The following is a 54359-nucleotide window of genomic DNA, read 5'->3' as shown; positions in this document are numbered from 1 at the left end:
ATTTTCATGGGCTGAAAGTTGGGTCTGTCCCTTTAAAAACACGAATAGCGAATTCTATTTATCTTATAAATCTTCTAAAAATAACAGGTTAATTCGATATTTAGTAAATTAGAGTTCTGATTTCAACTTATTTTCGTGCTTATATCTAATTAAGGTTCAAACACGCTGTTCTCGGCAGACCTTAGGTATCTGGGCTGTCTGTCCAGAACAGTGGGTTAGTTGTTAGTGGTTAGTGAGAGAGAAGAGGGTGTTGTGGTCTTACGCCTACCCATTGAGTCGTTAAAACTCGCTCTGAGTGGGAACCGGTACCGGGCTGCGAACCCAGTACCTTATGGCCGATGACTTAACTACGACACCACCGAGGTAGGTAAGAGTTCCTAAGTCGCCTCAGAGGTATCATGATGTCATCGCGATACAATTAAATCTCATCAAAGCATTACGCTCCGGTATACAAGTCTTTTTGGTTGTAAACAAATGACCCATTGACAGAAAACGATTATTAACCGAGTTAATAATAATAAATATCAAATAGGTTTATGACATGGATATTATGGGTAAGTTATGGGATAAAACTAATTACGTCATTGTTCAAGGGACAATTATACGAAATACGTCGTTATTCAAGAATTAACTCTTGGTCCTTTTGTAACCCACCCTCAAACCCGCAGGGATCGCGTTACGATGCGCCCATGCGTCCCTAAACGTATGGACAGCAGACATGGACGCCTGCTCATCACCACAAGTGATAATAAAAAACGTCCCAGTTTATTTTCAAAGACGCATTCCAGACACATGTTTATTCCATTATTTCATCATCACCACGTCCTAAGTGATCTGGACGCATGAAATCAGTTAGCCAAGTCAAACATAATAACTAGTGTGTATATAAAAATAAATAAATAAATAAAATAAAAGTAAAAAATAAATAAGAGATAAATATGTGGCAGTGTGAATCAGTGGCAATCAGAAATCCTTGTAACTTCTGTCGAAACAGAAATTTATTAACTTGTTTGAATATTCCTACAAGCAGAGAGAGTTTCCCTTACAAACAAAACAATTTAAATTAGATATGGATCACTAATAGTTTATTTTGATAACAAATAACTAAACTATACCGACATAATATTAATACGATAACCAAGAGAATAACAAGCATCACACCTCTATTTGGAAATTGGACTTGCCCGACATCAGACATCAAACAATCATGGCCGCTAAAGTTGTTGGGCTGTTTCTCGTTCCAGCGCACCTTGACTGGTATATCAAAGGCCGTGGTATGTACTACCCCCTGTCTGTGGGGTGGTACATATAAAAGATCCCTTGCTGCTAATCGAAAAGAGTAGTCCATGAAGTGGTGACAGCGGGTTTTCTCTCAATATCTGCGTGGTCCTTAACCATATGTCTGATGTCATATAATTGTAAATAAAATGTGTTGAGTGCGTCGTTAAACAAAAACATGTCCTTCCTTCGTACGTTGAGTTAGGAGGTGCCGTAGGTTGCTGGATCGAATCCCAGTTCAGACAGTATATTTCCTGTTATTATTTGTTTCATGCCAACTGGTACATGATTTTGTTGACTGCACAAGTGCTAAATACAACTGATGGTACCCGTCTTGACTGCAGCTATAGAAACGTGTTCTTAAGCTGTTATTTGGACTCATGGATTTTGAGAATGGACGCATGGAAATGAGCCAGTTCAGGAGCAAATGAGTCCACTGGAAAAAAATAGACTCATGGAAAAAAAATCCTTAATGCTACCCCTGAAACCTACCCAGAACCCTCCCAAAAAAGACAAAAGACAACAAAAACAACAACAACAACACCACAAAACACCAACAACAACAATTAACAAACAAACAAACAAACAATATAAAAGTGAAATAGCTTTTATTGGAAGCGAAAACATGTAATGTCATCTCCCGTCATTTGAACAACTTTGTTTTAACATTTCTATATCATTTAATTATTCAATAGCGATACCACAGAGAGCGGGAGTAGGGTCTATCTTGTTTTACCGTTCCAACCAGTGCAACACGGCTGTCATCTCAAAGCCTGCTGTATGTGTTGTTCTATCTGTGGAAATCGGATATGAAAGATCTCTTGCTGGTAATGGAACGTTGTATTTGGTTTCCTCTAATTATCTAGTGTTTGACATCCAATAGCCAATGATTAATGTATCAAGCAACTGTATTCTCTATCATATATATATATATATACATGATTTTGTTATATATATATATATTACACACACACACACACACACACACACACACACACACACACACACACACACACACACACACACACACACACATACACACACACACCTCTCAAAACTGAAACCACTGTAAACCGGAATTTCTCCAAAACCGGAAATCAGTACAGAAAATAACCTCTCTAAACTGGATACCTCTTAAAAACGGACAGTTTACTTGATACCTTGGGTGTCCAGTTTAGAGGGGTTTCACTATATATATATATATATATGTATGTACATGTATGTATGTATGTATGTATGTATATGTGTGTATAAATATATACATACATATATACATATGTACACACACGCATATACACACACACACACACGCACGCACACAAGTATATGATATGTATTATCAACAAATACAGGGAACAGCTGTGAGTACTAAAATGACATCAACGTATGCCGCTTTAGTTCTTGGCTATTTAGAGCAGTTATTATATTTATTAGATGTACATGCATACATGTTATAATTGATTTAATTTCGTACACCCTGCTGTGAAATTTACAATGGATATTAATAAGACGCTATTGCCGTTCTTAGATGTAGGCCTACTTATACAGCTTAAAGATGGAAATATATCAGTTGACATTTAAAGTAAACCTATTTAAAGGCATACTGTCACAGATTTAAGAACCTTATTTCTCTAAAAATGGATAATAAATGAAAATTACATTAATATTTGGAAACCAAATCTAGGTATCGCATCACCTTAACTGAACCACGATGGAGTGAAATCCATGTCAACCCTGTTGATAATATTAGTTTTTGAATTATAGACCATTGCCATAATTCAATTATTTTCACGAACTATCATTAATAAGTGGAGTATGGTGGCTACGTAGATGGTTGAATAAAGTACATTTAGGGACAAATCAAATTTATGTATTTTTAGGTAATACTGTTTTAGGCTATTTAATAGGTCAGTGGTCTGTGGCAATATGCCTTTAAACGATGTTATTTAAATTATAACTGATTTCACCGAAAACAAACAAACATTAATATTCCATTTAGTGTATCATCACGTTTTGTAACAGTAATGTCAGATACAAGTGTGAAAAAACAACGTCTCCAAGAACTGAAGGTTCATTAAAAAGGATCCAGAAACTGTAATCAAACTTGGAATTTTAAAAGAAAGAAGAGAAACGTCCAATCTTGTCAATAATCATTCTAATGATATCATACCCTTCATGTATGTATATTGTATGCTAAACATCTTCATAAGCATATTATACACAAGTGAACAAAATAATAAGTTATTACAAAAATATAAACATACAAATTGTAAAAGGCAAGCCAAATTAAAAAAATGTTCTATCCATATCTACATTGTAATTAAATAAACACAATAAACTTTATCAAAATGCAAAATTAGTCCATGTGCTATATGCAAACTCATCCAAGAAAGTCGATTATTTTCGTTTAAAACTAAAATAAATTCAGTCAAACAAAATATTAATTGTAAATCCAAAAAATCCAAATCTCTCTTTAGTATATAAAATTGCTTTTTATGTACGTAAACCCACTGGTGAGTTATACATAAGGGTTGTTATATACAGACAAACTATTTTAAATGAATTACGATTCTTGAATGTTACCAAACATTTTCATTATTGTTCTCAAAACTAATTTTTAGTGTTTCCTCTGCAATAGTATTTTCTGAAAATAATGTTGTTTTAGATTAGAAATGTTTTCTAACGATAATTGATTGAACCTCAACATGTTAAGAATACTTGAATCTCATAGATAACCAAACACTTTAGAATTATCTCCCAGGCCGCAAAATACTAGATGATTGCCAGCCGATTGCCTGAATGACGTTTTAGGAAAAGAAAACAAAATGTAATTACTGGAAAGTATAAAATAATTTTTCAATAATTTGCTAGGAACGTCAGTCTATTTAATTAAATTAAGTTACATTACAACTACTAAAATATTACAAGTTAGTCATCAGTGGTACATGCATATTTTATTCATAACATGGTTAGGGTGAAATTCATCATAATTATGTTTTACAACAGTTTAGGTCAGGTCAGATCATAGGGCTTAACGTGAACATTCAGAACAAGCTGTTGTAGCACACGCTTGTCATGGACGCAGGTGTCGACTTTCATCGGCTCCTCCGTCCAGGACAGGAAAAGGGTTGGGTGGATGGCAGAGGGAGTCGCCCGCGCTGACATGTGCAAGGGAGCACAAGCAGCCCGACCAGGGTCGGTAGCGGGAAAGGGTTGGGTGGATGGCAGAGGGAGTCGCCCGCGCTGACATGTGCAAGGGAGCACAAGCAGCCCGACCAGGGTCGGTAGCGGGAAAGGGTTGGGTGGATGGCAGAGGGAGTCGCCCGCGCTGACATGTGCAAGGGAGCACAAGCAGCCCGACCAGGGTCGGTAGCGGGAAAGGGTTGGGTGGATGGCAGAGTGGTCGCCCGCGCTGACATGTGCAAGGGAGCACAAGCAGCCCGACCAGGGTCGGTAGCGGGAAAGGGTTGGGTGGATGGCAGAGGGAGTCGCCCGCGCTGACATGTGCAAGGGAGCACAAGCAGCCCGACCAGGGTCGGTAGCGGGCGAGGGTTGGTTTTGGTGCTATTGAATTTGCAAATGTCCCGTAGGATTAAAGCCAAATAGAAATTGTTCCGTAATTTCTTGAAGGTAAATGTGACGCATAATTTATCAAAATTGAATATGGATCTAATTGGCTGATTTGACATAGTTGATAGAATGATAGCTCCTTGCACAACGGTTTAAAAAGATCAGTTCATAAATACACCCATGTAATGATATTTCGACCATCTCAAGCTGCTTTATTTCAAAGTCTTTCTTCCTGACACAAAATAAGTTTTAGTTTTTTTCAATCACATGTCAGACAATGTATACCCTAATACGCATACTGTGTATATTTATAACCTTAAATATATTAGTTATTTGCATTCATACATACTCAGTAAAAATTTATAATTGTTTGTAACACAAGTTAAATTTATTTAAAATTTTTCCTTCCAGCCAAAACATTCACATATGATTTAGGTGGCGCTTAACTTTTTGTATTAAGTATATTTATATTCAAAGTCACCTCTAAAGCTGTATCCTACTCGGCCGCGAGCGATTATTTTAGAAATCATTGATTTCAATTGCCGCATCCTAACCGCACGCGTGCGACGATATGACGTCATTTTCACCCGATCTTTAATCTGTGCAATTTCATGTCTTGTTTAGTTATTTTGGAAGTCATTATGTGCTATTTGTTATTCATTGATGTATGGTGTAATAATAGAGATTATTATACGAAATTGTGTGTCGTAGGCCTACTGATTTTACGAAACTCGTGTCAGGATTTTTGTATTGCCCAAGCGAGAGCGGGGATAATAGGCCTACATAAATCCTGTTTTAATTATATAATTTTTGTAAATAACAAGGGCCGTCTCAAAATGTTTCAACCACAACTAAAACTTAGGAGACGACGAAATGACGTCATATTTAAAATTTTTGCTATATAACCGCATCTGGCTGTAATACCGGTCCGAACAGGTGGTTCATTAACCAATTAACTCCGGCTGTCTCTTGCGATATACACTCATGTCCCAAAAGGTCAATGCACAATATTTCAAAATAGCATGGTCAAAATACAGCCAGAAGGCTTACCATTAAACATACATATTGTTTTAATTATTCACCATTTCCTAGAAATTAATATGTGAATCATATCTTGTGTCACAATTAGGAACTATAGTGGACCGTGATCAATCAACTCTCACCCGGAAGTGATCTGTGTAGTGAGACCCTAGCACTCGAAGCAACGTCATGTTGTGACGTTGCTTCCTAAAATTACGTCTTTAAACTTGTTATTACATTAACCCGGTTATGTTGAACCATGTGGAAAATAAATAAAATACTATACTTGTTCTCGCGTTAGACCGTGTATATTACAACTAATGTGTTTTTAAGCTTATGAGAGAGAGAGAGAGAGAGAGAGAGAGAGAGAGAGAGAGAGAGAGAGAGAGAGAGAGAGAGAGAGAGAGAGAGAGAGAGAGAGAGAGAGAGAGGTTATTACCCTCGTGTATTTCGGTATCGTCAATATATATTAGGAATATACCTCGATACCGAAATACTCAAGCTTAATACGACGTGTTTTTGGTAAACTGTACACGCAACTTTATTTCCAGTCCGCCATTACTAGATATTCAACTGACGTAAGAATATGTTTTTGAATGGAAATGACGTCAAACTCGAATGACGTCATTTTGGATGTCCTTACATCAAAATAAAGTTATGCCTAACGTTTCTTGTTTTCTGAACGCTGGACAGCTTTCAGTGTCAAATTGCCATTGAAATGTTTTTATTTGATGACTATGAATGCTTACGTCAATCATGGAGTGTCACCCAAGTACGTTTGCTTAAATGTCAATAAACCTAGTGCCGAGACCTCGACTAATTTACATCTAATTTGCAAAGTTATCAAATTCTTAAAGTATGTGATCTAATAAATATCACATACTTTGATTGCACTGAAAATGTAAGATATTATATGATATATATATATATATATATATATATATATATATATATATATATACACACACACACACACACACACACACATATGTCTTCAAGCGATACAATTCTGAAGCAGCTACATGTTATAAACATAATGGACGGATTATGGTATTGACCCGGTTTGTATTCAATAGAAAACACGTTGAGTGGATTTAGAAGAAGACTGCATCTTCCCGGTCAGTCACGTAGATCTTGAACCATTTCAAACTGTAGTGTGGCAAGTCATTCCCAAAGACATTTTGCAATGCCTCATCGCACGTATGCGCTAATGATGCGTTGATAATTAATAATTTGTTATAGATTTACTTACAAACTTTAAGTTGTTCATCCGGAAATATGTTCTAAGATATATCCTTAAACAAAATCAACAATAAAAAAATTAATAACCTAGCTTCGACTTTCCAGAAAAATCACATTTCTTTGCGGGACAAAAAGCAAAACAAAAAACCCCCCAAAACCCCCAAACAAGCACAAACAAAACCCCAACAAAACAACAACATACCAAAACTCACCTCAAAACAATATCACACAAACGAACAAAAAGCATTCCCCCCCCCAACCCCCCCCCAATAACCCCCCCAACCCCCCTCCCCCCAACAAACCCCCACCAACCCCCCCTCCCCCAAAAAAAACCCCCAAAACAAAACAAACAAAAACAAACAACCTATAAAAACAATAAAAACAACTGATCAGTGATGAAATGTAACGTGATTTAATCGAACAGCGCCCGAAATCCTGAACCGTGCAACACCTTGGACAGGTAAGCGGTGTGTGTAGAACGCAAGCCATTTGCCGTCCACATACAACTCATACCCTCGTTCTCTCACAGCGACCGTCAGGTTGAATTCCTTCAACATGGCGAATGGATATGAGCCAGCGAATGTTTTAGTTAATGTCGCAAGAGATACGGTTTTCAGAGAAACTTTGCCTTCCTTCACAGGAGAGTTGCGTGGGAAAAGAACGACCACTGCAAACACCGCGCCAGTAGATGGAACCTTTTTGTCAGATAACACTACGTCAAACTTGCTCCCCTTATTTATGGGGACACCGCTGACGACGATAGTGGAACCGACCGTTAGAGGGCATGGTAGATTTGTTGGAACGTCAACATGTTCACTGAATCTATCTTGAGAACAGCCATTGTCCGGCACAGTCCACGACCCGTTAAGTGTGCAGGTCACTTCCTTCAGGGTTGGTCCACAAAACGAAAAGCCGTCCTTACACAAGTGTTTGGCCCTTGATCCCGGAAACAATGTGTCATACTCGACAGTGGAGTTGGGCAAAGGAGCCGGAATATCGCAGGATTTCATATTGGACGGACATGGCACGTGTTTTGGATCCAACAGTTCAAACATATTATATCTTCGACTGCTGTTTTTAAGCGATTCCTCGGAGTACAGTCTTCTGTAGATTTTCGAACTGCTTCTGGCCAGAAGATCGCAATCTACTGATTCCTTCATGAACCACTGGTGAGAGTCCTCATCTCGTACAATCCAGCCACATCTGATGGATGTCACACAAAAGGAACCAGATGATAGAAAAGTGTCCGTGCCGATGATCTCATTTGCATGCAACAAGCACAGCAAAAGAGAACACAGAAAAATGATGCCCAGCTTTGTTTCTCCTGCCATCCGTGACGCGTAGGTAGTATTATCTGTTTAATTCTGCTAGACGAGTCAAGAAAGAAATTGAAATAAAAATGTTTTAGATATATGTTAGTTGGTGAACTGATTGATGAACATTATTAGCAGAAATCTACCAATCGGTAGAAATCACTATACCTGAAATCCAGGATGGTCCATTTACGTAGAACGTTCATTGTGAAATGGATACTTGAAACATATCGCTACCGCGTGTAATTGAAGATTATATCCCAATTGAAATGTGCATTTCTCATTTGTTTATAAATATTGATGAAACCGAAATATTTTCAATAACAAACTATTTTATTGGATTTAAAAGCCATCTTGGCTGTGATCCATTCTAATGTTTAGTTTAGACTAAAAACTGTACGTGCATGTAGTGCTGTATAGTTATTAAATGGACATTTCTGAGTTTGCTGCAATTTTTAAGATGTTATCGACTAACAGAGACTTTTAACGACTGTATTTATATATCAAATATATTTTTCTGCATACAATATTAGTGGCTCTATATTAAACGTGTTTCTGATTGTTCTAATATTTGTAATTTGTTAAATTTCATTTTATTTCCTAAACTATGTTTTCGTACGTAAGAAATTATTTGAAGACAAAATCCACTTTGGGTTTCTTACAAATATTAAGACGACCAGAAACACATTCAATATACCCACACTGATAGTCTAAACAAGAAAATATATTTAAGATGTAAGTCTAATCGTAGACATTATTTTACAATGCAACAATCTCGGGAATATCCCTTTAAACACCAGTTTGCATGGCAGAAGTTACGTGAAAGTGACTGTGGCGCACTGAGAGAATACTGAACGAGCTAATCGGCAATACCGTTTACCTTGCACGAGCGAATCAATGTTGTCCTTCCCCGGCCTTTGGTGAGGGAATGACAACATCAGTTCACGAGTGCAAACTAAACGGTATTGCCTAGTAGCGAGTTTGGGTATTCGATTTATTACCCATTTTCGAACGATACTGTTGTTGAAAACAAGTCTGCAAGTTAAAAACATGAGAGACAAGGAAGGAAATGTTTTATTTAACGACGCACTCAACACATTTCATTTACGGTTATATCGGCGTCGGAAAAACATGAGACAGCGTTGCGTCATAGCTGTGACGAAGGTATCGCTGAAGACGTAAATGAGTTGTTGACATGACTGCCACCAAGGATACTATTCTTACACATAATTTACCGCATATAATGAAGTACTGTTTATGACGTCAAAACGTATCTGGGGAAGAAATAGGGTTTTTTTCTTTCCCTAGGGAAAGATAATGTTTCTTTCCCCACTTCTCTCTGCCCATATGGGTAATAAATAATTATATTGACATGTGTACCAAACAGAACTGGATCATCTATTCTAAATGCATAAATATTAAAACATATTCCAGGGACTGCAGATTTAAGAATATCAAAGCGTCTGCAGTACTGTGATTTAAATAATATTGTCCGAATGAGGTTCATCAAATTCGTGAAAAGCAGATTATCAATTACTAACGATATAGTCTATTAATTGTAGTTTGTTGAGGGTGTTCTGGTAAAAATCTAAATCATACATCCCAATCTGCCAATCGGAAAGGATTATTAAGTTACATCAAATCTGATACCGTCGATTTACGAGAACGATTAGAAGGTCATAACGAAATGGATATAGCCTAGAACTGAAATATATTCCAACTGTTTGTAATTCAAGATGATATCATGTCCAAATGGAAGTATTTATTTCTAGTAGTGTATAAATATTGATACAATAAATCTTAAGCTTTGTTTGTATCCGGTTTCATTCTTGATGGACTCCTTTTGTCTGATTTTCTACACTCTCTCTCTCTCTCTCCCTCTCTCTCTCTCTCTCTCTCTCTCTCTCTCTCTCTCTCTCTCTCTCTCTCTCTCTCTCTCTCTCTCTCTCTCTCTCTCTCTCTCTCTGTGTGTCTCTCTCTCATTTGACATGTCATATTTCATACAAAATTAATATATGCCATTTTGGCCAACACATATACATTGATTTATTAAAAACACCTAATACATTACAAATATTATAACTATATTCTGCAACAATTCAAAATGTTTATACACTGTGAATACTTATTTTTATTTTATTTAAACACAAATATTCAAAATATGGAAAGTACGTACTGTGCCAAGTTCGACATTTGTATACATTGGACATATAAGTGTTCATTCATTCATTCATTCATTCATTCATTCGTTCATTCATTCACTGATTCATTCAAACATTCATTCACTCACATATTCACTCTCACTAACACACTCATTAATTCATTCACTCACAACTCATTCTTTCTTTCTTTCACTCACACACTCATTCATTCATTCATTTAGTTTTACTCCTTCACAAGCGTCGCACTGTCTTGCAGTGTCGATGTGTAGTTCAGCAGTAGAATGCTCGTCTGATTCACAGTGGATTGAAGGACTGGTAACAATCGTAGATAGAGAGCAATACATAAAAACTAGCCCCCATTAAAACCTAAACAAACAAAATTAATACAAAAAAACCCACAAAACCCCCCACAAAAAAACAACAACAAAAAAATCCCCAAATAAGGAAACAAATTAAAACGACAACCATTATTCTGCCATAGTTGTGGTCATGTTGACAATAAATGAATTTGCAATGTCATGGTTCATTGGGACTAATTCAATATGAATCCTCTGACCCCTAAATCATCGTCACAAACACCAACAGGTTGTCATAATTGATCACGTATCGGACATGTTTCCAGTTCGCGGACGGGGTTTAGCTCAGTTGGTTGAGTGTTCGCTTGAAATGCTTGCGTCGCAGGATCGAACCACCTTGGTGGATCCATTCATCTGACTTCTTTCTCGTTCCAACCAGTGCATCACAACTGGAAAAAAGGCCGTGGTATGTGCTTTCCTGTCTGGGGGAAAGTGCATATAAAAGATCCCTTGCTGCATTAGAAAAAATGTAGTGGGTTTCCTCTGATGACTACGAGTCAGAATTACCAAATGTTTGATATCCAATAGCCGATGATTAATTAATCAATGTGTTCTAGTGGTGTCGTTAAACAAAAAAAACTCTTTGTTTCCAGTTCTGTTTTTTTACGGCCATCTTGGATGATATCTTGAATATTTCAAAATACTTAAAGTTTACAGCTCTCGAATCTTCAGTCAGCACTTACCAAAGATTTAAGCACCACAAACAACATCGTGGGTAAAGATCTACATGGGCTATAAATGCTTTGGCAAACAAGAAAACACACAATTCTTGGAATGTTTCACCAACTGAATGATAAATGTTAAAAAGTGTTATAACTAGCTTAAGCTACTCTATAGGAAAGTCCATCATGTATTTTGTTTTGTCCTAGGGTGTACTAAAGGTATTATTACAGCTTTGTTTGGTGCCTTCAGATTGTACCATTTTTTCTTTTTGTTCTGGCTCACGGACAATGCATGTATGTGTAAGTGTCTATATCCATGTGTGTATGCGTGTATGTATGTATGTATGTATGTATGTATGTATGTATGTATGTATATATATATATATATATATATATATATATATATATATATATATATATATATGTGTGTGCGTGTGTGCGCGTGTGTGTGTGTGTGTGTGTGTGTGTGTGTGTGTGTGTGTGTTTGTTTGTGAATGGTGTAGAGCGTGGACATCGTTAGAAAACACACCCACGAAGTGAGGACCTGGTGCAATCCGTGGACGTTCACGGTCCGATTTTAATGAAAATGACTGTTACATTGTTACAAATGGTGTTCTATCTTGTTCTATGTTGATTTTATTGATAGTCCACACAATGGGGGTTTCATGCGATTTTTGTGTATATGTGTGTATACTGTCCCGATTGCCGTGTGTGAACTTCCAGTCCGCAATGTCCTCGGTGCTGCGGTACCGTGCGTATTGCCGGAGCAGACATGATGATTAACGATTGCGCATGCGCGTGAAGTGTAAAAAGCGCCACGCTACGAGGACATGGAAGAAGTTTAGTATGGTAATTTTTTATTTTTTTTAATAATGTAAACATATTTGAACAAGGTCTTTCATAATAATCGTGTTCTAATTCCTGCAATGTCAACATGCATGTTTATTATGTAAACTAATAGTTTCATGCTATTAGTGCAAGTTTTATTAATTGTCAACGCATACGTTGAGCAGACGTCAACATCATAAAACGCCATTTTTAAATGCCAATGGTGAACATGACGTCATGAGATAAAATTAGTTTAGTTAACGAGATGTTAGTTTTAAATTAATATGATTTTAATGTGCTGCATAGAGAAATTGGTGTGTGTATATATAAGTATGTATTCGAATACACCAGACGGTACTGAACCAGACTGTTTCTAAATCAAATTATGAATGTGTTTAATAGATGCAAAAACAAAAGAAGCGCAAACTCCTAGTGAAAGGTTCATCAAATCAGAAAAAGTCTTGCAAAAAGACAGAATGCTTTTCTAGTAAGTAATCGTAACATAAATATATCTATGTGTTTATTTTGTCTATTAAAGTACAATATTATTTTTTAAATTCTAGCTGGCAAACAATGTGAGGGCTTTTCTTGTTTTACAATGTTTTACAATGATTTGACAATGACAGTTGGGCTATGTATATAATTCTAAAATGTGAAGGGGTACCTGCATTAAAAATACTTTCTTAAAATTCAAAATAGATATCTGTATAAATATAAAATATAATAAACATAAAATAAATATACTACACTGTATAAGAATGACTTAATATTTAAGTATGTAAATTATTCCTGCTAATAAATTAATTTTAAGAAACTTTTTACCTCCATATTTTAGAAAATGGTTTTATGCAAACTACAAAGGATATGACATGTTTAACATTGTTCATAGTCAGTTAAATAGTCCAGTTTCAAGTTTATGGTGTATTTGTCTTTTTAATTTTTTGCTACTGCTGGAATTATATTGATGATCATTTTTAATTCAAATCAAGATTTTCGTTTCATTTTAATCAGGGTTTTACATTTTAATTTTAAATGTACTTTGTTTTCTCATTTTGTTAATGGCTGTGTTTATTTTGGTTTGAATTTCCACAATAATTATGATGAGTTTACATTTATTTCAAATTTGTGTGCATCTTGTAATATTAATTTCCAAGTTTTAACATAATTTCTTATTGTTGTGGTAAGTACTCTGGGTAACAATCCTGTATTTATTTAAATATGTTAAATTAATATATCCCAGTTTGAGCATCTCTGTTAGTGACTCTGCTAGTTAATGTATGTGCCTAAATTAACTTAACATTTCCTTTCAGCTGGACAACTTGTTCTTGTCAAATTGGTTTCTGGAGTGACAATTCTGAGTAAGTTATTACTCACATAATCCTCAGAGCGCAAACTATAGTGGTACTTGTAGAAGTAAACCAGTTTACAATAACACTGGTTTGTTAAATTTATATATAGGTTTTCAAATTTAATAAGATAACGGTAATCTTCTCTGGTGTAAATATTCTCCATATTTTTTTATTAGAAACATTTTTATTCAGTCACTAAGTTACTAACATTATAAAAACTAAAATAACATGTACATACCTTTATTACCCATATTTATTTGCAAATCACAGTAATGTCTTTTTTCTCTTATTTAGGATGGTATGTAAACCAACGAACATACAGTCATTTAACAATGAAGTTGCTAAACACAGTTTGGGTATGTTATTTTTTTAGATTTGGTTTTTTAATACATTTTAATGAACTATTTGCTGACACCATTCGTTTGTTGTCAGCTATAGTTATTGTTCCAGCAGTATAATTAATAAAAGTAACACCCTTCATCCAGAACAAAAAGTGAAAATGAAGGGATTTTAATGTTATTCAACATCAAGGTATTTTTTAACCTACATTTAACCTTAAACTTCTTACAGAATGAGTAGCCATTGGTGTGGCAGCAGCAGGTTTTGTCTCGCATTAACATCACTATGTCATGCTTGATTCCTTGTAATCATAAATAAATGTTAAGTTGTATTTGTATTTATAAATTGTATAAATTGCATGCTGTTTTTATTTGTACAGACAAGTTGAGACATTATCGGGGCATGAAAAACGATGTAGAAAAGGCATATTTGGTGGATCTGGAACATGCAGTAAAAGATGAAATGCATTCAGAATTAAAGCTGCAGTATCCAGAATATTTTTAATATTTAAGCATTTAAAATAGATCATCCTGTTTGCTACATGTGTGTAGCTAACACCTCCAGCGTTTTGGGTCATATGTAAACGCTGTATCAGACTGATAGAATAATTTGCATTTGTCCCATTTATATTATAGACAGGTCACAAATGCATATTTTGAAAAACAATATATATTAGATATAATCATAACATTTAAATACAGTAGCATGCATAACTTGAGCAGCCAGTTTATCATGTTTTATCTCAGGAATATTATTTTGGCCAGACCACTTATTTTTGGACAGCGATCCCCTCAAAATTTCCAGAATAACTGTTCGTGACAGAACATCATGAACCTTGACAAAGGGCTCCTTCTAAACTTAGCATCCCAAACTTCCCTTGCTTGACCCATTCTTGATCTGTCTCCTACTAAAATTGCTCTGTTGTGTCTGCCTTAAATTTTTACCAGTGTTCCAGTCAACATGTCCTACATAATGCATTTATATCATAGAATCATGATCTGCTCCTGACTAGGTGTTTCATTGATTATTTTATTGTTTGATGTTTTAGGACATCAAAGTTCTGAGGTAGAGACAGCAAACATGGATTCTAATCACAGTGAACAATCCATCACAGAGAATGATGTACCTAATATAGAGACCAGGAATGTAGAGTCTAATCACAGTGAATCATCCATCACAGAGAATGAAACACCAGGTGTAGAGACAAGGAATGTAAATTCTAATCAAAGTGTAGCATCCATCACAGAGAATTATGTACCTGATATAGAGACCAGGAATGTAGATTCTAATCACAGTGAATCATCCATCACAGAGAATGATGTACCTGATATAGAGACCAGGAATGTAGATTCTAATCACAGTGAATCATCCATCACAGAGAATGATGTACCTGATATAGAGACCAGGAATGTAGATTCTAATCACAGTGAATCATCCATCACAGAGAATGATGTACCTGATATAGAGACCAGGAATGTAGATTCTAATCACAGTGAATCATCCATCACAGAGAATGATGTACCTGATATAGAGACCAGGAATGTAGATTCTAATCACAGTGAGTCATCCATGACAGAGAATGACGTACCTGATATAGAGACCAGGAATCTAGATTCTAATCACAGTGAATCATCCATGACAGAGAATGATGTACCTGATATAGAGACCAGGAATGTAGATTCTAATCACAGTGAGTCATCCATCACAGAGAATGATGTACCTGATATAGAGACCAGGAATGTAGATTCTAATCACAGTGAATCATCCATGACAGAGAATGATGTACCTGATATAGAGACCAGGAATGTAGATTCTAATCACAGTGAATCATCCATGACAGAGAATGATGTACCTGATATAGAGACCAGGAATGTAGATTCTAATCACAGTGCGTCATCCATCACAGAGAATGATGTACCTGATATAGACACCAGGAATGTAGATTCTAATCACAGTGAGTCATCCATGACAGAGAATGATGTACCTGGTAAACCTTCAGGACATGTAGCAGATGATGATGATGATCTCCATAGTGGACCATGTCAAGCTGTTGTTCGACCAGTTGGTGTACCATTCATTTATTCATTCATTTTTGTGAGGGGTGGGACGTAACCCAGTGGTAAAACGTTCACTTGATGCGTGGTCAGTCTAGGATCGATCCCCGTCGGTGGGCCCATTGTGCTATTTCTTGTACCAGCCAGTGCACCACGACTGGTATATCAAAGGCCGTGGTATGTGCTATCCTGTCTGTGGGATGATGCATATAAAAGATCCCTTGCTGCTAATCGAAAAGAGTAGCCCAAGAAGTGGCGACAGCGGGGTTCCTCTTTCAGTATCTGTGTGGTCCTTAACCATATGTCCGGCACCATATAACTGGAAAATAAATGTGTTGAGTGCATCGTTAAATAAAATATTTCCTTCCTTTTCCTTCATTTTTGTGCTTTTCATCAAGTAGACCTCCGTTTTTGAAAAGCTGTAGCAGAGCATACAATTGAACTCCTCAAACTACTTAGGGTTGGGAAAATAACAGAATTACTGAATTAAAATGATATGTTAAAACAAATCCTCTGATCATCAGGTCATCTCCAAACTATGCCTTTTGCAGACATAGATATTTTGTTTATTGTTGAAAATGGTTATGTCGTTAAGATTTATATTTAAAGCTAATGTAAATTATTATTAAGCCAATGTTTTCATCAGTGCAAGTGAGTATATTAGGCTTATATTATTATTTTTTTTTTTTATATTACTAGCAAATAATCAACCAACCAGAGAGTCAGAAGATGTAGAAGATAATTATGTGTCATCCAGTTACTTGAACTTTGATCACAGTGATTCTGATTCTGATTATGTTCCAGCTACCACTGATACTGATTCCTGTAGTGATTTATCTCTTATAATTCCTACAATTGGAACATTTTCATTAAGTAATGCCACAAGATGTTCACATGATGTAGGTGACATCAATGATGTGAGCAGTCAGTCAGACTCAAAGACTTCTTCAAGACGTTGCACTGAAAATCTTAGTATGTTTGACAGTAGAGACACACAATCAAATTCACAAGTCAGTAGCTCTATTTCTAGTACATCTTTTGGCAACATCATGGTTATGGTGACTGATAATCAAGGCGAAAGCAGAAAGTGGGACAAAGTGTATTACTGTTTGTTTTGTGAGATTTCCTAGAAAAAGCTACCTCGACACATAGTTACTCAGCATGCAAATGAACCTCAAGTTATAGAGTATATTAATGAAAAGATAAAGTGAAAAAATCACAAACATAACTGTGAAGTGTTGCGCAAAGGCCAGGGTACACTGATCGTAACACACCGACCTACTAGTCAAATTAATCCAGATGAGTATGGGCCATGTGAGACATGTTATGCATATGTGCTTTGGAAAGATCTTTGGAGACATGTTTGTCATGTAGAGATATCATCATTACCTGTGGAACCAACTAGAAAGAAGAGAGCGAGAAAGGCTGTCAGCTGTAAGCTGCTGTTACCTCCTCCACCAGGTGTAAGTCAACAACTGAATAATGTAATCTGTTGCATGAGACATGATCAAGTCACTAGAGTTGTTAAGGCTGACAACCTCATTTTGTCATTTGGCAACCATTTGTACAATAAAGTGGGACACAATGAACATCAGCATAACCACATTAGAAATAAGCTGAGTGAGATTGGCCGTCTCTTGATGCAGTTGCGCAGAGAAAGTGGAAAGGAAAATGCCAACCTTGAAGAATTTATTGATCCTGGTCAGTTCAGAGTTGTTATAACAGCAACAAAACATGTTGCTGTATTTGAAGACAGGAGACACACCTACAAGACTCCCTCTCTAGCTCTGAAACTGGGTCACAGCTTGAACAAGTGTGCAAAGATTTGTGAATGTGAAGCTATAGAGTCTGGTGATACTCGAAAACAAAAAGAGTCAAAGTCTTTCCAGAAACTGATGATTATAAACTGGGCAGAGAAAATGTCAACTCATGCACTCAGAACTTTATATGATTTAAAAAGAAACAAAGTTAAAATCCTGCCCCTGTTCACCTTCTGTCAAATTATCTAAAGGAGGAGGGAAGGCAAGCTGCTACTGCCTTGATGGCATGTGCATCACAGTCAGCATGGAGTACCCTTAGAGATGTAGTTTTGACTCGTGTCATTCTGTTTAACCGACGTCGACAAGGTGAAGTTTCTCACATGACAATTGAAGTTTATGCGAAAATACAAACAGCTGGTCAAGATGGATTTGTAATGGATCACTTGTCTGATTTGGAGAAGGAGCTCAGTCAGCATTTCTGCTGTGTAGAAGTTCGAGGAAAGCGTGGGATGACTGTGCCTGTGCTCATGAACAAGGAGACCAAAGAATGGCCAGACATATTGATGTCTTGCAGGCATGATGCTGGAATTAAAGATGATAATGCATATGTCTTTGCTCGTACACACTATGGATCTCATGAGTACGTCAGATGTTCAGATTGTCTGAGAGCTATGAGCGAGAACTGTGGTGCAAAGGAACCACATCTACTTAGATCAACACAACTCAGAAAGCAGATTGCTACAATGAGCCAAATACTGAATTTGAAGGACCATGAGCTTGATTACTTAGCACGGTACCTGGGGCATGACATCAGGGTACATCGAGAATATTATCGTCTTCCTGATCAGACACTTCAAGTAGCCAAGATCTCTAAACTTTTGCTAGCCACGGAACAAGGAGGTGTTGGTTTGAAGGCAGGACAACAGTTGGATGACATCGTTATAGATCCTGAAGAAGGTAAAAATATGATTTCAATAAAACTAATACAAAACATCAAACCTATATGTGGAATATCACCCCTCCCAATATTATAACATCATTTATAATGAAAAAAACTCCCACACCTCTACTTTTAAAATAATATATAGATATTTCCCTCTAATGGTTAAGCTATAATCGGCAAAATGTAATTTCCAAAATATATTTTTTCACATTTTTCACGATGTAGTGTATTACTTTGAAATTTCCACCGTGTGGTGAAATGTAATCTCACACTATTAGTCTGAAGGGCTCCCTAGAGTTTGCCTGTTTACGTATTACATTGTTAAACAGCATTTGAAATTTAACATTATTTCAAAATAGGTGAGAAAGAAAGTGAATTCTGTGGTACTACGAGTAAAACCCCCAAGGCTGATGACCTATTCTAAACACTTAAATATTCGAAATATTTCACCTATTATTGCTTTAAAGGCAATAAAAGTATATACATTTTATGGTGACATTTTATAGCAGGACTCAAAATAGTTTTGTTCCTACAATATTTGGCTAATAGTTGTGCTGCCTAGAACTAATAGAAGATACTTCTGTTTTCCACACAGAAAGGTCAGCAAAATAATGAATAAGTGAAATCAACCTATAATTTATATATGTGATCTACAAATGTATGTTATATAAGAATTGTTTCTCATTTTTTAGGAATTTATCGATGTATAAAAGTCACAAATGGTATAAAATCGCGTAGCTAAGCGAAGCGAAATTATACTACATTTGTGACTTTTATACATCGATAAATTCCTAAAAAATGAGAAACAATTCTTATAATTACAAACAGTACAAGAAGTGTACCTTAAAACACTCAAAAATAATTTCTTTCGTTCTTACCGTCAGCCATGTTCTGTAAATAAGCGTAGGAATACATGTATACATACTACTGGATGTTTTGGGTTGTGTTTTTTTAACAGAATAAAAAAAATATATATATATATTGTAATTTTTTTTTTTTTATATAACATGAATATCTCATCCAGTTTCCCTTATTTTTTTAATCGAGAAAACAGGTCACTTCCTTGTTCTATTTTTAAAACGATCACCGAACTGGGTCATTTGGGCTTCTCGCCCATCCAGCTAAAAATAGTTCCAATCGATCTTGGTCTTCCGTGATGACGTATTTTTATGAGGTTTATGGAAGGACAACGCTTGGTTTTTTAGTGACGTCAGCCAATCAGAATACAGTAAATCGTATAAATTCGGAAAGTTTGTAATTATACTGATATGTTAATATGGGTAAGATTGGTTTATTTTTGCCATCTTAAATATTATTATGATTTTGGCCTGCAGACTTTCTATCGCAGACTTTCTATCCAGAATGAAAGAATATTCAGTAACAGTTTCTTGGAAATTTCACCTCTGCATAGTAAATATTTACTAAATATCTATACTATTTCTCTTCAAATAATACTATATTTAATTAACCACAAAATGCCATTCCATATTTTTATGTTTAATTAATGAAGCCATGTGTTATATTTTTAAAATGATACATGCTGGTTTTCATTTGACAGAACTAGTTGTGGATTCTGAAGATTTCAACAATGAGGATACTGACACACAGCAAGAACCTCTCGGTAAATTGAAATATTAATATTGTATCTCTTGAGGCTGAAAAAAAGACTTCTGTCTTGGATCTGCACAAAGGTCAATTTTAACCTTGCACATTTTGAAAACAAAAGTCAGTTGACCAATGAAATGAAGATACTGCCACATGTAAATGCTAGAAAATGCAATATCATTTCAAAGTTTGTTGTGGCACAAACTATACCCCTTTAGCTTCATAGAAATATCATCTACTTGATTTGCCCACACATATTCCTTTCCTTTTCTAAAAAGGAAATAAAAGATAATGTTGCCATATACTTGTTAAATGAGTCCTTGTACAGACTTCTGGAATAAACGATAAACATTTACTCAAACATGAACATTTGGATGTGTATGTTATTGAAATATCTTTATCATTGTATTAACAGCTTTTGTTTTCTAGGAGTTCGAGTTCCAGAGTTGAATTCTGAAAATATTGATGTCAACAGTGTTGAAGCACAACTAGAACCTTTGGGTAAAGTGAAATGTGTTTTGTTGTTGTTTTTTAAAGCCTTGCTCATCCAATATAAGTTAATTTGGATTTTTCTGTCTTTTGAATGAAACAAACTTAAATATATACAAATGTAGCTTTTCTAAATATGTATGGTCATTGTATTCATATTAAATGGGTATTAGTACATATGGATGTATAAACCGTAAAGCACTTATATAAAGGAGAGCTTTTGGCTATGCAAATTCACTCTGCAAAGCTTGTTATTGAGATATTGTCATCATCTCTAGTGTCCTATGACTTTTACATCAATGCTTGTAGTCTTTACTGTTCTGATTGTGGGAAAGTGGTAGAAATAGCCTATCTGTGTGGTGTTTTACTGTGGCAAATACCTAAAGAAAAAGGTGCCGATGAGTCTTTTTGCAATTGTTTTTCTTTCCTTTCATATCTGTTTCTAGGAGTTCCAGTCATCATAAAGATTGTAGAGCAGACACCCAATGACAGTAAGAGTTGTTTCTTTATACTACTTTCACTGTTGTGCAAATAAGTAAATAATTCCCATTGCTGTACTAACCATATTTAATATGTAACACATTTGAATGGACTCACTTTGACTACTCTTCAAGTTCTAGTATACTGTACCATAACATGATCTTATTTCTTTAAATATGGTACTTAAATTAAAATTATATTGATTTGGAATACCAAATATCACTATTTTATCAGCCAACTCGATTTAACTGAACCACAAAAGGCGGGGATTCCATGTTAACTCTAGTAGAAAGTTTCATGTTCATAAGAGGACCCATTAAATAGGCCAATGATCTGGTATGGTACATATATGCATTAACATTTATATGTTATACATTTCAGTGTCACCAAAATCCGTGCCTAGACACAAACGAGTAGCTTGGTCTTCTGCTGAAACAAGCTGTGCTGACACAGTTCGCTACTAATATAGCGATGAAGGCGTTACCAGGAAAGAGACAAATTGAAGAAGTATTGTTTTCAGAACCAGTTTTAGCACATCATTCTTGGAAAAATGTAAAGGATTTTATTCGAAACCGTATGGTCAGCAAAAATAAAGTGTAGTTTACAAGGGGATATTTGTAGTTACTAAGTATTTGATTAGGTTTTCACTTCACAGTATTACTTAGCTTTGTTTTCAAATCCAGTTTTAAGTATTAAAAAATCGCATACTGAACAAACAATTTACAATTGTAACTATTAGTATTATGTCAAACAAAATACATTTGTATTTTATTGGCTTTTTTTGTATATTACATATCGTCAGAAAATATCTGAATAAATTGCACTTGATATGTAATAGGGATGATCCTAAGCAAAGTAATAGAAGACATTTAGACTGCTTTCTCTTTTTTCATTTTTGGAGCGGGACGTAGCCCAGTGGTAAAGTGCTCGCTTGATACGCGGTCGGTTTAGGATCGATCCCCGTTAGTGGCCTCATTGGGCTATTTCTCGTTCCAGCCAGTGCTCCACAACTGGTGTAACAAAGGCCGTGGTATGTACTATCCTGTTTGTGGGATGGTGCATATAAAAGATGTGGCGACAGCGGGTTTCCTTTCTATATCTGTGTGGTCCTTAACCATATGTCTGACGCCATGTAACTGTAAACACAATGTGTTGACTGCATCGTTAAATAAAACATTTCCTTCCTTATTTTTTAATTTTATTAATGACTTTTGAAACATTAAAACTTGTTTTTGTCAAAACCCAGTATTTGTTCATAGCCAGCGTGATTGTTGTGCCTCGAACTGAACAGCAGGCATATCAAATATGGTTGGTTATACTTATTCTCGTGCTTACATCCAATTACGGTTCAAGCACACTGTCATGGGCACATCGCGCAGCTTCCTGAGCCGTCCTGAGACGAAACCCGCTATCACCATACTAGTGTAGCTATTATTTCCTATAAGCAGCAAGCGATCTTTTATATGCACTTTCCTATAGACATGCCTTTGTTAATCCAATTATGGAACCACTGGTCGGTGTAAGTGGTTACACTTTCACATTGAGTCTTGCGGAGCACTCACACTGGGTTGGACTCAATATCGATATTAAAAATCCAATGCCTCGACTGAGTTTTAATCTCAGTACCTACCAGCCTCATGTTCGATAGCTCAACCACTGTGCCACCGAGGCCGGTGTATCCGACATGAAAGCCATCCATTAAAGAATGCAGAACTAAATGTGTTAATACAATGTGTGTCTGCACTGTTTTTGCATTATTAATCTAAGAATCTATATGCAGATGTATTTGTGTCCTCTGCCTACGTCCATGTGTGCGTCCTCTGTCTGACTTTGTTGATATGACGTGTGTGTCCTCGGTGTGTATAATCAGTATGTGTGTGCGTCCTCTGTCTGACTTTGTTGATATGACGTGTGTGTCCTCGGTGTGTATAATCAGTATGTGTGTGCGTCCTCTGTCTGACTTTGTTGATATGACGTGTGTGTCCTCGGTGTGTATAATCAGTATGTGTGTGCGTCCTCTGACTTTGTTAATATGATGTGTGTGTCCTCTGTGTGCATGTATTATGCATACATTTATCCTCTGTCTGCCTGTGTTAATACAAAGTGTGTCCTCAGTGTGTATATATTGTCAATTATATTTGTGTGTCCTAAGTCTGCCTATGTTAATATGATGTGTGTCTTCACTCTCTATAGTATCCTTTTGTCTATCGTGTGTATTATCATAATGCGAAATGAGTGAATCATAACATGATTACCAAATGTTGCACACATCTCACATAAAACTGTCCACGCTTTGTATGTACATTGCCAACTGGTGTGTCCTCAGTTTTACCACATCAGTCGCATACAAAATATACATGTGTGTCCTCACTTTGATAGGTCTGGTAGACACAGTGAAAGTCATCAGATTCCAATGCCAATGCACGTGCTACTTAAGGATGTTCTCTAAGTGGCATGTGCAAAAGCACACCACTGTATATTTAAAACTAAGCAAGTCCACTATCTGTGGATATGGGACGCAGGTCCACACTTTACATCTTTAACAAACGTGTATGTGTGTGTGTGTGTGTGTGTGTGTGTGTGTGTGTGTGTGTGTGTGTGTGTATTGATGTATGAATATCTATATGTTTCTATATATGTCGATGTTAACTATTACATACAAAGCTATTAACGCACTGGTGCAGGGGATAATGAAATCCTTTCTGGCCTCACAAATTGTCCCATGCCGTTGCTGGGACTCGAACCTAAGGCACCGAATCGCCCGCATGTATATATGTATGTATGTATGTAGGTATGTATCCACGTTATCTAATGTAATGTATGTACGTATTGGTGCATGTATGTGTGTATGTGTGTATGTGTGTATGTATGTATGTATGTATGTATGTATGTATGTATGTATGTAATTATTTATGAAAGCGTATGTCTGCATGCATGCACGCACGCCCGTACGTACGTACGTACGTACGTATGCATCATGTATGCTGCTACAAACATTATTTCCGTTTGGCTTTTCCTAAAATGAAAATGAAAAAAGCATTCAATTAAACAAATGGTAAAAAAAAAAACCCCAACATTATTCACATTAGGTAAGTATTTCTATTTTAGTCTTATCTTGGCCAATACAAACTCAGACAAAATAGACGCGAATTACAACAACAAAACAAAACAAAAAAGGAGAAACAAGAAAAAAAAGAGAAGATAAAGAAAACAAGAAAAACGAACAAACAAAAAACAAACAAATGGGTATTTCTATTTTATTTTCATCTTGGCCAATGTAACCTCCAAAAGGAAACCCTACCTCATCAACAAAAAACATCAACAAACAAACAAAAAAATTAAAACTAAAAAGCAGAAAAATCCTCACAATAAAACAAGAAACAACAAGGAAAAAACTAAATAATTAAAAAATAACCAGAAAACCCCCCAAAAAAACCCACAATCCCCCCCCCCCAAAAAAAAAAAACACACAAAAAAAACAAAAAAAATTGTGAAATTGATTTCCGATAGGGGTATATCATCAATAGCATCCAAGTTACAGACAGACGCGGCATATTGTCTCTTAATTTCAGAAATAACCTTTTTTTATTATTGATATATAAGATTTATTTTTAACGAGTGAATTATTAAATTTCCAACAGGTGTGCCTTTCGTTTTCATTAAACTCGAATTTTAGATTTACCGTAGAATGACCAGTCCTATATCCACAATGTACATTGGATTTCAAAATATAACAATACAACATGTCTGATATTTGGAAACAATATAACCGGGCTTGTTTTAGTGTGTTATTCTTCCATCATATGTAATTACGTAGTTCATATCCCAACTCTGCGCCTATAAGAAGTTTCTTCTCTTTAGTAAAGTGAGTGCCTTGCAGGAAATAAACAGAATAACATTTTAACCTTAAAACATTAAACACATCTATCCTTGTCTTTACATCAGCCAAACCCCAGCAGTTCACCAAACAACATATAAATTCACTATCCCTTTTCAAATATGAATATAAAGTACAATAATATATACACATTAATTAAATATACTATTCCGTATACAATACATAGACCACCGACAAGATCCACGGGTATATAAACAATTAATTAACAATACAGTTACCTACACATACAGTCACACGTCATACACATATAGATTACAAATACATAAACATAAATACAAATAAAAACAACCCTACAGGGTCAGAGAGATACGTCACACTGTCTATTATGCCCTTAGCCCAATTTTGTTATAATTTATACGAACAGAATAAGGAAACAAACGTTAGAAATAATAGTAGCAGTTACCAGTAGTACATTTAGTGGCATTGGTAACAGTAGACATTAGTACTTGTGGTGGTTATTCATAAGATGTAGTAGAAACTGGAATAATATTATAGTTATACAAACTGTTTTAAAACTATTACTGCATGGTGCTTAGACTAAGACAGCCTAAACACAGCTAGTTTAAATTACCGTAATATATTCTGAGAGTAACATAAACATGAATAATACACACGGTGGTATATTTTAACAGTAGATCTAACACACACACACACACACACACACACACACACACACACACACACACACACGGGCGTTCACGTCATATTGCGTGTACATATGCAACGTTTTCTAACGATATTTTATTGCACCTCAAGGTATTAAGAATACCTTAAAAGGCTTGGGCTATTTTACTTTGTGTTTTGTTGTCTCTGTTGTATATGATAATATTATTATTAATATATTATTATTATTATTATTATTATTATTATTAATATTATCATTATTATTGTTACATGTATTATTATTATTATTATTATTATTATTATTATTATTGTTTATTATATATCCCTTGAAACAGTTTAAATCATCATACAGAAGAATCCTTTTTTTTTTTTTCATTCTTTGAAATTGCGTTTCAAACCATCGAAAGATTGATAAAATGTTGCATCTGCCCTTCACCCACAGTAGTTCGTACCAATTACTTCAAATGGCGTTCCTACGAATCTCAAAGTCAAGACACTGTTCAGTGAATAAATGTAATGTGATATAATTTAACACCGCCCGTGACCGTGAAATCCGTAACCGCACTTGTGAGAAAGGGATGTTTGTAGGACGTTGACTTTTTGTGGTGCACGTATACCTCATACTCGTCTTTTCTCACAGCGATCGTCAGATTGAATGTCTTGTACAATCAGAATGCATAAGTTTCCGCCCATACCTTTCCCGAAAAACTGCTCACAGATAATCGGCCTTTAAAAAGAAGCGGGCTTCCTATCTAAGACTAGATGTCAGAACGACCAAATGTTTGACATCCAATATCCGATGATTAATAAATCAATGTGGTCGTTACACAAAACAAACTTTAACTACCTACTGCCTCGTCTAAGGCAGGACAGCCACTCCCGAGGAGACCCTTTACTAGTCAGACAAATACAGTTGTTGAATGCTATGTTTATCTTTGTTTTGTAAACGCTTGCTCCATCATCGACCAATGAAATGAGCTGGAACATTCTGTACGAATTGTTACCATTAACTACCAGAACTTAGGTGCTCAACAATATGTTTTTACTTATCATGACGTTATTTAATTCCATTTCTGAAAATTTGGTATTACTTTCATACTAGCAAACAACCGACCTCTCCGGGTGACGATTCAGCCCCCCACCCCCCGGTCGAAAGTGTTGCTAGTTTAGACAACCAACTTTTAGCAACTATTTACCAGTTGTGACTGGAGGTTGGAATACCATTTTATTGGAAAACAGACCGTGTACAATTTGTGATGAAAATGATATAGGAGATGAAGGAAGGAAATGTTTTATTTAACGACGCACTCAACTCATTTTATTTATGGTTATATGGCGTCAGACATATGGTTAAGGACCATACGGGTATTGAGAGAGGAAACCCGCTGTCGCCACTTCATGGGCTACTCTTTTCGATTAGCAGCAAGGGATCTTTTACATACGCCATCCCACATGTAGGGTAGTACATACCACGACCTTTTTACACCAGTTGTGGAGCAATGGCTGGAACAAGAAATAGCCCAATGGATCCACCGACGGAGATCGATCCTAGACCGACCGTGCATCAAGCGAACGCTTTACCACTGGGCTACGTCCCCATATAGGAGATGAATGTCGTTTTGAAAAATCTATAAATGCGCTATAACGTTTTATCTTTTGCTCTTGGTCTATTTCATGTAAAATCTATAAATGCGCTATAACGTTTTATCTTTTGCTCTTGGTCTATTTCATGTAAAATCTATAAATGCGCTATAACGTTTTATCTTTTGCTCTTGGTCTATTTCATGTAAAATCTATAAATGCGCTATAACGTTTTATCTTTTTCTCTTGGTCTATTTCATGTAAAATCTATAAATGCGCAATAACGTTTTTGGACTATAATAATGTGGACATTTGTGCTGGGTCATGTTTATTGTGCATTTTACATGGTCTTCAATAATCCTAGTTTAACACTGGGTTACAATTGCATCCTGTAGCATCCTTTTTGCGGGAACATTTATATAAAGTATTCCTTTCTAATGGAACATCATAGCGGGATTGCTCTGAAGACTATATGTGAGATTACCAAAATGCCAATAGCCGGTCATTAATTAATGTCCTCTAGTGGTATCGTTGAACAAAAGCTTTTGAAATGACAATACGGTCCTAAATACACCAGACCCCGACCCAAACCCAAACATCGGTGTGTTTTGGGCGTAATCCACTTTTATGTGACATCGACTATGGTCAAAGACCGCCGAGGAATGGCATGCAACAGTAAGAACATTAATTTGAAAGATCTATCATCAAAACGTCCATCCATGTTGTGACGTACATGCTCTTAATTTCTTTTCGCCTGTGGCGATATTAATTGTTTTAGAGGACCGTGTGCAGTTCCAAATGCACTTAGCGCAGATGGGCAACTTGTTACGTGATACCTTTTCTAGTACACACCTAGCGCAGGTGTGGAGGTCACGTGGCCAGTAGTTACGTAATAACTCCGCTAGTGCTGTTTATGACCAGGGGATAGCTCGCGGTATGGCGACAGCCAGTCTGACGATCAAAGAAAAATATGCCGGCGTGGTGGCTGTGGAAAATCCACATGATACGTGAGGTACCGCCTTGTACCCCCAGGCGATATTCGCTGTCTCTGAGAGTTTTGAATAAATAGGTAGGGTTTTAGAGATATCGGGGAGAAACATAGGAAGGCTTCCAGGGATCGCTGTCCGTCCGGACTGGTAAATAATTTTATTTCTGCTCTGTGTATAACCTTGATGTGATTGATGTGACTTTAAATATTTTAACACTGTATTATACCAATATTATTTAGACGGTGCTGCCGGTCATCTGACGCAGTAAACTGTAGGCTCGCTGTCTAAATAAATATATAAAGCTTATCCAGTCATCCTACAGGACCTAGGTAAACTGTAGGTTATTGTCTTTATTGTGATAGGTACCAGTATTAATTCTGTGTTACAAGGTTACTGAATGAGTAGTAAGGGTTAATTAAAAATTAACCAGTTAGGAATAGAGTTGTAATTCCTTTATTAATTAAGTTCTCCTGGAAGCGTTTCTCAATTATCACACGTTATTGAACGAGTAGTAAGGGTTAATTAAAAATTAACCAGTTAGGAATATAGTTGTAATTCCTTTATTAATTAAGTTCTCCTGGAAGTGTTTCTCAATTATCACACGTGTGGGTGTTGTGTCACGGTGAAGTGATTAGCATATTGTGTAAACTAGACACCTAGAGATTAACTAATTAAGTGATGAGTTCTGGGTTGTTATTATTTGTTGTTGTTAATTAACTATTGCGGCAGTACATTTGTCAGCGTAGGTTAATACAGATTCCAAAGTGTATTGTGTTTTTGTTGTGTTTTCTAGTGAACTAAACGTGCTATATAATATATACTTTATATAAGATCTTATCTCTGATCATACCTAGACGAGCCACAAGCGGGTATAACTGCCTGTTACAGAGAGATCTAATAGATATACAGTTAGGAGAGACATTTGGACAATCGTGTTTCATTCAGTTACGGGTATTATAGGATCCCCGTGACACATGTATTTATTCAAGACACTAAAACAGAAGTACGGTTAATTAAAGTTAATATTATTTTATTTCAATAAGGTGGACCTGGAGACAGCAATTCTTTAAACCACTCCCTTTGGTCTGATTGACATTGTGAATTCTTTCAGTGAGTAAAGTGGCTTCCATACACTCCATACAATTCCGTCGATTGCCTGCGAAAAACCAAAACAAATAACAAACAAATGAAATGTTGCTGGGGGGTTTTCTAAACTCTGGTGTGATATATCACGTTTATGCAGTAATGTTATTTGTTATGAAACCCGTGAGAGTTTCCTTTATGCGTCTCTATCTCCATTGCCAAACAAGCATTCTGAGAGTACTGCTAAAACATTTCATTTCAACTTATTTCCGTGCTTATATCCAATTAAGATTCAAGAACGCTGTCCTGGGCACACTTCTCAGTTATCTGAGCTGTCTGTCCAGGACAGTGGGTTAGTTGTTTTTATTAGTGGTTAGTGAGAGAGAACAGGGTGTAGTGGTCTTACATCTACCCATTGAGTCGTTAAAACTCGCTCTGGGTGGGAACCGGTACCGGGCTGTGAAACCTGTACCTACCAATCGTATGTCCGATGGCTTAACCACGACGCCACAGAGGCCGGTGCTGCTAAAGCAGTAGACGTACATGTCCTAAGTTCACGGAACATAACTCTGTCAAAGTAAGTACATCGCTATGGACGTGAAAGTTGATCTCTAACTGTACATGATAAAGCTATACACATAATTTCAGCTTAATATCTTAAGGCATTGTGAAAAACAAAATAATGACCGGGAAATAATATTGTGTCCAAGGACCATACCTCTGTCACAAATGGGTAAATCGCCATGAAAAATAGTGTTTTGTTTAACGACACCACTGGAGCTCACATTGATTTATTAATAATCGGCTACTGGATGTCAAACATTTGGTAATTCTGACACATAGTCGACAGAGGAAACCTGCTACATTGTTCGATTAGTAGCAAGGTATATTAAAAGTTTATATACACCATCCCACAGACAGGATAACACATAGAACGGTCTTTGATATGCCCGTCGTAGTGCACTGGCTGGAACGAGAAAGAGTCCAACGGGGATCGATCCCAAATCGAGCACTTTACCAGTGGGCTATATCCCGCCCTTACATCATCCTGAAAGTCAGCCTAGGTCTTTAGCGGTACGTGATAAACCTATATGCAAAATGTAAGCTAAATATCTTGAAGCATTGTCAATAAACAGTTTTGAAACAGACAGACAGACGAACAATAGTACAGTACAGTAGGAGACTAAATAACAATAAAAAAAAGAGTTATTTTAAAACAACAGACCAATTTCACGTTACACGTGCAAATGTTCGTCAAAAGTAACATCCCTTACCACATCAAACTGCATCATGGAGTAAAACAGCATAATTCAAATAAAAAGACAATGGACAAAGTAACTGCGAGGTTGATGACAACGCAAAATTAAAAGACACGTAAAATAAAATGAATTGAATTAAACATGTTTGGTGATTTTAACAATTAGAATCACAGTTAAATATCCGCGTAGATTTACACGGATGTATAAAATATATAATTATCAACCTGTATTCTTATTTCAAAATTCATAAAATACGCCTCACCCTACCGCCTCCTACATAAAAAACCCCCATGGCAAACATCTTTATAGTAGCTTTTGTTCCTCTTTTCATCATGTAAACAAGTCTACGAGTAGTAAGTGTTGCTACATTCCTATTCTGATATTATAATCCTACTTATTGATTTACTTTTTTATTTCTTTATTTACTCTCCTTGTTCCAGCCAGAGCACCGATACTGGTTTATCAAAGATCGTGGTATGTGTTATCATGTCTGTGCTATGGTGCACATAAAAGATACTTTGCTACTAAGGGAAAAATATAGCGGATTTCCTCTCTTAAACTATATGTCAACATGACCATATGTTTGACATCCAATAGCCGATGATTAATAAATCAATGTGCTCTAGTGGTGTCGTTAAACAAAACGAATTTATTTAACTTGATTTACTCTCCTCACTGTCATTTGTATCTCAGTGGAAGTTATATACAGCTTCATTGCAATCTCTGGTGTTTACGACTCGAAGATTGTTTAAACTTATTTTTCTTTTAGCATTTTAATTATTTCAGCCCACTCCTTACTCTTCCTACTGTTGTTACTTCATCAAGGAGTAGTAACACTTTTCAGAGGCGGATCTAGGGGATGGTGCACCCAGGGACCCACCCCCCCCCCCCTAAATTTTGCGACAGTTATAATTTTATTATATATTAATTTTCACCCCCTCCAAACCTTCCCCAAAGTTCCCTTGGCATTCCGCCTCATGTCATTGGGGCCCTCCTAAATGGATTTTCTGGAACAGCCACTGCTTTTGCTTCCGACACTGAAATTAGGTACACATTGTGCATAACAAACTCTCGTGAGTTTGCATTAAAGAGAAGATCGCAAAATATGTTGCTATTTAACCATGCTGTTTGCTAATCTAACCTAACCTATGTTAAAAAATAAACTGGCAAATTACTTAAGCTACATTTCCTTCAGTCGAATATGAATAATTATATGTATTTCCAGTGATTTCTGGCCATTGTAATAACACACACACACACACACACACACACACACACACACACACACGCGCGCATATATAATATCCGCCATTGCTAGATATTCAGTTGACGTAAGAATAATTGGCGCAGTGTCTTTTTAATGGAAATGACGTCAAACTCGAATGACGTCATTTTGGATGTCCTTACATCAAATAAACTAGTGCACAACGTTGTTTTTTTGTTTTTGTTTTTTTCTGAACACTGGACAGCTTTCAGTGTAAAAATGCTATTAAACTGTTTTTATTTGACGACTATGAATGCATATGCCAATTATGGAGTGTCACCCTGGTACGTTTGCTTAAATGTCAATGCACCTAGTGCCATGATCCTCGATTAATTTACATCTAAAGTATGTGATCTGAAATATCACATACTCTGAATGCAATGAAATATATATATATATATATATATATATATATATATATATATATATATATATATAGTAGTCGTTTTCGAGTTGAAAGACGCTATTTTATAGAGTGCTCAACCGTGTGGGAGCCAGATATATCGTTAAAAAGTGTATGTTTTTCTCTACATGACAGGCTTGTTTCGTGAGAGAGTTGAATTATTGCTCTCACTCATCAGATGTAGATTTAATTACACCGTCAACGGAAAGCTGATGACGTAATGGACTCTGTGACGTCGAGGTTACGTCACTATGCAGGTCTATAATAGGTGATGTGTGGTATGCGCACAGAAGGTATTTGCGTCTGTGTCGACATGCTGATACGAGTTCATTCTTGGAGTTTAGTGTGCTGGTTTCAGGTTTATACATTATGAACAGTATTTCCTTCAGGCAGAGGTTACATCTTTTGCTCGCTGGAGAGTATGATTTTGCTTTGGATAAAATTTTCCACTTAATGGTGTATGGGGTGAATCTATCCTTCAGTGTCCAAATGTACTGACTTAGCGCTGTTGCGTTCTTCTGTGTTGCGTTTTGAAAACTGCTCGTGTGCGCAGTATATCTCGTCTTAAATGTGTTCTCGGTCAAACCAACGTATGTTTCTTGCTTGTTGTTATCGAGTGTATTAACGGTAGCTTGATATATTACTCCTTTCTGCAAGCATTTGCCCTCAAGTGGACATTCAGCTCTTCGTCTACAGTTGCATTCTCTGGGGGGAACGGCGTCTTTATCTCTGTGTTGTTGAAGTAGAGTTTTGTTATGCGCTGAAATTATTTTCCCAACATTAGGCATGCAGCTATAGCTAATTTTAACGGTGTTTCGATTTATAATTTTGTGGAGAGGGTTGCTTTTGGGAAAGCACTCATCGAGTAATCTGAGGAACAACTGTAGACGAAGAGCTGAATGTCCACTTGAGGGCAAATGCTTTCCGTTGACGGTGTAATTAAATCTACATCTGATGAGTGAGAGCAATAATTCAACTCTCTCACGAAACAAGCCTGTCATGTAGAGAAAAACATACACTTTTTAACGATATATATATATATATATATATATATATACTAAAACGCAAAAGAAACGCAGGTCCTGAAAATGCGAAAGAATTGCACTTTGTAAAGCAGTATCTTTGGTGGAATTGAACCTCAACTGTGTTAAAGGACATGGCACACACCCACACCGCAGTCCCACCTGCGTGTCAATTTCATTACCTGTGTGACGTCACGAATTCTCAAAACACGTTGTTTGCACGTGCTGGATCATCCGTATCATGAATCCAGTGCAAACACACTCATTGAAATGCTTATAAAGCCTACACACCTGGATTTAATCGCATAAATTCAATTTGAGTAGTGACAGACAACAGAATCACATTTTAAAAATGCCGCGACTGACGCAACTCCAGCGAGGGATGGCCATCGGGATGTTGCAAGCCGGACAGACCCGTACTGCTGTAGCCAGACAATTGGGATGTCATGTTTCAACAATCGCACGCCTTTCTCAACGTCACCAAATCACTGGATCTGTGAACGATCGACCACGCACCGGCCGCCCGAGGGTGACAACCGCAGCCCTAGACCGGTACATCCGGGTGACCCACCTTAGGAATCGGATGCTGCCAGCAGCTAACACCGCTCACCAGGTGCGTGGTCCACGTGGTCCAGTGTCCGCCGATACCGTCCGACGCCGTCTGAGGGCAGCAGGACTCCGTAACCGCCGTCCTTATGTGGGACCAATATTGACCCCTCGGCACCGCCAACAACGTCAACAGTGGGCGCAACAACATCAAAGATGGCGACGTGGCCAGTGGCAACAAGTTCTGTTTACTGATGAGAGCCGTTACAATCTTTCCAACGCTGATGGCCGAATCCGAGTATGGCGACGTCGACATGAACGTTACTCCGACTGCTGCGTTCTGCAGGCCGACCGATGGGGCGGGGGTAGTGTGATGGTGTGGGGTGGGTTCTCATTCAACCACAGAACACAACTTCATGTGTTCAGACAACGCGTTAATGCCGCCGTGTACCAAAATGACGTCATCAACAATCACGTCGTTCCCTTCTTTGCCGCTCACCCACGTGTGCGCTTGCTGCAGCAAGACAATGCCAGGCCGCACACTGCCAGGGCAACACAGGCGTTGCTGGCTCAGCACAACATCCCAACGTTGCCGTGGCCAGCCTTATCACCGGACATGGCGCCTATCGAACACGTCTGGGATGAAATCGGACGTCGCCTTCAGGCTCGCGGACAACCTCAGAATATGCAGGCGCTGGAGGCAGCATTGGTCCATGAATGGAACTCACTCCCTCAGGCATTCTTTCAACGGCTTGTCAACTCAATGAGGAGACGTTGCACTGCCTGTTTGAATGCCCAGGGTGGTCACACGCGATACTGACTTTGACAATGCTACAGGTCGTCTCTTTCACATTTTTAACATGGACCCCCACCCTACTTTATGACATGAAACAATAGCCAAAAAGGAATTCAATCAAAAATTTCCAACACCAATGTGTGCCGAATTGGTGTAGCTCCAAAATAAATGTTGAAATCTTCATTTCGTTTTGTTTTTTTAATATTTTATATCCAATTTAATGAGAACCTGCGTTTCTTTTGCGTTTTAGTATATATATATATATATATATATATATATATATATATATATATATATATCCTATAAATTACCCATGATATCCATGTCATAAACCCATGTGATAATTTACTTTATTAACCCGGTTAATAATGGTATGCAAATTTGCAAGGTCTCTAGGTAATGTGTGGCTGGTGATGGGTCATTTGCTTACAAGCCAACAAGACCCGTGCGTAACGTTTTCAAAGATTTGTTTAAAATGCGTGACGTCAAACTAATCTGTGTTAATCGTGATGACATCATATTATCGATGGCGGCGACTTTAGTACTGTGTTTTACTAAAACAATTAATTAAAATGTTATTTTAGAAGTGTTATAGGATAAATAGAATTCGCTACTCGTGTTTTTTAATATGTAAAATATCAACCTCGTCTAATTAACATAGACTCGGTTGATATTTTCCATATTAAAAAATACTCGTGACGAATTCTCTCTCTCTCTCTCTCTCTCTCTCTCTCTCTCTCTCTCTCTCTCTCTCTCTCTCTCTCTCTCTCTCTCTCTCTCTCTTTATATGTATATATATATATATATATATATATATATATATATATATATATATATATATATATATTATAGTAAAGTACTTTTAGAACGAACACACTTATAACAAACTACCGGTTAGAACGAACTGATTGCAAAGTCCCAATTATCCACCCTATATATTAGTAATAAATTTTAATGTATAGAACGAACTATGTATAGCGAATTAATTGTTAAAACGAAAAAAAAAATTGGTCAAAATTGTGAATTTCAGTGTAAATTAGAGCATATACAGCGAACCGATCATAATTGTTTTGTATCTGATTTGTATCTTTTCAGTCAGTAGCATTAACGGCAATGCATCAAAAATTACTATAGTGATCAGTCAGGTAACGTCCGCGTGAATTTACGTAGTCGATTAGCAACAATTAAGGGAGTAATGTATTGGACAATTAATGGTATGATCTCATTTCCCTGCTATTGTTCACTTATATATATATATTAAATGGCTATGTAATAAAATTAAGTACATAACACGTATCATTGATTGAACGACGTCGTTGACTCATACTAACCCCATTATGCTGCTTTTTTTCGTAGTATATACCAGTCGGGTCAGCTCCGTAGCAGGCGTTGAACCAGAAACCGCCCCTGTGATAAACAGCACACTGCGATTCACTGTTGTCGTTGTCGCGGTCAAAGGTGCTGAAAGGCATGTTATTTTGTCTCCTCATGGAGCTGGAATTCAATAAAACAGTCATCATTATTTCAATGTTTATGTAGTTAAATTGGGTAGCATCTTAATCAGTGAACGTCAGATTTCAAAATATATTTTGTTATATGTGGCAAGCATCTTAATCAGTGGACGTCAGATTTCAAAATATATATAGTTATATATGGTAGCATCTTAATCAGCGAGCGTCAGATTTCAAAATATATTTTGTTATATGTGGCAAGCATCTTAACCAGTGAACGTCAGATTTCAAAAAAATATATAGTTATATATGGCAGCATCTTAACCAGTGAACGTCAGATTAAATAATATATATAGTTATATATGGCAGCATTTTAATCAGTGAACGTCAGATAGCAACATATTATTAGTTACGGGGTTTTTTGACAGGGCGTACTGGATTGTACGCCCCTCCAAAATCTGTATTTCCTTAGGCACAGACGAAGGAAATACAGATTTTGGAGCGACGTACAATCCCGTACACCCTGTCAAAATAACCCCAAAAAACACCCAAAAAAACTTTTAGATCTGTTTTTATAAGTAAACAAAAATTACACTGACACTCAAACTATTAAACAAAATGCACACACATTTTGAGTTTGAGTTTAATAAGATAACATAACATCAAATTCCTCAAAATAGTTTAGAATATTTTGGTCAACAAGGATTCCGGGTGGTTTTACCCTGATATCATTTCGAAGCTTGTATCGCAAAGGGACACAACTCATAGCCCCTTATTATCTTGCGTGTTTTAAACGTTTATGATTATGTTGTAATCGTATCGTGAAAACAAAACTGAACACCCACAGCCGAACAAAAATATGTGTCGTGTTGCATTAACTTGTGGAACCTGTAAAAAGCATGTCAAGTTATTACTTGAAATATGTTCGTTATAATTAGCACAAGTTCTAACACGGCAACTGATTACACAATGCTATATTCTAGCATTAGCTTTTAATACACGAAAAACAACAATATAGCAAATATTTTTGCCAAACGTGCTCAAGAAATCTTCAAAATAACAGTAAAAATAAAATTGTGGTATTCCCATTCATAATGAGTTCAAAACTGTTAACAAATTTAATCAGTGAGGCATGTTGGAGAAAATTTCGTCGATCTCATCCGCTGTTTGTATTTTCGTACAACCAGTTGAGCAAGTCACGTGACATTTCACACACCCCGGCAAAATCTGTATTTCCCCACAAATCCTGTATTTTCCCGCAAATAACACTGTGTACTTGTGGTATGCATTGGCTATTAACCAATCAAAATGCATGAAATTTATCTAAAAGGTAACATATGTTGTTATATGTTGCAGCATCTTAATCAGTGAACGTCAGATTTCAAAATGTATGTAGTTATATGTTGCAGCATCTTAATCAGTGAACGTCAGATTTCAAAATACATGTTGTTATATTCGGCAGCATCTTAATCAGTAAAAAGTTAGATTTCAAAATACATATAGGCCTAGTTATACTGGGCAGCATCTTAAGTCCAGTTTCCATAAAATATGTAACACGTGACGAAAACTGATGCTGATTGTCACGGTATTTGACTTTTCATCTTTATTCGTGTTTTCTTGAACTGGCTTCCACGACGTCCGCGTCTGGGGCAGACTTTATCACGGTTTTTGTGACTTTTCTTTTACCATAATTCTGTGTTTGTTTGCGACACAGTATGTGCTATAACCATGTTTGTTTATAATTCACAATGGAATGTTTTATATGTATTTGTAACCCTTTCCCTTACGCTTCTTTGGGTAAAATGATTAGTTCCTTACTTTACGGGTTTTTATATAAACCACAGATGCGTTTTATTGCCAGCTTTCTAATGCATCTAATAAAACAATTATCGGGTTAGCGAGTAGATAGTTATAGGAGATTTAGTGATGTTAACTAACACAAAATGACCGTCGGGTAATCTTGGATACGTCTAAAAATGGTGGCTCCAGTGACGTCCATACTACTTCCATTAGACCAATCGGATAGCGAGTTGGCTGGGGTATATAACGTTTGGCACTCAGTTTTTGAGGAGATCAGTACATTTTGGAAGTGCCCAAAAGGCATGTAGGTTATTTCGATGGGGTATCCCCCCTCTGGAGTTGGATATTTTTTTCTTTGTGTCACTTGTTCGAATGGATGGATATACACAGCGGGGTATGGTAAGATACATTTAGTTCTTGCGTTTGCCTGGTATTTGTTGACAATGTAATGTTATAATTGTGTCTTATTTCGAATCCCGATGTGCAATCGAAATGGAAACCACCGTAAGATAACCTCCAAAATGTTTTATCATAAATTGTAGAAGGTTAAATTATATTGATCTTTTGGTTATATAGGTATAGTTAGGCTATCCATGTGATTTTAACCTGACCTAAAACCCTTTGGCCATATTTGCATAACTACCCCCAGTGTAAGTTATTTGCAAGTTATTGTAGTTGTTAGATCGTTAAGAATTTAGGGTTTGATAGATATTCCCCTCCCCCTTGGAGTTATGACTGATCTTTCCAGGGATGTTCTCTTTATTAGATAGATATGTATCTGACTAACTTAGTATAATTAAATTATACTTGAGTGTAATATTGTTTTATACAGATGTCATAAATAAATAATTATAATATAATTAGTGTTGGTGTTGTTATTTTAGTGGATATTAGAGATTGTGGATAGTTTTATCATTAACTAAGCAATTACTTTTCTTACTGAATTAAACCTTCCTGCGTCGTGGCCAGACAGACATTATGTCATACTCCTAGACTGAAACGTAGTTATACAGCTGGCCCCGTTACACTGATCAACACAGACCAAGAGCATGTTATGGGGACCCAATCGAACCCAGTGGTAAAGACCGACGCTGATCGACACAAACCAAGAACATGATATGGGACCCCAGTCGAAGCCAGTGGTAAAGACAGACGCTGGTCGACAGAGACCAAGAACATGATATGGGACCCCAGTCGAATCCAGTGGTAAAGACTGACGCTGATCGACACAGACCAAGAACAATGTTATGGGACCCCAGTCGAACCCAGTGGTAAAGACTGACGCTGATCGAGCGTTAGGACTTCTGAGCATCGGCGACTCATATTGCAAGACACACTTATATAGTTTGTGGTGGGGTTCGGGAATTTTTTTTTCAATATGTTTTTGTGGGAGCATGAATAGACCACTATCCTACCCACCCCGACCCCATCCCATAAACGTTTCTCGCCATAATCGAGAGACCCCTCCTGAATTAATTACTTCTCCGAAACCCATCTCCGGCATCCCCGCTGTAGTTTCCGACGTGGATGGTGTACTTGTTCGCCTCGTCGTCCACGTGTAAGCTGTCGTACAAGGCGTAGGCGTGATTACCCTCCCAATCCCACATATCGACCCGCATCTCGACATCCTGCAGAAATGACAACAAGGGTTAGGAAAATATCCACTGATATTGGTAACGCCACATATATTCATATAACATAATATTGACGGTCTGTCTAAATAACAACTAGGGTTAGGAAAATATTCATTGATATTGATGACGACACAGCATACTGTAGATCTTGAAATTAATGCGATCATAATATTATTAATGCGATAAATGCGAGTTCGTGTTATTTGCATTAATAATATGACACATTTATTTCTATGTTTTGTCTATGTGTCCCACGTTATTAAAACAAAATTAAACAAAGATTAACATTCTAATACCTGTATATTTATAAAACACAACTGAAAAACAATTCATTGTAGGCTGGACTGACTAATTGTCAAATGAAATAAAATAAAATATAATACATTTACAAACTGGAGCACAATCCATCTTAGTCCAGCGAGATGATAGCAATGTTTATTGCGACTATGGTTTTCAAGGCGTGTATTTGTGGGGGAATGTGTGTGTGTGTGTGGGGGGGGGGGGGGGGGGGGGGGGGGGGTGCAACGTATTAGTGACATAGGATGTTAAATACTCAAAGACATGTACGTCTCAGGTCACAACATAATTATATTCAAAAATATTCATAAATATATTCATGAATATTTTTTTCAGAGGTGTCGTCATGTCAGAAATAATGTTAAGACATATGTGATGACTAGAATTTACATAGACTTCAGTATACGTAGAACCATAAAGAGGTATCTTCTCTTTTTATAAATTTTAATTCAATTATTACGAGAGCACATGCACCTAAGGATACTATATATATATATATATATACATATAATAATAACTTGGATATATTATACTTTGACTTCCAGGGTTTATTTACATACAATACTGTTTCGTACAGGTCGCGATGTTTGTGCGAACCTGCACTCTTCAGTGCATAGACCAGAGTGATTTGTATAGAACATTAATTACGGCAACGTGTCTCTTCTAATCATGTTAAATTACTCAAGAGGTATTTGTCTTTGTGTCTACATTTGCTGACCAGTTCGTTTCGCTTATTCAAGGACTAACGGCGTAATTAATGTTCTATACAAATCACTCTGGTCTATGCACTGAAGAGTGCAGGTTCGCACAAACATCGCGACCTGTACGAAACAGTATTGTATGTAAATAAACCATGGAAGTCAAAGTATAATATATTCAAGTTATTATTATATGTGTAACCGCTCTACTGTAACAGTATAGAGCACTCTAGTGGCACACCGATAACAAGCTTCATTTGAATATATATATATATATATATATATATATATATATACACACACACACACACACACACACACACACACATACACACACACACACACAAACATACATATATATATATATATATATATATATATATATATATATATATATATATATATATATATATATATATATATAAAGTACTCTTATAACAAACTGCAAGGGACCAGAAACATCGGTTCGTTATAGCAGTAGTTCGTTGTAAACATTTACAGACGTTAGCCATTTTCATTCAGGAAGTCGACCATTTTGGATTTTTTAAATTTAAACACCATAAATACGAAAATTAGTGGGGTAGGGTTTTTTATGTTTCATTTATTATCTCCAATAGAAGCAAATATGCAAATAAATAGCACATGTTGAATCAAATGAGTATTCAGTCAGTCACGTTTTGAAACAAAATTGTTTATTTTCGTCTGCTTAGTGAGTGTTAGTCTTATAGCCTGTATGGCTGTAGCGATGTCGGCAGTCGAATGAAACACAGGCATAGCTATATCAACTTTACTTTGGAAGAACAGTGTTATCATGTCCGTCATGATTGCACGTCTACCGAATACTGTTCAACATTTCATAGTATTTGTGTTGCCTACCTTCCAAACAAAATATCTGGTGATTTAACACTAATTACAATGGCTCTGTAGTGAGTTGCATGTGTCAGTCTGATTGTTGGATACCGGCACTGAAACAAGCACACAGTAGTAGTGAAAGTGAGAACAGACAGGTTCATTGCTCAATGCATTCACTCTACTACGTAAAGACAAGCGAATATGTATATGTGTTTGCCTTTGTGATTTTAAATACAAGTGTGTAACAAATACCCTGACGAAACTGAAACTGTCCCTGGACTCTCTACTGGAATATGATATATGGAGGAACCGAACTGTTATGCTAATGTCTTGTTTATCTAATCATTTACCAATGATTCTATATCATGTTTTCATGTCTATCATTGTAATGTACTTATGTAAATATTGTTTTCAGTTATATTATGAAAATTGGCACACTAAACGTAAACGGTTTCGTTGATAGTGCCACAAAACGCTCCCTTATCTTTAATTTATTCTCTGAACAAAAATTAGACATAATATGTTTACAAGAAACTCATTTTAACGATAACGATAATTTAACTGAGTTTTTCAAAGATTTTAAAGGTCAATATTTTGTAAATTCTTCAGAAAACGGGCGTAAATCAGGGGTCGCAATTTTATTTAAAGCTGGGTTTAATGTTTCTGTGATTAAAACTCGTATAGATAACGATGGGAGAACACTTAGCAAGCTGTAATCAGTTTTTCGTGGCAGACCACAACAATCGAACCGTGACGGATCGCATTGTCTGTGGAGACTTCAATTGTATTGACGATGTACTGACTGACCGCTCGGAACAAAAGACACCGACGCTACGGACAACCGTAGGTCCACGAGAATTCAACACTGTTGAGCAAGCCAGGATACGGGTAAGGTTAACAGCCATGGTTTCAAACTTCTTGATTTGTGCAAACATAATAATATATATATCCTCAATGGTAGATGCGGAAAAGATACAAAATATAGGCGCAGTCACCAGTAAAGATTGTAGTTTGATTGATTATGTTATTGGTACTCACCACATGTTTAAATCTGTCATTGACTTTGAAGTGTGTAATTTTGACCCACTCTTTTCAGATATCCACTGTGCAGTTGTACTTACCTGTAAGATTCAGACAGACCGTGACATACAAACTAAACATAACCAATGTGTAAATGACGAGTTGGAGTCAATTAATATCCGTAAATGGAACGCCAATAACAGTGAAGAATGTATTAGCAATATCAATACAAACTTACTTCAATCACTATCGGTAATTCTCGATGATGAATCTATCAGTATCCCAACACGTGTAAACCAAACAGTCGACACGCTGAACAAGCTATTTTTAGACTCAGCCAACTTAACATTCGGCCACGTGCCGACACGTAAACATAGATCTGGCACGTCTCCAGATAATAAGCGACCCTGGTTCAGTAAACGGTGTAATCTTCTACGAACAAAATATTTTGAGGCAAAAAAATGTTCTCGAAACATAAAACTATAGCAAATAAAATGAATTTAACAAACGCAAGTAAATGTTATAAGAAATATATATTTAAATCTTATTCTCATTACAAATTTAAAACAGAGCAGAACATGAGGCTATTAAAAACAAATGACCCCAAAGAATTCTATAACATATTTAAAGAGACAAAAAGCAGGACAGAAAGTGTACCACCGGTTGAAGATTTCTTTAATTATTTCAGCGAATTAAATAAGGACCTATCGGCCTATACAGTGCCCGACATAAATATTGATGATCTCGTAGACCAAGTAAGCAACGATGATATCATAAATGGAAGATTCAGCGAGGACGAAATACTCAAATCAATAAAACAACTAAAAAACAATAAAGCAGCAGGTGTAGATAAAATAATTAACGAATATATTAAATCGACAGCCCACTTATTGCTCCCATTCTATGTTAAACTCTTTAATATACTTTTAGACCATAGTGTGTATCCAGAAAAATGGCTGACTGGAATAATTATACCAATCTTTAAATATAAAGGTAGTAGTTCATCCCCTGAAAACTATCGACCAATTATATTACTATGTTGCTGTTCAAAGTTATTTACAACAGTATTAAATAACCGGTTAACTACTTTTATTGAAGAAAACGATGTTATGAGCGAAGCCCAGACTGCTTTCCGCAGAGGTTATTCGACTATAGATCACTTATTTACACTTCATTCACTAATTGATATCTTGAAAAAAAGGAAAATGAAACTACATTGCGCATTTGTGGATTTTGAAAAAGCTTTCGATATGATCCCAAGAGCACATCTATGGCACAAATTACTAGAAAATAACATAAATGGTAAATTCTTTAGAATCATATATCAAATGTATCAAGGTATAAAATCATTAATATTTGTAAATAACAAGAAATCACCATTATTCACATGCCATAATGGTGTACGTCAAGGTGAAAATTTATCCCCGATTTTATTTTCCCTGTATCTAAATGATCTAGAAAACTATTTACTTAACCACGGTTGCGAAGGTGTTTCTTCCATCGCAAATAATAAAAATAACACACTAGACATTGGAATACATCTTATTTGCTTATTGTACGCTGACGATACTGCTTTACTAGCAACAAGTGCGGTCAATTTACAACACACGTTAAATATATTCGATCAATATTGTAATATATGGAAACTTAAAATAAATACTACAAAAACAAAAGTCTTAATTTTTAATGGAAATTCTAAAGATTATAAATATACTTTTAAGACTGGAAAAACTACTCTCGAAAATGTCAAAGAATACAAATATTTAGGTGCCATTTTTACTAAACTAAATAAATTCAAAAATACTAAGATTAGACTTAAACAACAGGCGACAAAGGCTATGTATTTCGTTCTGGCAAAAGCAAAAGATCGTCATCTATCAATAGAATGTAAACTCAAAATGTTTGACTCGATGGATCTGCTAATATTATTATATGGATGTGAAATATGGGGATTCGAAAACAACGACATCTATAACTCTGTTCAAATCAATTTTATTAGACATATTCTCCCTGTGAAAAAAGCTACCCCAATTTGCATGTTATATGGTGAACTTGGTAGAATGCCAGTCGAGTTGTCTATCCACAAAAGATTAATTTGTTATTGGGCACGAGTTATCTCGGGGAAACAATCTAAACTATCTCTATTATTATACAAATCAATGATGAGAGACCATATTAGCAATGGAACTAACTATAACTGGATTACTGTTGTTAAAAATATTTTAGATTATCTAGGAATGAGTAATATATGGCTATCACAAACCTTTCTATCGGTAAAATGGCTATCACAACAAATTAGCATACGACAAAACGACCAGTATTTACAAACATGGAAAAATAATATTTCAGAATCATCGAGAGGTAAAACCTACGAATATTTCAAAGACCAACTAAATTTTGAAAATTATCTTAATATTATTCCTGAAAAATTATGGACTGTTATGATAAAATTTAGGACTTCTAACCATTATTTACCTGTTGAGACTGGACATTGGAATACAGTTCTATTAGAAGATAGACTTTGTACTATTTGTGATGAAAACGACATAAGAGACGAATTTCATTATTTATTTGTATGTAGTTTTTTCAATAATACCCGGAAAGAATGTTTACGTCCATATTATTATATACGACCAAATATATATAAATTTAGAGAACTTATGAGCAGTAAAAGAATAAGCACACTAAAAAAATTAGCCAAATTCATGAATATAATTTTTCAAGTATTTAAACGCCCATAACAACAATACCCAACAACAACCACAATTACCATACATTAACCAGTTAATGAAACTAAAGGTCAACATAGAACTACACTTGATATATTTTAAATCATATTACATTATTTTATGTCTTATTGTTATTTTATGAAAATCTTATTTTTATTATTATTATTATTATTTATTTATTTTATTTATACCTATATATTGTAATACCAATAATTATAAAGTACACAGTTGTAACTGAATTTTTTTGAATAATTATAATTTTAAAATATACCTCTACTTTGTTACATCACAGAATGCATCTATATGGTTAATACACATATCTCTATAATGTAATATCATGTATTTATATTATTAATACACATATCTTTATAATGTAATGTAATGTCATGTATTTGTATTTGTATTCATATATGTACGAAGCAATGTATCCTTCTGTTAACCATCTTGTCAAAATCAGAATATGTATGTTCCTCTTACGCCGTTGCATAACGGCCTGAGTGTAATAAAGTTCTGTTCTGTTCTGTTCTGTTTGTGAAAGCTACGACCTGCATGACTCTTTCACAAATATCAATCCAGACAAACAATCATTCACTCATCTCAGCGAAGCTCACAAAACATATACACGCATTGATAAAATCTTCTTGTCAATTAATTCGCTGGACGACCTGAAACAAACAGGTCAGGTCAGGTCAGGTCAAGTCATAGGGTTTTACGTGCACATTCAGAACAAGCTGTTGTAGCGCACGCCTGTCCATGACAGGAAATGTGGGGAGGGGAAAGGAGGGACCGCCTGCACTGGCAGGTGCAAGGGAGCACCAGCAGCCCGATCAAATCGATAGTAGGCGGTGGGGGTGGTGGTGGTGCTATGGAATTTTGAATGGAGCAATTAATTCCAAAGAGAAAGGGTGCGCAATTTTGTTTCAGGAAATTTGGCGCAATTTTGAATGGTCGGTCGAAAGGTAATTGGCAGCGCTAATGAATGAATGCTTGTTTGGACAGAACTTGTTAGTTATAAAACAATTACGAAAGGGCCTGGCTTGTGGGTAGTTAATAATAGCATTTTAAAAGATAAATCTTATACAGAATTAGTCAACAAATTCTGGGAAACTTGACGATTAAAAAACGGTGATTATAATAATTTATTAATTTTGTGGGATTTAGGTAAAAAGATAATTAAAACTTTAACTATTGATTATTGTAGGGAGAAACGTAGGGCAGAACGGAGGTACATAAAAGACTTCAAACACATTGAACAGCATTTAACACAATTAGCAGAACAGGAACAGTTGGATGATGACGTAGAATTAATTAGGGTACAGAATACAATTAGAGAGTATGAACAAAAACAATCACAGGGAGCTAGAATCAGGGCTAAAGTTGAGGAAATTGAACAAGGTGAACGATGCACGTCTTATTTTGTTAACTTAGAAACACAAAAAGCTAATAATAAGTTTATGCATTCTTTATTAACTGACGACGGGAAATTAATTGAATCACAAGAAGATATTCTAAAAGAGACAACTAATTTGTATAAACATTTGTATTAATCAGAAAGGACGGACACTTTGGCACAAGACTATTTGTTAAACAATTTGACAAAGACTATAACTGACGAAGACAGGGATTCAATTGAAGGGGAGATAACTTTTGAGGAAACTTTAATCGCTATTAAATACTTTGCCAATGAGAAATCACCGGGATGTGATGGATTGGCGGCAGAGTTTTATCGAACCTTTTTCAGCGTAATTGGCAACGACTTAGTCGACGTTATTAATGACGGCTTCAAAAAAGGGGAGTTAAGTGTAACCAAGCGCCATGGTGTCATTGTCTTAATTTGGAAGGGGAACGACAAAAGACTCTTTAAAAACTGGCGACCGATTTCCTTATTAAATTGTGATTACAAAATTATTACTAAAATTTTCGCTTCAAGAGTTCGGGACAATTTACCAAATATTATACATCCAAACCAAAAATGTTGTATTAAAGGCCGATCAATTCATGGCGGAGCGGCACTGATAAGGGATTAAATAGATTTTGTTAACTACAATGATCTTCCAGGTTTAATTATTTCATTAGATCAAACAAAAGTTTATGACAGGTGGAATGGGATTTTCTTTTTAAAGTGTTACGAAAATTTAACTTTGCGCCTAACTTTATAAACATGATAAAAACGTGTTATACCAATATTGAATCGTGTGTTAAAGTTAACGGGTACACTTCTATCACAGGGAATCAGACAGGGTTGCCCAATCAGCACTCTTTTGTATATTTTAGTCGCAGAAACTTTAGTGGAAGCTGTTCGGGTGGAGTCGGAAATTAATGGAATTAAATTACCAGATGGTCTCGAAAGTAAATGGGTAGGATATTCTGACGACGGAAACGCAACACTTTCAGATTTTAATTTAGTAAAGAAATTATTTTTACTTCTAGAAATTTATGAACGTGCATCAGGAGCTAAAGTCAATCTCGAAAAAACTCAAGGGCTTTTAATGGGTACACTTAGGTACGAGAAAGACACTCCACTTGATATAAGATGGACCAATAAAAAAATCAAAATACTTGGTTTTTATTTCGGCAATATTGATGTTTCTAAAGATAACTGGGAGCCAAAAATAGCAAAAATTAAATTACTTTTAAATATTTAGAGTAAACGAAAAGTAACATACTACATGGTAAGGTAACTGTTGTAAACTCAATGGCTACCAGCGGAATTTGGTATTTTTCAAACGTAATCGAACTACCAGAAATATATGCTAAACAAATTGACATAATGATTTCAGACTTTATTTGGTCTTATAGAAAACATTGTATATCACAATAGCAACTTCAACTACGTAAGGGGTTAGGTGGGTTGGGAGTTGTAAATGTTCGGTTAAAAATTAAAGCTCAAAAAATTAGATTCATAACAGGGCTACTCAGCTTAGAGGGGGGTGGGCTTTGAACATCACTAGCCGATCACTTTTTAGGCCAGTATAAAAATTTAAATATCGAAAGACACGCTTTAAAATGTAACATTATCAACAGAAAACAGTATTTTAGATCAATGCCGAACATTTACATGCAAATGTTACTAGCTTGGACGGACATGCACTTAAAACGTGACACAGACAGTGTTCAGCAAATCTTGGACGAACCTCTACACGACAATAAGCACATACCACAAAACACGACTAAGAGCAGACTGATAGGAGCACGATTATTTTTAGTTAGGGACATTTGGGACATACGGACGAAATACTTTCGACAGCTGGATGTCCTAACATCCAGCGCGATTTTTCGCTGACATTACACAAACATAAAGGACAATTATCCTCGCCAATGGCTACGGACTCTACAAACCGCAGACCATGATGATGGTGAGTTAGAAGCCATCTTTCTACTAGAAACCGACGAGACGCTCGCCGACGTACAGTTTGCGACCACGAAGGACTTGTATACGGTCATGCTAACGAAAACATAAAGACGTATTGTGCAAGCCCAAATGGGGGAAAACGTTTGGTGAAAACTTAATTTGGAAACATTTTTGGAAAACCATTCATTCTGGGTTAACGGAAAATTGGGATTTTGATCTAATTTACAAAATAACGTCATTGCAGTAAGGAAACACCTTTGTGGTTGGAAGATTGTGTCCTCGCCAGTGTCTTGAATGCAATGACGTCCACACAGTCTTACACGCCATTTTCCACTGCCCGAACAATTTATTAACGATGTGGAATATCTTTTTCAAAAACGTTTTGGATCTAATTTAAAATTAAATGCATTTATAATTGTATTCGGTATTTCACATAAAGTTGGCAATAATGTGTCAAACTTGGGAATTTTTCTTTGGAGTAAAGTAATTAAAACAATTTGGGCCTCTCGTAAAATGCCAGAAGAAAATAAACCATGTAATGAAATGGCACTTTTCAAATGTTATGTCAAAAATCGTCTAACAACTGAATATTCTGCTGCAGTTGAGCAGCCACAGAGAAGAGAAACATTCTTAAAATATTGGTGTTACGAAGACATCCTTGCAACGTGCACGGATGCCTTCGAATTACAAATGTTATTATAAAATGAAGATGTTTCAAGTTAACCGGGTATAAAATTATTATTACTTTTAAATCATACACACGTATGATAATAATATCTTTTATTTTGTTCATGTTTCAAAACTGATTTTACCTGTTGTGACGGCACATGCTCTTAATTTCTTTTCGCCTGTGGCGATATTAATTGTTTTAGAAGGCCGTGTGCAGTTCCAAATTGCACTTAAGCCCAGATGGGCAACTTGTTACGTGATACCCTTGCGCGACGATCATCGAGCTTTTCTAATACACACCCATAGCAGGTGTGGAGGCCATGTGGCTAGTAGTTACGTAATATCTCCGGTAGTGCTGTTTATGGCAAGGGGATTGCTCACGGATGGCGACAGCCAGTCTGACGATCAGAGAAAAATATGCCGGCATGGTGGCTGTGGAAAATCCACATGATACGCGAGGTACCGCCTTGTACCCCCAGGCGATATTCGCTGTCTCTGAGAGTTTTGAATAAATAGCTAGGATTTTAGATATATCGAGGAGAACCAAAACGGAAGGCTACCCGGGAACGTTAGTCCGTTTGGACTTTGGTAAATATATTATTTCTGCTCTGTTGTATAACCTTGATGTGATTGATGTGACTTTAAATATTTTAATACTGTATTATACCAATATTCTTTAGACAGTGTCTTCGGTCATCTGACGAAGTAAATCGTAGACTTATTGTTCTAACATTATACGAGTATTTGGTAATATAAAGCTTAGCCAGTCATCCTAGAGGACCTAGGTAAACTGTAGGTTATTGTCTTTATTGTGATAGGTACCAGTATTAATTCTGTATTACAAGGTTATTGAATGAGTAGTTAGGGTTAATTAAAAATTAACCAGATAGGAATAGTGTTGTAATTCCTTTATTAATTAAGTTCCCCTGGAAGCGTTTCTCCATTATCACACGTGTGTGTGTTAGCGTTTCTCAATTATCACACGTTATTGAACGAGTAGTAAGGGTTAATTAAAAATTAACCAGTTAGGAATAGTGTTGTAATTCCTTTATTAATTAAGTTCCCCTGGAAGCGTTTGTCCATTATCACACGTGTGTGTGTTAGCGTTTCTCAATTATCACTCGTTATTGAGCGAGTAGTAAGGGTTAATTAAAAATTAACCAGTTAGGAATAGTGTTGTAATTCCTTTATTAATTAAGTTCCCCTGGAAGCGTTTCTCCATTATCGCACATGTGTGTGTTAGCGTTTCTCAATTATCACACGTGTGAGTGTTGTGTCACGGTGAAGTGATTAGCATATTGTGTAAACTAGACACCTAGAGATTAACTAATTAAGTGATCAGTTCTGGGTTGTTATTATTATTGTTGTTATTAATTAACTACTGCGGCAGTTCATTTGTCAGCGTAGACGAGCCATACTAGGGTTTAACCGCCCGTTACAGAGAGATCTAATAGATATACAGTTAGGAGAGATATTCTGATAACCATGTTTCATTCAGTTACGGGTATTATAGGATCCCCGTGACACCTGTATATATATATTAAATTTTATTTCAATGAGACCCGGTTAATTTCGTCAAAAAATTCGTTTATTGTATACAGAATGTGTGGCGTTGTTTTGTAAATAAATGGTGTACCCGGCATGTTCGGGTGTGCCCGAAACATAAAAAAGACCCCAAAAAAGGACAAGCGGATGCTATCTACCGGCCTCGGAGGCGTCGTGGCTAAGCCATCGGACGTCAGGCTGGTAGGTACCAGTGTTGCGAAATATAAATATATATATATGGTGTTTTAGTCTTGCTATTCTAAGTTGATTACCTTTGCTGCCGTGAACTTGTGTAGAAGCTCATTTCCCAACCAGAAATCTCCTTTGAGCTTGCCGAATCCGTTCTTGTAGTCTTCCCACGACCTGTAGAAGTCGACACCACCCTGGACCCGCCTGTGTATCAATATGTTAATTTGAATTATCTTTAAAATTAAATGTTCGCTGGTGCCGAACTACGAGACTATCTATCAAATCTAATGCTGATTTATCTTAATAATTTAACAATTAAATATGCACTGGTGTGACCCACGACACTAACTAACTGATGTACTGCTGAAGTTGACACTACACTGAAGGTGCCTGTTAATTTGATATATTTGCAATATGATCAGCATCAACCCAGTTAGTAACTGTTCACCTGACTCAAGGTGTTAACAATTGTTGGTAGTAGTGACATTAGTAGGTGATTGTAGGTGCCTGAAGTAAGCATCGAACACTCTCCACGATGGTATGTCAAAGGCTGCTGTATGTGCTGTTCAGTCTGTTCTAAAGCGCATCTTAAAGACCCAGTGGACAAGAAAATCTAGCAGATTTTGTTGAAATGTGTGTAATTGAGCAGACGATGATTTATTAATCAATGAGCTCTAGTAGTGTCATTAAACTTTAGTCATCTGTAGTGGTCAGACTAAGCTCACAATAAAAACTCGTTCGAAATCGCAGGTGTGTGGAACAGATGACCAAAAAAGACAACTACATATCGCAAATGCATATCCAGACACCAGAGCCTTTGATATATATGTCATGGTGCACTGGCTGGAAAGATAAATAGCCCAATGAGCACAACAATTCCACACCGACCGCCCATCAGGCGAGTGTTTTACAACTGGACTACGCCCCGCACCTTGGATATACAAGGGCTGGGATGTGGAAGATGACAGCAAAAGGACGTGCCACAGGTACAGGCTCCCCCCCCCCCCCTGTATATACAAGGACTGGGATGTGGATGATGACAGCAAAAGGATGTGCCACAGGTACGCCCTGCCTCTTGGATATACAAGGACTGGGATGTGGAAGATGACAGCAAAAGGACGTGCCACAGGTACAGCCTCCCCCCTGGATATACAAGGACTGGGATGTGGATGATGACAACAAAATGATGTTTCACAGGTACGCCCCGGTCCTTGGATATACAAGGACTGGGATGTGGATGATGACAGCAAAATGATGTGCCAGATATATATCTCGCTCCTTGGATACACAAGAACTGTTGATGTGGAAGATAACAGCAAAAGGATCTGTCAGATCTAGGTCCCCCCCCCCCCCCCCTCCCCTGGATATACAAAACCTGGGATGTGGAAGATGACAGCAAAAGGGAAGGAAGAAAATGCTTTATTTAACGACACTACACACATTTTATATACGGTTATATGGCGTCGGACATATGGTTAAGGACCACAAAGATACTTAGACAGGAAACCCGCTGTCGCCACTTCATGGGCTACTATTTTCAATTAGCAGCAAGGGATCCTTTATATGCACCATCCCATAGACAGGATAGCACATACCACGACCTTTGATGTACCTGTCGTGGTGCACTAGCTGGAGCGAGAAATAGCCTAATGGGCCCACCGACGGGGATCGATCATAAACCGCTTTACCACTAGGCTACGTCTCGCTCCACAGCAAAAGGGAAGGACTGAAATGGAATTTTAAGGAGAAAAAGTAGATAGAAAAATGGGATAATAAGAATAATAATAAGAAGAAGAAGAAGACGACGAAGAAGATGATGAAGGACAACAACAACAAAAACAAGAACAAAAACAAAAACAATAATAACAATAATGATAACACCATTATCTCGGTATCCATATCATGTACATAAATTATGTTTACAAGTAATACGCTAAATCGAAAAGAAATATGGGTAAAATATAATTAAAACTTTAGTTAACATCACAATGTTGTCATGATTCTCAGACAGACAACTAGCATACAATGTCATCTTCATACCTGACGAAGGTCAGCCAGCCGCCATTGTCCGTGGTCATGTCACACCTGACGTCCACCTGACCCCCGCCTGGTGAATCGATCGTGTACGTGCCGTCACTGCTCTGGTTCTGGCGTGCTTCACATCCCAGCAGTCGGTAATCGGTTCTACCAGCACATACATAGAAATATTTTGGAAAATAATGTGCTCATTTTTTAATTGATTCCTCATGTATATTTGTTTTAATTTAACTATTTAGAGAAATCCAATTTCATTAATTTTCTTACCGGCGAACGTTATTCTTAGACACCGTGTAACTATACTCGTTATCTCTGTAAAACGAATCACCACCACAGTATAATTTGCAAAATTTACCCGCTATATAATCTTTGAGCAAAACATTTTCAATAGCAATTTTCAATTCCCCACTGTTTCAAAAAAGGGAATTGTTTTTGCAGGAAGATACAGTGACGTCATTCCATTACCGACGTCATATATATATATATATATATATATATATATATATATATATATATATATATATATACAGACACACACATACACACACATACACGCACACGCACGCGCACACACACACGCACACACACACACACACACACACACACGCACCTGCAAAAGTGTTGTTAACATATACGTACCTGCTGGTGGTGGCGTCGTGGTGGTATGTGTTGGTGTCGTGGTAGTAGGTGTTGTTGACGTGGTGGTAGGTGTTGTTGACGTGGTGGTAGGTGTTGGTGTCGTGGTGGTAGGTGTTGGTGTCGTGGTAGTAGTTGTTGATGTCGTGGTGGTAGGTGTTGTTGACGTGGTGGTAGGTGTTGGTGTCGTGGTAGTAGGTGTTGTTGACGTGGTGGTAGGTGTTGGTGTCGTGGTAGTAGATGTCGTTGACGTGGTGGTAGGTGTTGTTGACGTGGTGGTAGGTGGTGGTGACAGACATTGGGCCAATTCATTCTTTAACGTTACTATTTTTTCTGACAAGGACTTAATTCTGGAATAAACAAAAACAAATATATGCTCCGTTATATATACTTATTTTTAAAAAGTAATCATTTATAAAATTCAATCATACGCAACTGAATTTACATTTTCTGATAAAGTGTGTACTTTATAAAATTTCATCATACACAATTGATTTAAAATTGTCTTATAAACTGACACTGCACACGTTTTCTC

At 36.5% G+C, this 54359-nt stretch overlaps 2 protein-coding genes across 2 annotated transcripts; one reads left to right on the top strand and one right to left on the bottom strand.

Moving 5' to 3' along the window:
- The first annotated feature begins 17936 nt into the window (after window positions 1–17936).
- LOC121376778 lies at window positions 17937–22010 on the top strand. Its single transcript, XM_041504552.1, has 5 exons — window positions 17937–18890; window positions 20435–20497; window positions 20911–20982; window positions 21420–21461; window positions 21832–22010. The coding sequence occupies exons 1-5, from the start codon at window positions 18215–18217 to the stop codon at window positions 21912–21914; spliced, it is 936 nt and encodes a 311-aa protein (XP_041360486.1). The 5' UTR covers window positions 17937–18214; the 3' UTR covers window positions 21915–22010.
- Window positions 22011–36270: 14260 nt separating this feature from the next.
- On the bottom strand, window positions 36271–53925 carry LOC121377908 (fibrinogen-like protein A; the record flags this gene model as incomplete). The annotated part of the gene is made up of 5 exons (XM_041506005.1): window positions 36271–36409; window positions 39647–39794; window positions 51235–51355; window positions 53192–53335; window positions 53828–53925. Coding segments are annotated over 5 exons (519 nt in total), but the record flags the coding sequence as incomplete, so codon positions are not given.
- Window positions 53926–54359: the final 434 nt, after the last annotated feature.

Source organism: Gigantopelta aegis, chromosome 7 (genome assembly GCF_016097555.1).
Source record: "Gigantopelta aegis isolate Gae_Host chromosome 7, Gae_host_genome, whole genome shotgun sequence".
NCBI lineage: Eukaryota > Metazoa > Mollusca > Gastropoda > Neomphalida > Peltospiridae > Gigantopelta > Gigantopelta aegis.
The sequence above is the reverse complement of the archived record's forward strand: the minus strand, read 5'-3'. Positions and strand labels throughout refer to the sequence as shown.

What these genes read in the sequence shown, in the direction of transcription:
- LOC121376778 (XM_041504552.1), top strand. Translation starts at nt 18,215, where the DNA reads ATGGCATGTGCATCACAGTCAGCATGGAGTACCCTTAGAGATGTAGTT. An exon ending in AGCACAACTAGAACCTTTGG is followed by an intron (nt 20,983 to 21,419) that starts GTAAAGTGAAAT and finishes TGTTTCTAGGAG; the next exon opens with TTCCAGTCATCATAAAGATT. An exon ending in AGAGCAGACACCCAATGACA is followed by an intron (nt 21,462 to 21,831) that starts GTAAGAGTTGTT and finishes TATACATTTCAG; the next exon opens with TGTCACCAAAATCCGTGCCT.